The sequence below is a fragment of the Mercenaria mercenaria genome, chromosome 13 (assembly GCF_021730395.1).
Source record: "Mercenaria mercenaria strain notata chromosome 13, MADL_Memer_1, whole genome shotgun sequence".
Taxonomy (NCBI): domain Eukaryota; kingdom Metazoa; phylum Mollusca; class Bivalvia; order Venerida; family Veneridae; genus Mercenaria; species Mercenaria mercenaria.
The window spans coordinates 29,023,013-29,095,101 of NC_069373.1; the positions used below are offsets into that span (position 1 = coordinate 29,023,013).

At 35.1% G+C, this 72,089-nt stretch overlaps 1 protein-coding gene across 1 annotated transcript; it reads right to left on the reverse strand.

The window, feature by feature from the left end:
• Positions 1-18,540: 18,540 nt before the first annotated feature.
• On the reverse strand, positions 18,541-41,921 carry LOC123529109 (uncharacterized). Its single transcript, XM_045309316.2, has 6 exons — positions 41,628-41,921; positions 38,763-38,835; positions 37,863-37,964; positions 31,416-31,503; positions 28,892-29,056; positions 18,541-28,417 (listed from the first exon to the last, which is right to left on the reverse strand). Exons 1-6 carry the CDS (start codon positions 41,723-41,725, stop codon positions 27,345-27,347), a joined length of 1,599 nt encoding a protein of 532 aa, XP_045165251.1. The 5' UTR covers positions 41,726-41,921; the 3' UTR covers positions 18,541-27,344.
• Positions 41,922-72,089: the final 30,168 nt, after the last annotated feature.

A 72,089-nucleotide genomic window follows, 5' to 3' on the forward strand; every position in this document is an offset into this window, starting at 1 on the left:
TAATTAGCACATATTTCAAACTTTCTTCAGTTCGTAAGACCTCCTTATTGTTTTATAACGTCACTGCAGATTACTCGGAGTGGAATGGTCGTATAACCAACGATAATTAGCACATATTACAAGCTACAACAAACAAGTAGAAATTAATATATTTTATGCAGACATTCGCCAAAGTCAGTAAAGGTTTCCCAAATCATAATCTTTGACTTGACTCTATTTATTTATTTATTTATTATTATAGTCTCTTCACTGTACAGTACATCAATATACAATATAGGTCATAGAAATAATAATACAATGTACAATGTCATTCATGTATGAATTATAAGAGACTGAGATAAAATTGATTTCTACTATAAAAAGCCAGACATAATTTTACAACATACTCATATTTACTTTTACTGGTATTACCACTAATTAAAATTCTATATTTTTTTTATTTACTATCTAAAATCTAGGAATTAGACATTAAGTACTAAGACAGTGCCATTTAAAAGTTTAAAACAGTCTATATATAATGAAAAGAAGATAGAACAATTGTTTACAGACTGTCCTAAATATCTACATTGCTGCATATAACATCATAACAGCTATTAAAAAGCTATCTGTTTTAAAATATATGTTTTTATTAAAAATATATTTTAACAAGAACTGATCGTAAGACGGCACGCTCAACCTTTCTCAGTGAATAAGAGTTTTGTCCGCAAAAGAACTCTAGATCTAATAGGAAAACAATTATTGTATGTATGAAGTCTGATTATCAGTAAGGCGTAAAATAACTGTTTGTTTCCGGTATCCCGACCTACCCTAAATTTTTGGCCCGACCCTAAATGTTTTTATGGCCCTGAAGAATATTTTTTTTTCAACTTTTTAACAAAAAGTAGCAAAACTTCACTTTTTATGCTTTAAACATGGCCAGTGATGTTAGAAATAAACTTACTGATGCTGTAAAGGCATAACCCCCTTATTTGTATTCATTTTTTGACACAAAAATAATTTCCGAAAAACCTACCCTAATATTTTTGAGAATGTTACCGGAAACAAAGAATTTTTTAGGCCTAAAAGCAACGAAAGCTTTATATATCGTCACCAAAATCAGTAGGGGCTGTTTATGTCTTTGGCAGGTCATCCAAATCACAAAACGTAGTACAGTCATTCCAACTCAATACATACTTCACAACACCATCCTTGAATCAGTTCCATCTGCCAAATACCTTGGCGTTACAATATCAAATGACTTATCCTTTAACAACCACATTAACAGCATCACCAAAAAAAGCAAATCAGACACTTGGCTTCCTCAGACGTAACATCAAAGTCCACGGTCTACTTTATGTCAGATTAATATATCTTACATGCGTCCTATATTAGAATATGCGTCCATTGTTTGGGACGGATGTACCGCGTATGAAAAACAATCAATTGAGCAACTACAGTACGAGGCTGCCAGAATCGTCACTGGTTTAACTAGATCTGTTTCTATAGAACGTCTAATAAAGGAAATTGGTTGGGTTTCTCTTTCGGATAGACGCAAAATACAAAAGCTCGTCGTTGTTTATAAAGCTAGAAACGGCCTTTTACCTGAATACTTAGCAAATATATTTCCACCAATGATATCTGAGACAACCCATTATCCTTTGAGAAATAATACCAATTATACAACATTAGCAAGGCGTACCCAGTTGTTTAATACATCTTTTTTACCGTCTTCTACTGAATTATGGAATAATCTCGAGTCGGAAATAAGAACTTGTCCTTCTTTAAATATTTTCAAATCAAAATTAAAACAAAAATATAAAGCGACAGAGGTACCAAAACATTTTCTCTATGGTCAAAGGAACTTATCAGTATTGCATGCTCGTCTAAGAAACAAATGCAGTAATTTAAATGATGACTTGTTCAGAAATCACCTAAGAGAAGATTCTTACTGTCAGTGTGGTTCGAATATTGAAAACGCTGAACATTATTTTTTCCACTGTAAGCTTTTTAAGGAACAGAGAATTACTCTATTCCGCGAAACAAGACCATATCATCCATTGAATATTAACCTTCTACTATCTGGCCGCGAAAACCTAGGATACGAGGACAACTTAGTCATTTTTGAAGCTGTTCAAAAATTTATCAAACTGACAAAACGTTTTAATACAGAATGTTGAACTTATCTCAATACAACACAAATTAAGTTTTCAGAGTACTTAAAACAACAAACCCTGTAGCTCACTATTAATACCAGGTGGAATTCAGTAACTTGGGCACGAGGCCGTGGATAGTGACCGGTAGGGATCTCAGTACCTTTGCTTCAGTATACCAGTAATTTTACTTTATAAATTGTACATTTTTCAGTTAACATTCTCAAACATGTACCTTTTAAACTAATATTAAATGACAAATAACATTTAATTATTACTGCATATACATGTAAACAATTTCTGTGTCGCCATTCTAGTATTTTTCTGTAATTTTTCACTGCTGGGAAGGGCTTAATGTAATGTTGTTAGAACTTGTTGCCCAACCCATTTGCTTTTGTATTTTTGTAATTCTATGTATCAACTTGCATGTATGTATGAGCAATAAAATATGGTTAAATCAAATCAAAGTCCACTCGCAAGCGCTCAAATCAACGGCATACAAGACACTGGTCAGGCCCCAGCTGGAGTACAGTTCTACAGTTTGGTCCCCGTATACGGGCACTCGCGTTGATCAGCTTGAGTCGGTACAGCGCAGGGCTGTTCGATGGTCAATGCATGATTATTCTAGACTATCCAGTGTCACTGATATGTTGACCTCCCTAAACTGGAGACGTTTTGACCTTCGCCGCATAGACCAGCGCCTTGTTATGTTTCATAACATTCTCCATAACCAGGTAGCCATTTCCCTCCCAAATGATGTTAAACCACTCGCAAGACCATCTAGACACACTCACTCCCAAGCATTCCAGCCAATTCCAACCTCAACAGATTACCACAAGTACTCCTTCTATCCTCGTACCATTATACACTGGAATGCTCTTCCGTCAGATGTTGTAAACTTATCCGGTCAGCAGTTCTGTCAGGCTGTTAGCCAGATTGAACATGTCTCCCCCTAAACCACTGCTCTATTTTTTAAACCTGTTTTTAACCAACCTTATTTCTTTGTTTTTAAACCTCTTTATGTCCACATTCTTACTAACATTCTTTTGTCGGTTGACGCGTGCAAGGTCTACGTCCTCGCGAGGGGTTTGACCTAAACGGAAGATAGATAGAAAATCAAATGGACTAGACAGAAAGCAGGTTCGACAGACAATCATGGCAGGATCTTCCAAAATGAGATGTCAATGCATAAAACCAAGAGAACAAATAGAGAAAATGCTAAACTGTGTAATAACATTTTAAAAATGTTACAATCCTGCGTAACAAATTTTTACAAATCTTACAAAACAGTGTAACAAATTATTAAAAAATCTTGCAAATAAATGAAAATAATTGGGCCAGACTAGCAACATATCAACAAAATACCACAATAGGGTTGGCAAGACTAGCATCATATTAGTAATATACAAGCAAATACGATGAATTGGTATCCCCCGCCGAAAGGGTTTGTGGTGAGGAATGGCAAAAAATATATCCGGCCAAAAGTTAAGGATGTTACTAAGAAGCAAATAATTTCATCAGTCAAAATCAATTTAACAGAAAACAAATGTTTAAAGTGTACATAATAAATGTATGATACGTTGATCCTGACTAAAGAAATTATTTAAAATGGAATATGCTTACTGTAATAAGCTTAGCTTTCAAAATTAAATGGAGTTATTTGAAATGTGAGCTTGAAGTTTAACTGGAACGAAATATTGTCTTTGAGGGGTTTGACACCAGGTGTTGCTGTTTAACAAGTTAATTTGAACTTAAAAGAACAGATGTCCTTAAGAGAACACAATCAAGTAAGATATCTTGAACATGTCTGGGGGGCAAGGTTGGTGCGGTTACAACTTCACATGTTGAAGGTTTGAACATTTAAAAAAATAAGGAATGGAAATATATATATGTTTATATATATATATATATATATTGAAGGGGGCGAGTGTGTGTGGACGGGTGAGGAAACAAAACTTCGTATGTTGATTATAAATATTGATGGAAAATTAAGAAAGAAAAAAAAATGGTGGGGGGGGGGGGGGGTGAGGGATGCATGGGTGGACTGGGCAAGACTGGGTGGAGGAGCAAGGTGGGGGAATGGCACAAAGCATGTTGATAAATATTTATGGGAGGTTTGAAAAAAATCTAAAATAAGGAATTATTTTTTTGGGGTGGTGGTCGGGGGGGGGGGGTGTTGACCAAGGCAAGGGGATGACCAGGTGTGGGTAGACAACTCCACATGTTCATAATAAATGTTCATGGAAAAGAATGAAAGAAATTTCATGAAATTCTACCAAATGGTAAGTTTGTTATGTACAAATATGTGGATTTTTATACAATTAGAGGGCAATAACTCTGAAGTTACAAAAGAAATCCGAACGAAATTGTTTGTGCACAACCATATTATAGTGATCTAAATTATATTTAAGTTTCATAGTTCTAGGTCAAATATGTCAAAAATTATGATGCAGAAATTGCTATATTTATAGTACCCTATATAGTTAACACTAGAAACTTCTAAGGGCCATAACTCTGGTGTTACTTAAGCAATCTGACTGAAACTTGACGGGCCGCATAACCTCATAGTGGTGAACATGTATATGAAGTTTTTTTTTAATATTCCCGACCACTTCCTAAATATGGCTCCGGACGGACGGACGGACGTTCCTACATATGGATATTTATGTGGCTACTCTTTTGTTCTCTATTGTTCTTTTAGCCACGTAAAAGAAAAAAAGCCACATAAAAGCCTTACGGAATGAATGACATCAAAGAAAAAGTACAGTTACCTATTGTTCCTATAGCCACTTAAGTATGCAAAGTGGGCTCGGAAAGACGGACGCAAGGACGGACGGACGGACGGACGGACAACGCCAAAAGTATATCCCTCCGACTTTCGTCGGGGGATAATAAAAAAGGGCCCTAATAGCATTTTTTGATTATGAGTGACTACTATTTTTATGCAAATACTTCATAAAAAATCTACACCCGTGATTGGTGCTACTTGTATTTTTAGCAGATAATTTAGTTTCCCGTGTGTCATTCGCCTTGGTCACATCAAGGTTATAACACACTAAATAGTTATTGTTCTTTATTCTATATAAAATTGACCTATATCCAATGACCGCATGCGCAGCACACATCAGGACCCATTTTAAATGCCTGTAACCTACATTTTCTTGAAGAGTTTTGTCAGTGCTAAATAAAAATTAAAAGAAAAGTAGGGGGTCATGTTTGATGCAAGAAAAATAATTTCAGTCAAACACACAAACTGCAAAATCAGCTTAAAAATGAGACCCCAAATAACACTGGTGGTGTATGATCCAAGTTTCCATGAACATTTTTGTCATGTTGTTATTGCGTATGAAAATGCTACCGAACATGTCAAGCATAGATCTGTCATGTAATTTTAGCAAAAAAAAATGCAAAGGAAGTAAGGAAAACAGCTCTTCAGAGCAAAAAAAATTGAGAACTATTTGTATCCGCCATTATGCGATCATTTTTTTCACGCCATTTCTCTATTTAGTGTCTGTATGCCTCAAAAATAATATCGCGTAATTAAGGTAGTTCAACGCGTAGAGAAAAATCAATACATCTATAATTTTTACAAGTGTATCCGATCAAAACCATATTTTTCAGGGTTTTACAAACTTTTTCTTAGGTTCACACGGTAAAATGTTTAACAATATTGCAAGCAGAAAAGCTGTGCACGAAATGTTATATTCTCTCAGGCAAAAGTGCCTGTATTTAATGTAATTAAAGCGTCACTAGTGTGACAATATATAATGAGGTATAGCTGTATATAGACTAAAGAAATCTTATGTACTGACTGAGGAAACCTTGATATTTTTATTTTTCATAGGATTTCGCTAAATTTTTTACTGACTTCAGGGCCCCCCCCCCCCCCCCCCCCCCCAGAAATTGCATATACATTATCGCATATCTTTTCGCATGGGGTTCAATAGCCGTTAGACATGATATTTTGTAATTGAATGAATTAGCAGTGCTATAAGATGTTAAATTAGCAATGAAACAAGCTTACTGTAATCTTTATGCAATTTAGGAATTCAATACATATCGGAAAATCGAACCTTGCAGTGAACATTAATTAAGAACAAACTTCAGTGATATGATTAATGACAAAATCCTGTTTATTGGAAGAACTAAAGATGAAAATTGTAGTACTATAATGTTCCTTACTTAATGGACAATGATATAATGACCACCTAGTCTGCCGGTACAAAATCATACGTAGAAAATAATTCTTGCGGCTCCTTCTTCGGGTGTCTTAAAGCAAATTCAGGTTTAAGGAGAAGTATGTATTCTTTGGACTATTTGATTTTAATAGATTTTAGGTTTTAGCTGTAGCGGCCTCCAATAGGGGCCAAGTGCCCCTTAGTGAGGACCTTACAATGATGTTGCAGACCAGTTTTGATCAAGATTAAGCAATTCATGAGAAGTCATTTATGTTTTTTTTCTATTTCTACTCTAGTTGCCCCTACAGGTGGCCAAACGCCTCTCTTTAAACAAAATTGAAAGAAGGTCTTTAATGGTGTGACAGACTAAGTCTGATGAAGATTATCAAGTGGTCATTCTAACGGTGGCACCAAAAAGGAGACATAGCGCCCCATTTGATCAAATTTGAGAGAGGACCTTATAATGATGCTACAGGCCAAGTTTGAAGAAATCCATCAATCTAAGCAGTTCATTGGAAGAAGTGGTTTAAAAGTTTTTTCTTTCTGTAGAGGCCCCGAATAGGGGCCAAGCGCCCTTATTTCTATCAATTTTAGAGAGAACTTTACAATGATAAAACAGATCAGTTTTGATGATGATAGATTCATGATAAATAAACCAGGTAAAGGTTTTCCTAATTTTAGCTCTAGTGGACCGTGAAAGAGGTCTAGCACTTCATTTGAACAAAATTGAAAGAGGAGCTTCCAATCATGTGTAGCTAAATTTGATAAAGTTAACAAGAAGTCCTTAAAAGGCTTTACTATTTTAAACTGTATCAGCCTCTAAATGGGATAAAGTGCCCTTATTTGAACTAACTTGAGAGATGACCCTGCAAGGATTCTACAAACCGTTTGGTGTAGTTCTGACCAGCAGTTTCAGATATTTTTTAATTGTGGCGGATTGACGCTGGACCATCAACCTATACAAGTGGGCCATCCTGAACCTTTTATTCAGGGGAGCTAAAAATCATACAAATGTTCATCGTGTAATTAGAGTGCTAGGATTGTTCTCAACAAATACTTCACATAGAATATATTTTCTTCTTTTCTGACTTGACCAATTTGTCAAAAAAAAAAAAAAAAAAAAAAAAAAAAAAAGAAAAAAGAAAAAAAAGGTCTTCAAATATTCATTGAAACTGGTGTGTGGTTTTGAAATAATTTCACAGCAATGTTTCTTGAGTGACTGCCATAAAGCCTTTAAAAACAGCCAACAGAATTAAAAACTTGAAACACTTCAAATGTCATCTAGCCCACTCGCTTAGCTCAATAGAGAGAGCACAGATCTACGGATCTTGGGTTTGTGAGTTTAAGCCCCGGGCGTGAGGATTTGATAAATGACAGTGTGTCTGATATCGTTCATCCTTCACCTCCGATTCATGTAGGGAAGTTGGCAGTTACTTGCGGAGAACAGGTTCGTACTGGTACAAAATCCAGGAACACTGGTTAGATTAATTGCCTGCGGTACATAACTGAAATACTGTTGAAAAATGGCATTAAACCCAAAACAAAATCAAATGACATCTCTTAAACAAGAAGGCCATGAAGGCCCTGTATCGCTCACCTGAACTACTGACCTAAAGATCATCAAGATTAACATTCTGACCAAGTTTCATTAAGATATGGTCATAAATGTTGCCTCTAAAGTGTTAAATAGCTTTTCCTTCGATTTGACCCAGTGACCTAGTTTTTGACCAGACATGACCCAGATTCGAACTTGACCTAAAGATCACCAAGATTAACATTCTAAGTTTCGTGAGGATACAGTCATAAATGTGGCCTCTAGAGTGTTAACAAGCTTTTCCTTTGATTTGACCTAGTGACCTAGTTTTTGACCCCACCTGACCTAGATTTGAACGACTTAAAGATCATCAAGATTAACATTCTGACCAAGTTTCCTTAAGATATGGTCATAAATGTGGCCTCTACAGTGTAAACTAGCTTTTCCTTTGATTTGACCTGGTTACCTAGTTTTTGATCCTACATGACCCAGATTCAAATTGGACCTTGAGATCATCAAGATTAACATTCTGACCAAGTTTCATTTAGATATGGTCATAAATGTGGCCTCTACAGTGTTAACAAGCTTTTCCTTTGATTTGACCTGGTGACCTAGTTTTTGACCCCAGATGACCCAATAGCGAATTCATCCAAGATTTTATTGAAGATAACATTCTGACCAAGTTTCATTAAGATTGGGCCAAAAATGTGACCTCTAGAGTGTTAACAAGCTTTTCCTTTGATTTGACCTGGTGACCTAGTTTTTCAACCCAGATGACCCAATATCGAACTCGTCCAAGATTTCATTGAGGGTAACAGTCTGACCAAGTTTCATTAAATTTGGGCCAAAATTGTGACCTCTAGAGTGTTAACAGTCAAATTGTTGACGATGGACGACTGATGGGCGATCACTAAAGCTCACCTTTGAGCACTTTGTGCTCAGGTGAGCTAAAAACTGATGCAATTCTGGAGCAACTTTACAGAAATTTTCCTTAGGTCACCGCCCACTCAACTGGTTTAATCTATCTTGATTTGTAAAAGAAATACGTCTTCCGAGAACTGGGTTAATGTTTTCCTATATGGCTGTACTGAAAAATCTGTGAATCTGCAAGTAATTTGGCAGGTCAGTTTCTTTGATGAATGTACCAAAGTTGTTTACAGTTCAGGCAATTCTGATGCAAATTTGTTGATTGCATGGGTCATGGAAATATATAGTGTGTTTGAATGTGTTATTTGTGAGTTGTGATCACTAACAGACATGATGTAAACCTCCATCATGCCCAGTGACTGAGATCTTCTTGCCACCACCAGCAGATTGATATTAAACTAGAAATACATTCTGCATGCCCACGGGCAGAATGTCGAGCTCGCCAGCACCTTTGGTCTCCAAGTGTGATCTTGACCTTAGACCTAGGGACCTGGTTCTTGCGCATGACACTCATTCTCATAATGGTGAACATTCATGCCAAGTTACATCAAAATCCCACCATGCACGAGAAAGAAATGCTGCGGACCAACTTCAATTTGACCTTTGACCTCCAACTGTGACCATTACCTTTGAGATAGGAACATGGGATTTGTGCATGACACTTCTTCTCATCGAGGTAAACATTCATGCCAAATATAAACAAGATTGGTCCATGCATGTCTGTCAGAATAATTCGTAACTGCCTGTTGCAAAACGGCGTTAAACCAGAAGTTGTAAATTTATACTGTATGCTAGCTTAAACAGCAGACGCATGTTATACATATTTTTAATGTTGTTTAGAGTCAATTGGTGGCTCTATTTTTGAAGGAAAGATTTGTTTCCTGATTTATTTGTTGGAGATTGGTGGCGTACATTTTATTGTACATAATTGTTGATTTGCTCGGCGAATATTTTGGTTGTTTGGTTGTTTAATTGTGGTTTTGTTTTGAAGCTGGTACTTGGTTGTTGATGGTTGGAATTGTTGGTTCTTTTGTGAATTAGAAGTTTATGATTTGATTGTTTGTTTGAATTTGTGTGTTGATGGGTTCTTTTGAGTTTTAGAGGTGTATAAATTGATTTTCTGCAGTTTGGTGGTGTATCGTTCGAATATATATTTTGCTTTGAGTTTTGCAGATTAATTGTTTGGTTTTGAATGGTTGTTGGTGAAGCTTGTGCTGGCCGAGCATAAGCATTGAAATACTTGCGATATTTTGTATATCATATATACTTGCGTACATGTGATAAAGTTTGACGAAAAGCGGTGCAAATTTAGTTATACTTGTAGACAGAATGTTTGTGGTGTGTGTTTGATCTAAATGTAAATAGTACGTCACCATGCTTAAGTATATAATGTATATACAGTGAAAGATATACAGAAAAACTACAAAAAAATACACACACGAAAATATATAGGGAAACAATTAAGTGCTAGTTTCCAAGGTAAAGATTAGCCATAGTCAGGCGGTGCATACTACCTCCCTACCGTTGGTAACGCCTCGCACCGGCCACCCTCAAATCCTGACAAACTGGGGGCTCGTCCGGGATCTTTACCAAATTGGCAAATAACTAGCAAAATATTGTTTGAATGCATGTTAAAAGACTGTGTTATTTAACGGTGTTTTTAAGTACTGAAAAGTGTTCAAACGGCGTTCAACGTAGTGTTTTTCAACTGAACAGTATTAGTTGAATACTGAAATTTTAATGATGAATTAAGATAAATGGGTTTCGTTGGGCGAGAGACTAGGCTTAAAGGCAAATGCCTTACTAGAATACGTGCAGAAGAAAGAAGCTGAATGTCTCGAGAGGGACGAACGTATGGAACGGCGCAACTAGGAACGTCGGCGCGTAGATGCTGAAATGGAGGAAAAGAAAAGCTTATTCGAGCTTGAAAAGTGCAAGTACATGGCAGATGAGGCCGAGAAGCAGAAGCATATAGAGCTCAAACTCAGGGAGCAAGAAATTGAACTTATGCGATTGAAAATTGAAGCATGGGCGTCAGCCGATATGAAACCTTCTGTTGAGGCACCGCACAGCTGAGGTCTTAGGCCAAAGCTTCCAAAATTTGAAGAGAATAAAGACGACATTGATGCTTATCTTGAACGGTTTGAAAGATTTGCACGTAGCCAGAGTGGAAAGGGCCATAAGTTTGAGTTCTTTGTTAACCGGGAAGGGTCTTGAAGTATACACTAGTATGCCCCCGGAACAAGCTACAGATAACCAGTTATTGAAAACAGCCGTTCTTAAAAGATGCCAGCTTACGGAAGAAGGTTTTCGGGCTAAATTTAGAGAAGGTAAACCAGAGTAAGGGGAGACGGTATTTCAATTCATGGCACGTCTTGATAGATACTTCAGCAGATGGACGGAAATGGCGGAGGCCACAGATACTTACGACAAGTTAAAAGACTTAATTATTAGAGAGCAGTTTACTAGAACCTGTTCACCGGACTTAGCGCTTTTCCTTAAAGAAAGGAAACCTAATAATAAAAAGCCGCAATGACGTCATTACTCTGGCAGAGTAGTACACAGAAGCTCATGGTAGTACGATTACGTACAGTAAAAATGCCAAATCTAATAATAACCCCAATAAATTCACACCACACCCAGTTCAGTCGCCAAGCCCAAAGCCCCCGTCCTATGATAAGGCAGCGCATAAGAAAGTCACATGTTTTATTTGCAACAGAGATGGTCACATTGCGAAAGATTGCCGTGATCAAAACAGAAAACTATATGGTGCAGCTGGGATGATGTACAGAGGTCAAAATGGTGGTAGTTACCGCGATAGGCGTGATCCGTCACCAAAGAATTGGCGCATGGGGCCGACAGAAAATAAGCGTGATGGTAGACCAGGTATTGAAAAAATATCGGGCATGTGCATGTCACTTCCTTCGCAAAGCTCATACGAAGGTTGCATAGAAAAGGGGAAGCTCATGCTAGCTAATGGGAATTCAGTTCCAGTAGTTACTAGTAGTTGTACTATTGAATCACTAGAAGGTGAAAGGCAGTTAGACTTGAAGCAGGGTTATGTCGGAGACCAAGAAGTTAAAGTACTTAGAGACACAGGGTGTGAGTTAGCAGTTGTTAGAAAAAAGTTTGTTACAGAAGATCAAAGGTTGAAGAAAAACTGCGTAATGATAGCAATTGACGGACGTGCAAGATTAGTTCCTATGGCAAAAATTAACACTGACACACCATACTTCAGTGGTGAAATAGAGGGCATGGTTTTAGAAACCGTAATTTGTGATTTGGTATTAGGCAACATTAGTGGCGTGCTAGATAAACCAGATGACAAATAGGTTGGTCGTGATGCCAGTAAGATAGAAGCAACGGACACAAATGTAGCTGCTGTAGTCACAAGGGCACAAGCAGAGAAGGAGAAGAAGCCTATGAAGCCACTTAAGGTACCTATAATTAAAGAAGATGAAATAACGGTTGAGTTGCTTAAGAAAGCACAGTCAGAGGATAAGTCATTGAACAGGCTATGGAGATACGCCGAAGAGAAAAAGATAAAGTCGACAAAAGGTGGCAATAAGTACAGTTACGAGATAAGCAAAGACGTATTGTACAGGATCTTTGAGACAGTGAAGGGCGATAAGAAAGTAGAAACCAAGCAGATAGTGGTCCCGAAGATGTACCAGAAGCGTGTTATGTCTTTAGCACATGAATCTATAGTGGGTGGACATCTTTCAGTTCGCAAGACTGTGGACAGAATACAGTCAAGCTTTCATTGGCCAGAAATATCAAGCGACGTCACAAGGTTTTGTCGTTCATGCGATATTTGCCAGAAAACAGTACGGAAGGGTAAAGTTCAAAAGGTACCTCTTGGTGAGATGCCAATCATCGATGCTCCATTTCAACGGGTTGCTGTTGATTTGTTTGGGCCAATTTCGCCTGTTTCAGAAAAAGGAAACCGTTACATCTTGACAGTAGTTGATTATGCTACACGTTACCCTGAAGCAGTTGCTTTGCCAAGAATAGAGACAGAAAATGTTGCAGAAGCATTGCTAGACATATACTCTAGAGTAGGTTTTCCTTCTGAAATCTTAAGTGACAGAGGTAGCCAATTTACGTCGCAACTTATGGAAGAAGTATGCAGGCTCGTGTCCCTTAAACAGATGTTTACGACACCTTACAACCCGAAATGTAACGGCCTTTGTGAGAGAATGAATGGAATTCTCAAAAGTATGCTAAAGAAAATGTGCCAAGAGAGACCCAAAGACTAGGATCGATATATACCTGCTGTATTATTCGCATACAGGGAAGTCCCATAAGCCAGTACAGGATTTTCCCCATTTGAATTGTTATACAGTAGAACAGTGAGAGGTCCAATGCAGGCACTGAAGGAACTTTGGACAGAAAGCGAAGTTCCAGAAACCAGGAACACGTTTGAATACGTGCTAGATCTACGAAACAGACTAGAAGAAACGTGCAGAATTGCAAGGGAGAGTCTCAGCAATGCACAAGTAGAATACAAACATCATTATGATAAAAAGACAAGAGCACGAAGTCTCGAGCAAGGAGACCAAGTTTTAGTCCTCCTGCCTACATCTCACAACAAACTCATGTTGCAGTGGAAGGGTCCATTTGAAGTAGCTGAAGTTGTAAACAAATTTGGTTATAAAGTGAAGATAGGCGACAGAGTAGGTGTTTACCACATAAACCTTTTGAAGAAATATGAGGAGAGAGAAGATAAGGTCTGTGCAAGTGTAGCAGTTATAGAAGCAGAGATTGAAAGTGAGACTGGTGTAGCTGACGATGAGAGTTTACTGAACTTAGTGAACACCAGTGGTACAGAGACGTACAGAGATGTTTGTGTAAATGAGCAATTGTCTAGAGAGCAGAAAGCTGAAGCGTATGCTCTGCTTGAAGAATTTAAAGATATATTCACTGATGTACCAGGGACAACTGACCTTGAAGAACACAAGATTGATTTGACTGATGAGACACCGATACGTGTTAGGCAGTACACTATACCTTATGCAAAGAGAAAAGACGTTGGAGACGAAGTTAAGAATATGTTAGAAGTTGGAGTCATAGAACCAGCAAATTCAGATTACAACTCCACGGTTGTTCTTGTGAAGAAGAAAGATAATACAAACCGCTTTTGTATAGACTTCAGACGCATTAATTCTTTAACGAGGTTCGACAAGGAACCTATGGGTAACGTAGAGGATATTATGGCGAAGTTGAAAGAAGACAACTACTTCACAAAGATTGACCTAACCAAAGGTTATTGGCAGATACCAATAGAAGAAAAGTCGAGGCATCTGACCGCATTCTCTACTCCAGAAGGCAGTTACCAGTTCAGAAAAATGCCGTTCGGAATGGTAAATTCTGGGGCAACATTCAATCGAATGATAAAAGTTGTTGGCTGGCATCAGAGATGCAAATAATTATGTGGACGATGTCCTTTGACACACACTATAACCTGGGAGAGACACGTAATGATGTTGAGGAATGTATTAACCAGAATACGGGAAGCAAGACTGACAGTAAAGCCATCAAAATGTATGATTGGATTTGGTAGTATTTCGTTTACTGGCCACGTTGTAGGTGACGGCATGATGCAAATGGAGGACGATAAGTTGGACAAGATACGTAGTGCTGAGAAACCAGAAACTAAGAAGCAACTTAGGTCATTCCTTGGTTTGGCGGGATACTATAGGAAATTCATCGGGTCCTTCGCAGAGATCGCCGCACCTTTGACAGACCTTACGAAGAAAGGTCAACCAAACAAAATAGTCTGGAGGCCAGACCATGAAACCGCCTTCAGGACACTGAAGCAATTATTGACTCGTGCGCCGATATTACGTTTGCCAGACTTCTCCAAACCGTTTGTCTTGCAGTGTGATGCTTCGGATACTGGGGTTGGAGCAGCCCTTCTACAAAGGTTTGATGACGGATTGTTTCCTATTGCATATGCAAGCAAGAAGCTTTTGAAACGGGAGAAGAACTACTCAGTAATAGAGAGGGAATGCCTAGCTATGGTTTTTGGAATTAAGAAATTCCACAAGTACTTGTATGGACAACAGTTTGAACTGCAAACTGATCACGCACCTTTGACCTACATTCAAAAATGTAAAGTTGAAAGCGGTCGAATTATGAGATGGGCCTTGTTCTTGCAGAACTACAAGTTCCGAATCGAGGCTGTCAAAGGAACAGACAACGTCTGTGCAGATTACCTAAGTAGACTGGATACCTGGGGGGTTAGTGTCGAATTATTCTTTGTATTTGGAAAACAGTTGAGTGTTTTCTTGAGTGGGTGGGGGGGGGGGCTGTCAGAATAATTCGTAGCTGCCTGTTGCAAAACGGCGTTAAACCATAAGTTGTAAATTCATACTGTAAGCAGCTTAAAACAAGTTTATCTATACGTTATATTGTACGGCTTGTTAAACCTAGTTGATAAAATAATCACTGCAGTATAGAGAGAGAGAGTGGGCAAAATTAGGTGTTGACAGGTACATGGAATTTTACACAATTTTATGAGAGTTTATCAGTTTTGGTTGCGCTTTAGCGAGAGAAAGACGCATGTTATACATGCAGTATTTTTAATGTTGTTTAGAAGTCAATTGGTGGCTCGATTTTTGAAGGAAAGATTTGTTTCTTGATTTATTTGTTGGAGATTGGTGGCGTACATTTTATTATACATAATTGTTGATTTGCTCGGCGATTATTTGGTTGTTTAATTGTGGTTTTGTTTTGAAGTTGATACTTGGTTGTTGATGGTTGGAATTGTTGGTTCTTTTGTAAATTTGAAGTTTATGATTTGGTTGTTTGTTTGAATTTGTGTGTTGATGGGTTCTTTTGAGTTTTAGAGGTGTATAAATTGATTTTCTGCAGTTTGGTTGCGTATCGTTCGAATATATATTTTACTCTGAGTTTTGCAGATTAATTGTTTGGTTTTGAATGGTTGTTGGTTGAAGCTTGTGCTGGTCGAGCATAAGTATTGAAATACTTGCGATATTTTGTATATCATATATACTTGCGTTCATGTGATAAAGTTTGACGAAAAGCGGTGCAAATTTAGTTATACTTGTAGACAGAATGTTTGTGGTGTGTGTTTGATCTATATGTAACTAGTACGTCACCATGCTTAAGTATATAATGTATATACAGTGAAAAATATACAGAAAAACTACAAACAAGAGGACCATGATGGTCCTGAATCGCTCACCTCTTCCCACATGACCCAGTTTTGAGTATGACGTCGTTTTTTCTATTATTTGACATAGTGACCTAGTTTTTGAGCTCATGTGACCCAGTTTTGAACTTGACCTAGATATTATCAAGATAAAAATGCTGACCAATTTTCATGAAGATCCATTGAAAAATATGGTCTCTAGAGAGGTCACCAGGTTTTTCTATTATTTGACCTATTGACCTAGTTTTCAAAGGTACATGACCCTGTTTTGAACTTTATCTAGATATCATCAAGGTGAACATTCTCACTAATTTTCATGAAGATCTCATGAAAAATATGGCCTCTAGAGAGGTCACAAGGTTTTTCTATTTTTATACCTACTGGCCTAGTTTTTGACTGCACGTGACCCAGTTTCTAAATTGACCTAGATATCATCAAGGTGAACATTCAGATCAATTTTTATAAAGATCCATTGAAAAATATGGCCTCTAGAGAGGTCAAAAGTTTTTCTATTTTTAGACCTACTGACTAGTTTTTTGACCGCAGTTGACCCAATTTCAAACTTGACCTAGATATCATCAAGATGAACATTCAGACCAACTTTCATACAGATCCATGAAAAGTATGGCCTCTAGAGAGGTCACAAGGTTTTTTTTATTATCTGACCTACTGACCTAGTTTTCTAAGGCACGTGACCCATTTCAAACTTGACCTAGATATCATCAAGGTGAACATTCTGACCAATTTTCATGAAGATCCATTCAAGGGTATGGCCTCTAGAGAGGTCACAAGGTTTTTCTATTTCAAGACCTACTGACTAGTTTTTGATCGCAGTTGACCAGTTTCAAACCTGACCTATATATCATCAAGATCAACATTCAGACCGACTTTCATACAGATCCCATGAAAAATATGGCCTCTAGAGAGGTCACAAGGTTTCTTCATTATTTGACCTACTGACCTACTTTTTGTGGGCACGTAACCCACTTTCAAACTTGACCTAGATATCATCAAGATGAACATTCTGACCAATTTTTATGGAGATCCATTCACAAGTATGGCCTCTAGAGAGGTCACAAGGTTTTTCTATTTTTAGACCTACTGACCTAGTTTTTGACCGCACATGACCCTGTTTCGAACTTGACCTAGATATCATCAAGATGAACATTCAGACCAACTTTCATACAGATCCCATGAAAAATATGGCCTTTAGAGTGGTCATAAGGTTTTTCTATTATTTGACCTACTGACCTAGTTTTTGAAGGCACGTGAACCACTTTCGAACCTGACCTAGATATCATCAAGATGAACATTCAGACCAACTTTCATATAGATCCCATGAAAAATATGGCCTCTAGAGAGGTCACAAGATTTTTCTATTATTTGACCTACTGACCTAGTTTTTGAAGGCACGTGACCCACTTTCGAACCTGAACTAGATATCATCAAGGTGAACATTCTGACCAATTTTCATGAAGATCTCATGAAATATATGGCCTCTAGAGAGGTCACAAGGTTTTTCTATTTTAAGACCTACTGACCTAGTTTTTGAACGCACGTGACCCAGTTTCGAAACTGACCTAGATATCATCAAGATGAACATTCAGACCAACTTTCATACAGATCCCATAAAAAATATGGCCTTTAGAGAGGTCACAAGGTTTTTCTATTATTTGACCCACTGACCTAGTTTTTGAAGGCACGTGACCCAGTTTCGAACTTGACCTAGATATCATCAAGGTGAACGTTCTGACAAATTTTCATAAAGATCTTGTGAAATATATGGCCTCTAGAGAGGTCACAAGGTTTTTCTATTTTTAGACCTACTGACCTAGTTTTTGATGGCATGTGACCCAGTTTCGAATTTGACCTAGATATCATCAAGGTGAACATTCTGACCAATTTTCATGAAGATCTTGTGAAATATATGGCCTCTAGAGAGGTCACAATGTTTTTCTATTTTTAGACCTACTGACCTAGTTTTTGATGGCATGTGACCCAGTTTCGAATTTGACCTAGATATCATCAAGGTGAACATTCTGACCAATTTTCATGAAGATCTTGTGAAATATATGGCCTCTAGAGAGGTCACAAGGTTTTTCTATTTTTAGACCTACTGACCTAGTTTTTGAAGGGACGTGACCCAGTTTCGAACTTGACCTAGATATCATCAAGATGAACATTCTGACCAACTTTCATAAAGATCCCACAAAAAATGTGACCTCTAGAGTGGTCACAAGCAAAAGTTTACGGACGCACGGACGGACGACGGACGACGGACACCGCACGATCACAAAAGCTCACCTTGTCACTTTGTGACAGGTGAGCTAAAAAATACACGCACGAAAATATATAGGGAAACAATTAAGTGCTAGTTTCCAAGGTAAAGATTAGCCATAGTCAGGCGGTGCACACTACCTCCCTAACCGTTGGTAACGCCTCGCACCGTCCACCATCAAATCCTGACAATGTCAAAGTTATGGTCCAGACAAAGTCGGACTGACGCACACACGCACATACACCGACCCGCCAACAGTGACAACTATATCGAGCTCACTGCAAGCGGGCTCGCCAAAAATAACCAAACAAGAAATGTACACTTTGTCAACAAAATATATTTTATTCATAACAGCTATGATGTAAATTAACAATATTATTGATGCAACAATGTAAATATTCTTGTTATGGCAGAAAGTTTCTTTCTGTAAACAAACGTAACGGTCAATAAAATCCCGTTAGCTAACTTACGTACAACAAAATGAATGAAGGTTTAAAAATACTTCAAACAGAGAGCATGCCATTATACTGAAATTAATTACCATTAATCATAACTATGGAGAAGATGATAATCTTGGTGGATTTCATACTTCTATGACTTTTTTTTATAGAAATGACAAAAATCGTAAGGTGACATCTTTCTGAAATAACAGAATCAATACTAAATTTAAACTTATCACTTTATGGCACAATGATTAAAGCAAACACAGCAAATAAACAAGAGCTGTCTCCATAGGATGACACATGCACCCGATGGCACTTTGAATGAATAGTTATGGCCGATGTTAGAGTTTAGGACCTTTGACCTACGGACCTGGGTCTTGCGCGCGACATGTCGTCTTACTGTTGTACACATTCATGCCCAATAATTTTAAAATCCATGCATGAATGACAAAGATATGGACCGGACACACCCATCAATGCTCTATCATGAAATATGACCTTTAACGTCTAAGTGTGACCTTGACCTTTGAGCTACGGACCTGGGTCTTGCGCGTGACACGTCATCTTACTGTGGTACACATTCATGCAAAGTTATTTGAAAATCGATCCATGGATGACAAAGATATGGACCGGACACGAATGCACTCATACTGAAGAATTGGGCAAAAATCGATTCTATTATCTTTCCTTGTTTATTGAGATCATCGCTATACCTTGTTGTCTCCCTTCGACCGTCTAGCTAAATATCGATCACTACCAGATATTTTTTAGATCGTTATGGTTCGGCTATCTCCGCTTATCGTATCACGGGAGGTGCCGATCACAAATATACTTCTTTGAATAAACTAATAAATTAATAAACGACAATTTTTCACAATGTTGTCAAAAAACTTCTATACTATAATATTTTCACTCTTAGGCGAACATTTACCACGTGTTCTATATATCTATACTTTAATATCGAACAATTAACCTGTATTCAGGAAAAAAATACTGTTAATCAAATACAAGTAAATACTCAATCACTGTCCCATTATCTTATGTATCTAACAACATTTGTACATGAAAATGAAACAATATATTTATTGTGTATTTAAGTCTCGTTCATTAAACATGTTACAATTTTCAAAATGCTCTTACGCAGTCACCGAGAAGATTATTATCTGTGTAATAAAAAGACCTGATCGTCCCTAATCCCCTAATAAAAAGGTGTTGATAAGCAATAAACTTGCAAAAAGCTGTTAATTGGTATTAAACAACTATCGAAAAGCGCTTTAATATGGCTGTTTCAGGGGCTCCGAAAACAATTTACTCAAATGTTGCATTATATAAATTCTTTATAGCATATTTATGGTTAAAACTTAAACTAAGGGGTATATATAAGTATAATTAAACGAATCTTTAAAATACGAGACAGTGGTTTAGAAAGAAATATATATAGTTGCAACGTGCATCATGTCTTATTTTTTTTTTATTTATTAACATGATACGTCAGCATCTTTCTCTGTAACATTTATTTTGCGGTAAGCTTGTAATTCCCAAAAACTATGGTTCACCTTAATATAACTGAAATTATTCCCGCACTATTATTATCACTTAATACTATGTTGTAACAATAATATTTTCTGTATCATCGGCAGCTAAACTTCGAGCGGGTTCCTGCGTTTCCGCACGCATCCGGAAATACCACGAACACGGCAAATAAAGAAATAATACAAAAATAACCAACTTTTAAACGTCTAGGGAAGCAAAAAGACAATAAAATAATTTCAAAATAAAAAAATATATAAAAAGTTTATTGTCTGTAGAATACTTCAATAGGATAATAAATATTCTCAATATATGAATAAAGTGGCTACAGGGAAAAGAATAAGATACGTATCACGGGTTTTTGCTTATTTTATTCAGTAACTATATGCCGTAAACAGAGACTGATAGTGATGTTTTTTAATCGCCAAGGGAAGCATTAATTCTTCATTTTAGATAAATAATTTTTTATATCTTTGTAAAGAGAAAAGAATGACGAACACTTCAATAGGATAATAAATATTGTGTGTTCATTCTAATTAAAACAATATTTGTTTAAACTTTTTTTCCTTCTTTGTTTCTGTTGGAAAATATCAATCAGATAAAAATCGATATCGCACTGCCAGGTGATTTCAAGGGGGATAATTTTACCGATAAGACGGCAAATTTTACCTAATTGTTGATCATGATCATGAAAAATGACATTTAACGTCTAAGTGTGACCTTGACCTTTGAGCTACGGACCTGGGTCTTGCGCGCGACACGTCGTCTTACTGAGGTACACATTCACGCCAAGTTATTTGAAAATCCATCCATGGATGACAAAGATATGGACCGGACACGAAAATTGCGGACAGACCGACAGACTAACAGATTGTTCAAAAACTATATGCCTCCCTTCGGGGGGCAAAAAAATAGTCCCTTTTCTTGTGTTGTGGTTGATATGAAATCTAAGAGGATTTCGATAAAGATTTCTTGTTCAAAATTTCTTTCGCACTTATTTAAACAACATTTTGCTCCAAGTCATTTTGATCTATGTGTAACATTGGGAATATATCATGTTATTATGTGCAGTTAATCAAGATGACATCACAATTAATATATGCAAAAACATATTCATTTGAAATGTTGTTTTAAATTTAAGAATGCCTTAACAGATGAAATGCTTAAAGCTAAACTTTTTTTCTAGACAAAATACAGTTAAAACTTGGTATACCGAATTCAAAAGGATTAAGCGTTTTACCTTATGATAACCAAGAATGATATTTTGTGCATGATAATTTGTGCACATGTTACAGGACTGGGTTTGATAATGTCTTTAAAAAAACATAATTTTAAGATTAGCAAGTTTGAGATATAGAGTTTCCATTCTACTTCAAAAGTTGGCATTCTTTGGTAAGTGTTTGTCATTTCACAATTTTGTAAACAGGATATGTACATAAATATACTACATAACTGGAAACAGAAAGAAGTACTTAGTAAAGTATGTTCTACACTTAATAAAACAATGCATTTCCTTTTTCCATGAAATATAAAGACAGCCTTTATATAATTACTTGAGCAAATAGATCAACAGCAAAATAGCACATGCCATAAAATCTAACACATATACATACTTCAAAACCCCACCAGTCTATTTGTAGAAGATGGAAAGCAGCTGCTATTTCAATAGCTTACCAAGTTGTTTTCAGCTGCAAAGAGTAGTACTTAAAGGTCCATTACTCAGGGAAAGTGAGTTGGCAATTTTTTTCATTGCCAGTGCATAGACTTCTGCAAGACACTAAATAATGAAGAATGGCAGGTCAAAATTTACAGAAGGTCTTTGGAAGTCAAAGAAATGTATGTGTATTATGTTGAAATTTCAATGAATCGACAGAATGACCCCCCCAGGTCTTTTTAACTTTCTTCATACTTCATAGAAAAATAATTGTACATATACTGCGATTTATTTCGAATTTCTACATACCAACTTTCATTTTCCAATAAAATGAATTAGTTTCTGTGCTTTTTAAAAAGAAATAAAATGTTTACTTTCCTTAGTATTGGACCTTTAATAGCTCCCTGTCAATAACAAAACTTGTCTTAAAACTTCAAAAAAAAATCTTATCACAAATCTTTAACAGTATAAAAACTTACACCTCCTTAGTATTTTGTACATTTCTAAAACATTCAAACTACTACATCTAAAAGTTAAAAATCCTTTAAAACATTCACATTACCTAACTTAAAAACCACTAAAATTCTTTTTACTACTATTCTCTTAATCCCAGTCACTTTAGAATGACAGAAATAACAGTTAAATCTTTTTAATGATATACAGTTGAATTTCATTCACTTCAACTTGAATTTCATTCACCCCAACTTTGATAACTTGAACACTCCCTTTGTTCGAACTCGCTGTCGGGTCCTGGAAAAATCCATATAATTGAACAAATTTTACTGGCCCCGGTCTGGTCCCGTTGATTTTGAGTGAATGAAGTTCAACTGTATACCATAAAAACAACTTAAATGCGCCATGTTTATATATCCACTGTTTTGCTAATTTATCTGGCAAACAATACTTTACAACACATTAATAAATATATATACCATTATCACATTCATTTCTTTTCAATAAGGTAGATATATATTTTGTTTGAGTAATACTTTAATGAAGTCTTCAATCATTAAGTTCCAGAATAACTTCAGTCACACTATCACTCTCAATCTCAAATAAATTTACAAGTTTTTTGTTTTTTATAGTTTTTTTTATTCATTTAACAACAGCAACAATAACAACAATAATGCAAACAAACATAATAATATCACAAAACTGTATAACCTATTGGCAATAACAACTATATATAACATAACTGTAACTCAGTTTAGCTTTATCATGATTTAGAATATCCTAACCTTGGAAAAGCGGTAAATTCTCTGCTACGGGAAAAGCGGTAAATTCTCTTCTCTGGGAAAAGCGGTAAATTCTCTGCTCTGGGAAAAGCAGTCAATTCCCCGCTATGGGAAAAGCGGTAAATTCTCTGCTCTGGGAAAAGCGGTAAATTCCCCGCTATGGGAAAAACGGTAAATTCTCGGCTACGGGAAAAGCAGTAAATTCTCTGTTACAATCTAGATTTCACAATACAGTCATTCCTCAATATTTCAAAATACTGAGGTTATTAAAGTTACTGTTATAACCACAATTAAATCCTAAATGTTACAGGCAATAAATCAACCAATTACAAGTGGCCCAGATGGACCTTAGTTGCTCAACTGAAGAGGACCTTGACCATTTGAGTTTTCTTCTGATCAAGTTTGGAGAACAAACAGAAACCAGTTCATTCAAAGTTATTCAAAGTATTTTCTATGTTCTGTGACTACCCAAAAATGCATAACCAATTGATGCATAAATGCATAACCAATTGATCACACTTGATCAAGGTCCAACCAAAGGTGTTACATATCAAGTTTAGTCTCTTAATTGGTTCATAAGAAACTGCTTCAAGACTTTGAATTTCTTCATTTCTAAACTCTGGCGGTATCTTAAGAAGTATCATTTGAACAAACCTTAGAGCAATCCATGGCTGCAAACTACAGACTATGTTCTGTGTAAATCTGAATTGTACTAGTAGTTTCAGAAGAAAGGATGTTTAATTAAAAATGTTGACAAAGCGCAACTGACCATCCACCTATACCGACAGCTCACCCTGAACAAATTAAGGTTAGCTAAAAACATAATCATTACCAAATTTTCCAAAAATTACAAAACAAAAACAAATGAAAAATGATGCTATTTCTTGTGTACTATTTTGTCCTACCTTTTTGTATACTCTGCACTTAATACCACCATGATTAGGCATGACATGTTGTAAAATTGTTACAAATGATGAAACATTGGATTTTTTTAAGCATGCATCATTAAACTCATTCTACAGGAAAACTGAAACAAATGGATTTCAGAATTGAATAGTGTACCTATCTTTTAGCTTTAATAGTGTGTATACTCATTTCTAGAGTACACGATATGTGTCAAAGTCCGATTTGGCTAAGTAGTAAATATAAAATGATAAACTATAATCTCTTTCTGCGTTAGTAATGTTTTATCTAATTTAATTTCACACACTGGATATAAACACTAAATTATTCATTTCCTCTTAACACTTCAAATGCAACTGGTTTCAAATTAAAAACACCTAGTTTCCAACTATGAAGAGATACCCTTAAATAAATAATCAGGCAAACACCTCTGACTGAACAAGAGAAAATTTCATTACTATATATTACTATAATTTTCATGGAGAACTTATTTTCACGGAGGACTAATTTTCATGGAGAACTAGTTTTCACTGAGGACTAATTTTCACGGAGGACCAATTTTCATAGTTTGTGTAGAGTATGTCCTAAAAATTATGTCCCAAAGCAAGTAAAACTCCTACTCATTATATCTTCCAAAATTGAAATCCAGGTATTCATATCCCCACTAATTACCCATTTAGGTCAAACACACAAAATATCCTGCCAATGAAATAAAAAGATTTCGCAGTAAGTGCTGAAGATGGGCTAATTAAGGTAGTTTCCTTCAACAATGTAGAATTTGATTAAACACTAGAATATACTTAAAACATAGGGTCGTATGTGCTTGATTTTTTGGTAGACAGATTTGAAAAAATAGGATGTCACATAAGTTTTCATGAAAATTTATTTTTCGCAAACAGAAAATTTTCTACCATGTAGATTTTAATGAAACTTCTCAGTCGTATATAAATATATGGTCTATAATATGGTGAAATAAAATGTATAGGTCCATGTGCTTGTTTTTTTGAGATATTTTCCCACAAAGTGACTTGCGCAGTTCCTGCTTGATTTTAAGGTATTATCTGTAATAATTTAACGTGTTTAAGATTTTAATATCATATTTTGTCTTTAGAATGATAGCAAAGATTGCCATTTTCATAAATTTACTCACAGGTTGCCATTAACTCATATAATGACTTTTGTTTCCATATGCCATGTCCAGGAGGTATTCTACAATTATGGATAAATGAGGTTAAGCCATCATTTCTAATGTTTCCAACATGCAGAACTATCTTAAACAATGTAACAACTTTGTCCTTGTAAGCATTCTTTAAACTGCCATTCAGGTAATGCTAACATAATTTTAACCCCTAGTCAAATATTAAGTACAGTTAAGGGCAAAAACAATGAGGTACTAATCCTTTCAAAAATATTTTAACAACTTATACAAATTATTATTCTTCAAACACAAACAACGTAGCACAACAGAAACAGAAAATAGTTTTTCCCAGGGTTCCCACACTTTTACCTCTATGAAATTTAAGGACTTTTCCAGGACCTTGTTGCGATTTTCAAGGACGTACGACATATAGGGTTGTACGTTCCCGTCAATGTTTCTTGATTCAGTGTGAAAATATAAGAACAAGAGGGCCATGATGGCCCGATATTGCTTAAAAGTTTCTACTTAATAAATACAGGCTCTGCAAATTTTCTTTTTTTCATTTTGTTTCCTTACTGTCCTCAAGCTTTTGTTTCTCAAGGAAACTATGAATTATTTCTTGTCTAGCATGTTGTGAAGACTTAATCAACTCCTTCATAATAACTACAGCTCTGGTGCCATCTACATGATTTATATATCTTTGATACAATTCTAGCAATTAAATTATTTTCAGTCAAGTTGATGTTTGATCACTGAACTATAAATCACGATTTTCACAATTATTCTCAAAAAAAATCGGAATTTCACAGGGCTTCTTAAAAATCGACACAAAAATGACTGAATGCCTAGAATTACTGTTTAAATATTCAAGCATAGCTACCTATATAGGTTGACCAACCACAAAAACATCAGTATTTCCGAAAAAGGAAATCCATGTCCGCCATTTTGAATCATGAATTACTTCCCTTAGCGAAACTGGATAATTCCCGGCATTTTCACGTACTCTCGCCAAATTCCCAGTATTTTCACGGCCGGGAGTCAATTTTTGAAATTCATGGACTTTTCCTCTTTTCCCGGATAGCGTGGGAACCCTGTTTTCCAATAATAGTGACATTTCAAAATAAAGTCAATGTTCTATATCTGTTAATAAATTTTGCCTTTTTTTCCAGATGGGTTTTTACGACGCACTAACACAGTACAGGTTATATGGTGCCAAACAGGACAAAATATTTTGGAGTCACATCTCATTTACATCAAAATAAAAATATGAGGTATGGAATCAAAACTACCTGGTGGAATCACAGAGTTACAGCAGAACCAAGTGTTCAAACCTTATTAGTTGCGTTTTACGTTAATAAAAGTATATGACAGTGGTTCCAATTCTTTTCATACACAGAATAGCCCCAGAACCACATGGAGCACCTTTTGTTTTCAAAACAACACTATCTAATGAAATGCTATGGTGTACAAATATATATTAGCACCATATCAAGGTAAAATCACAACTACCTCCATGTGTTAAACAAATATTAGACCCAAATTAATATTTTGAAAATATGAACAATTACTTCATGGTATCTATGTAACATAAAATTAACACGTTTGTGTATTAAACAATACTGTAAGTTATATTTAAAATGGTACACACCTAGCACCTGTATAACCAAGCATAGTATAGTGTGTACATGAACAAAAAACTGGAAGTTTTTTTAACAAATGACTGTTACACATTTAACTGTGAATTTAGCTCTACAAACAGTCTATATATTTAGTAAAGTTAAATTCATTTGAAGCCGACATTGTACATTTAAACTTAGTATCTAAAAACAAAACTATTTAAATAAAAAAAATGTGCATTGGATATCTTTAAACATACAGCTAATATCTGCATGAACATGTATGTAACATGCATGATGAATATATACGTATCCATGTGATGACATACAAGAATATATGTGTAATATATTTATTATATATGATGAAAATGTATTTACAGTATGTGATGAAATAGTATGTAACATATGTGATGAAAATGTATTTATGGTATGTAATGAAATAGTATGTAACATATGTGATGAATATTAATTCATATCAAAACATCTATTAAATAGAATATATTGAGCTATTACAAATACTTTGTTCTTTGAATAACACACTATTATATACTGGTACTACACATTCTATAAAGCATTTTTAGTCTTTACATAGCTATGTTATCTTATGTACTACTTTTCACTGTTTCTGGCTCTGGGTTCGGACTGTTCTCTGACGGACAACCAGATGGACATCTACTATCGCTACCTTCTGAAGACAAACTCTGCACCCCTGATTCATTTCCCTTAATATCAGTTCCTATGCTTTTCATGTATATCAATGGTCCACTGAAGTTCACCGGAATGCTGATTGGATGAAACACCCTAGGCCCTTCTTGCGTTGCTTTTGCAAAAAAGTCATATCCAACATTTGATGGATGGATTGACAATGGTATGTAATGTGTTCCCGCCGGATGTAATACAAATCCTGGTAAGTACAAAGAGGGTTTCATCTCGTCCCCTGTACCACTTGATTCTCCATTAGAGCTGTTATTATTGGAACTGTCTGAATTTGGGTACTGAGACGAGATGCTGCTTGGACACCTTGAGCGAACATGGCGGAACTTACGCTTCATCTTCTCGCATCTCTTTTGATTTTCTCTGGAGCTTATGGATGATGAATCACTTGGACTTATTATCTTCGGAGTGGTTTCCTCAGAAAACCTCTTTGTGATATTATGCTTGAACTTATATACACTACTGTCATTTCTATCAGACCCTGTGTCCATACTTGTTTGACTAGTAGAATTATTCAGCGTAGAAACTGGCTCTAGTGGGATTTTATATAAGCCACTTCCTTGGACAGAGTATTTCATACTTGAGTCAGTCACATTTGAGACATTTGAACCTGGGCCAGTAGAAAGACCTGAATCTTCAACATTTTTGGAGTTGTATTTGCTCGCAAGTAATGTCCAGAGGTGCTTATCTCTTTTCAAATGTTCCTGTGTAATTTGTTGTGCACTGGCAAAAGATTCGAAACTCGGGAACGAGCTCTGGGAACCTGTATTTTCACTTTGAGGTGCAGGTTGTTGCAGTGTATTAATCTGGGCAGGATTTTGTGGCAGATTTGGATAATGCTGCACTGGCGGGCTTGTACCTCCAGGTTCAAGAACAATGGGTTGAGCACTGTGCACCGAGTGGATATCTTCCTCAACATGTCGATACTGCTCCTCTTTCGCTGCCTGACTCAATGACTCATCTACAATAAAAGAATTGGATAATCTATCTGTTTTGGCCTTTTAAAAAAATACAAACTTCATAAGGCTGCGTTAAGGTCGAAAATTGCAGTTTTTAATTAATTAAAGGGCAATAACTCTTGGCATACAAATCTGATTTTCAAAAGAATTGCTGGATAGCAGCCATAAGTAAATACAAACATACACACCAAATATCAACTCAAGCTGACAAATCATCACCAAGAACTCTGTCAGTAAATTAAGAATTCTGTCAGTAAATTTTCAGAGAACACCCCTTTGAATAATAAATGGTACTGCCTATATTGAATGACAGACCAGTCCATTTTAGAAATTTAGCAGGGTAAAGGTTAATAATGGAATTGCGAACAGGTTAAATGATCTTTGTTTGAAACTTTGATAATTCAGTCACACAGATTAGGTTATACAAAATATAAACTACAATGAACAAACAGTTAAAATGAATGACATTGTGTTACCATTCATTATCCGAAATTTCTCGCCCGCTTGTTCTAGGTGTGACATCATCCTGCTGCAGAGTTGATCGTGGGCGTCCCAGCCCTCCACTTCAACTAAGAACCTCATCACCTCATCCTGGCATTCTTTGAACCCCAAAAAGCGGTCAGGTAGGCTTGATTTTAACCCTTTAAAAAACAATGAGATATTTCAGATCATTTATAGTTCTTTTTTGACTATTAACAACTTAGCAATGCTCCAACTCATATTTTTGCCAAGATTACTTTCAGTTTCATTTTGTAAACATTTGCTAGTTTGAGTAACTTAAGAAAAACAGTAACAATGGTAACATAACTGGCATTTACTTATCTCCTATATACTGACAGGAAAGCATTTACTTACCTCCTATATAATGGCAAGCAAGCATTTACTTACCTTCTATATAATGGTAAGCAAGCAATTACTAACCTCCTATATAATGACAGGAAAGCATTTACTCACCTCCTATATACTGGCGTGCAAGCATTTTCTTACCTCCTCATATATTGTGAGGAAAAAAATTACTTACCGGTATTTCATTGCTTATTGGCTGGCTATCATTTACTTACTTCTTTGTTTAATGCAAGGAAACCATCTACTTACAATTACTTACATTATTGTTTATTAGTGGCAATTATTCACTTACCTCCTTGTGTATTAGCAGCAACTATTCCCTTACCTCCTTGTTTATAAGCAGCAACCATCTACTTACCTCAGTGTTAATTAAAAGTATTCTTTTACCTCCTTGTTTATTAGTGGCAACTTTTCACTTATCTTCTTGTTTAGTAGCAGCAACTTTTTACTTACTCCCTTATTGATTAGCAGCAACCATCCATCTATCTCATTGTTTATTAAAGGCAACTATTACCTCCTTGTTGATAAGCGGCAACTATCTACTTACCTCATTGATTATAAGAGGCAATTATCCTCTTACCTCCTTGTTTATTAGTGGCAACTTTTCACTTATCTTCTAGTTTATTAGCAGCAACTATCTACATACTTCCTTGTTTATTAGAAGTAACCATCTACTTACCTCACTGTTTATTAGGGATGGGAACGAATACTGAAATCAATATTCGAATATTCGGTTTGCCATATTCGAATATATTCGAATATTCGGTTTGTTTTAATGGAAGCTTTCAATTCTTATTAAGTGATTGGCATATACACAACGTATTCATTTGTTTACAGCGTGGATCATCGTACGTAATAAGGCCAAAAAATGTTTGCTTCGGGTAACCCGATCCTGATTAGCAAAACCCGCCGATCCTAGCATTTTATTTCACGATTCTGTCAGTATAATCATGAACATATTTAACTAATTTAGTGTTTTAGTTTCAAAATAATACAAAAAATCAAAACGATTATAATTTAGACCGTCGCAATTTTATCTAAAAATAGCAGGTCGCCCCATTTAAACACGTGACGCGCTGTTGTATTACCGCCGCCATCTTGAAAATTTTTAATCGTCGTGTAAAAAGCAAGTAAGGCAAACTTCAACATGAACTTATGCATCAGTCATATGTTATCTTGATTTTATTATAAAGTATTTCAAAAGTTAATTCGAATACGGCCGATTGCGGATGAAAACCGATTCTGCGGATGCTCTGAAACGTCGTACAAAATATTGCGAAAAGATCGGCAATATCTACAAGTTTGGTATTGTTTCCGAAAAAAAAAATTCTACAGCTTGTTACATAAAACAGGCGCCAATAAAAATGAACAAACGATATAAAGATATCACATTTACGCCTAATACAAACTGTTAATCCGTAGCGATGACCCCAGGTAATTATGTATTGCAATTTTCTTGTTAATTGGACATCTTTTGACATGAATCTGACACATTGACGCCTGTTGCAAACTGTTAATCCGTAACGATGGCCCCTGCCAATTATGCATTGCTATTTTCTTGTTAATTGGACATCTTTTGATACTCGTTAAACAAACATGACATGGTTTTATTCTGTAGAATTAGCATGCTCATATTGCCCAAAATCAATGATACTTATTTTGAGCAAAAATATACAATAATTTACGAATATTCGAATTTGGTTTTCATATTCGAATATTCGACCGGTTTCCGAATATTCGAATATTCGAATATTCGTTCCCATCCCTACTGTTTATTAATGGCTACTATTCACATACCTCTGGTTATTAGTGGCAACTTTTCACTTACCTCCTTGTTTATTAGCAGCAACTATCTACATACTTCCTTGTTTATTAGAAGTAACCATCTACTTACTCCACTGTTTATTAATGGCTACTATTCACATACCTCTGGTTATTAGTGGCAACTTTTCACTTATCTCCTAGTTTATTAGCAGCAACTATCTACATACTTCCTTGTTTATTAGAAGTAACCATCTACTTACCTCACTGTTTATTAATGGCTACTATTCACATACCTCTGGTTATTAGTGGCAACTTTTCACTTACCTCCTTGTTTATTACTCAACTGCAACTTTTCACTTATATACTTATTAGTTGAAAGTATTGACTTACCTCCCTGTTTATTGGCAATGTTTGTCAGATTTTTGATGTGCCTTATGGCCATCTCAATAATCTCTGTTTTCTCGATCCGACCTTGACCCTGCAAAGTAAAGGCCAAACGTAAAGATGAAGATTAAACTCTTTGTCAGCATTCTAAATTGTTATTTACAAAATGGTTACAAGCAACTTAATAATAGTTCTTTAATTAATGATAAATAAAACAGTAATCTACTTTAACTACATACCAGAACTCGAACATTTTTTAAAATTTAATATCAGCAAATTATAACGTGCTATATATTAATGTTAGTATAAGAAATAAAGAAGTGTTAAAGTGTTAGCTCAACATTGAAACAGAAGAAAAATAACACTCTATCCTGTATAAACAAAAATTAAATCCGTTGATGAGATCTGATGAAAAGAAGATTATACCAGATTATCCGATGGCAGAATATATTTTACAAACCCAAGCATATCGGTGAAGGCCCATGTGATATTTTTTGCGTATTTAAAGTACCTGCGACTATAAGCTAGCTGAAGTATATATATGATGATTAGGGGTCATGGCAGTAAAAACAAGGAACAAATTGTGAAGAAAAACAGACAAAAAATTCAGAAATCATATAGACTTTTTACCTACATCTTATCACTTTTTAAAAAAGATTGATCTATGAAACAGAAAATATTGAAATTTGAAAGTATGATTTCTAAACCTTTTGTACATAACAAAAAGTAAAAAAAAAAATCAATTTGAATTGTTCTGAATGTGAACCGAACATTTCAGGGCATCTGTGAAAAACATGAACATAACAGGTACATCTACTTTTGACATAGGGTTGATCACATCATGTGTTAACTTTGGTGTAAAATGTCAAGTTAGAACAAACTTACTATGGAGTCAACTAATCACAATGCAACAAGAATACATAAAACTAAAACAAATCTTCCAAGCTTCCAGCCAGGCTAGCTATTCAAGTCTAAACGTTAAAATGTAACATGCCTTAATATTCCTATACAACTACCAAGAACTCAAAACAATTTCTTAAGACTGACATTAGTCTGACTCTCTGATAATCAAATAAATAATCAGAATGAAAATGGACACTTTTTTCAGGATATTGGCCAATTAGAAAAATGTTTCTTTTGAGTATTTCTTTCTGACAAAATTTGTGCCAAAAATGAATGCTAAGTCATTAAAATATGGCTAATAATGTACTATTTAACCAAACTACAATTCTAATTGATGCAAAAATAAAATTGTACCCTTATATTTGGCCAGAGTTTGCCTTAATCTGATAGGGTAGGGGTTGGTAATTTCAAAGAACAGGTTTGGTCCTTATATAATTAACTTACTGATATATATAATAAAGCTGCGAGTGAAATAAAAGTTTTCATCATAGCACTTTACATCTAGGAAGTATCACTTTAGACAAAAAGAACTAAAAATATCAGAATTCACCAGTTTTACAGGTTTCTCTTTAAAGATGCACAGTGATCCCAACTTTTTTCTTTCTGTTTTGAAACATATTTATGTCATTAAAGCAGCAAAATTTTTTTAAAATCTTAACAAAAGAAAGTCTTTTGCAGATTTAAGTATGTTTCTCCATTGAAAAATAGTGGGTGGGGTAATTACTTCAACATGTAAAAATGAAACAGATTTGTTAGTGACATTTTTAGAGGTAAAGTCTGGCTTAAGGTAGTTCTGCATGTCTGATAAATCACATGTAATGGCATAAAATGATTTATCTGGATAAATGTAAAATAAAACCTGGACTTATTATACGGAAATGAAAATTGTTCTTTGAATTTAAATGGCAACCAGTGAGTAAATTTATGTGTGTCAGAGGTACAAACTAGCAAAAAATCAAACACAAAACCCTATCTTTTTTATATGCCAAATTTTCTAAGTATATTCTGAAATTTAAAAAACAACAACAGAGTTTTAAATCAAATTCTACATCGTAGAAAAAATTTTGTTCCAAACGTGCTGAACTGCCTTCATCTAAGAATTCCAATTGTTTGTCATATCTAAATTCTAAAAAAAAATTTCAGCCAGCTTGTAAGATCAGATCTGCTAGAAAATCATGTCAAAACATGTGACAAGAATTTACATCAATCCTTGTTAACCCCAGTCAACAAACACTCATTGTTTTTTTTATGAGTAATCATCAAAGAATCACCTATTCAGCGGTTCTTTAACACTAGGTAATAGTTTCATGGCAATATATGTGACAGGGATTACACCAATAAGTTTACAATTTACAAGAGAATAGGATTGCATGGCGTGCTATAGATGCAGTCACATGTCACACCATGTGTGTCACATGATCAATATATTAAGAATCACGCTTATGAACAGTCTCCTCAAGAACAAAATAAAACTCACATGGCTTGAATGCCTGAATTCGTTATTGTTTCATTCACAGACAATAATCCAATTGGTAATTCAAATCTAAAATTTCCATTGCAAAACAAATTGTAAAGCTTCATATTAGAGAGAAATAATTATTGGGAGAAAATTGACCCGAGTTATTTCCATTTGATATTCTGAATGAATTTCCACTAATTTACCTCTTTAAATTCAAGAAATAGGATACAATTTGTCTCACAGATAACAAGAGCTGTCCATAAGACAGCCAAGCTCGACTATTCGAAATATTGTCACAGAAGCAGGAAATTATTACCCAAAACGTTAAATATCAAAAGAGTTCTAAGATCGAAAGGGGACATAATTTGACCAAAATGCATATCAGAGTTATGGGACTTGATGCTATCAACTAGTTTTATAACCCCGAAGAAACATGTTAAGTTTCAATTCAATATCTGCATTAGTTTTGGAGATAGTAACTTGCATGTAAACTTTAACCAGAATTTTCTAAATCCAAAAGGGGGCATAATTTGCTCAAAATACATGTTAAGAGTTATGGAACTTGATCCAGTGAGGTTGGTAATTGACCTAGAAAAAGAATAAATAAGTTTCAAAGCTATATGCCTTTTGGTAATAGCTGTATGTACTTGCACGCAAAACTTTAACCAGAATTTTGTACCGGTAAGTCCAAAAGGGGGCATAATTTGCAATAGTAACTTGCATGTAAAACTTTAACCAGGATTTTCTAAGTCCAAAAGGGGGCATAATTTGGCCAAAATACATGTCAGAGTTATGGGACTTGACCCAGTGAGGTAGGTAATTGATCTAGAAAAAGAAAAAATAAGTTTCAAATTTATATGCCTTTTAGTAATAGCTGTATGTACTTGCACGCAAAACTTTAACCAGAATTTTTTAAGTCCAAAAGGGGACATAATTTGGCCAAAAAGATACTGACTGAATGGCGAACAGTGTAGATCTTGATCAGACTGCATGGAGGGATGGGTCCAAGCAGTGAAATTTAAATTCAAATTTAAATTTCATTTCCAATGAAACAGCAGTAACACAATATTTTCAGTGTATTGTGGAGGACTGGCCAGGAAACACGTAAATAAAAACGAATAACTACCTTCACTTAACAAACTGGCATCACAAAATGGAACCTTTAACTAGCAAAATTGAATAGAAAAAACTCAAAGTGCCATAACTTAATTGGCATACTACACCAGAAGTTTACTACAGAGAGAAAATAGTCCACTAAAGTGCAATTATAACTTTGAATATTTCCCCAGAAGTTAACTAGATAGAAAAAACACTCCATTGAAGTGCACAAATAACTTGGCATATTACACCGTGAGTTAACTACAGAGAAAAAACACTCCACTGAAGTGCACAAACACTCCACTGAAGTGCATAAATAACTTGGCATATTACACCGTGAGTTAACACCTGATGTGCTTGCTTCTATCAAAAGTAAATTAACCTGTCATAGACTATTCTTCCGAGAGGCTGACATCATGTACTTTGGCATTATCATGCTTTTTTGATACATACATAATTGTTAATTCAAAGCAATCTTATATTACATTAAATGTGTTTTACTTCAAAAGTAACTTTATCTAGAACAGAATGGTGCGTTCTAAACTGTAAAACCATTTATCCACTTAGTAGCAATCAGTTATACAAAGAAGTTTTAATGTGAAAAAATTTGCCAATTTACAAAATGTTGTCACCTCTCTCGTAGGAAGTGTGCGGCTACATTGTCATTTTGTATGATCAGAGATGCTGCTATCATGATGACCCAAATACAAAATTCTCACAGTAAAATTACTGAAAGGTTACTATATGTAACTGCTGAAGAAAAGTCACTTTTTACTGTTAACATGGGCCATTTAAAGTAGTATTTAAGATACCTTCGCATATACAGACAAATATTCTGCTAAGGAAATGAGAGCCAAATATTTATATCCAATATTTATCATTTCAGACCTTGGACAACTGTCCGATTTGTTCTACAAGAAACCAGACAAATAACAACTCATTTATATTCTTAAGAAGTGTCTAAAACAGTTTTTAATTTTTTTGTTTTGCTTGCAACCTGTTTGCAAAGACTCGCTAATTTCAAAATAAAATTGATAAAATTAATCAAAGGTATCCTACTATCTTAAATAAGCTTAATATTTCTTACATATATACACCATAATTCATGGATTTAAAACATTCTAGCAGCATCTTTAATTAGAAAAAATGCAAAACAGTCTAGTTTAAGACTTGTCATTTTGGCATTCCATTTTATTCTTGTACCTGTTATAATTCAAGTATATCTAGTTAAACATCATTAAACAATATCATATTGACCAAAATGAGAAAAAAAAAGGTTTTCAAAATTATTTTGAAAATACTTGAATTAAAGCAGATAATAACATAAAAGGGTGTAAAGGTAGACAGTTGTATTATGTACTAGGCAAAGAATAACGGATACACCTATTTTAGTTGTAAGGTAGTATCAAGAGCAAAGCGAAGAAGCACAATACAACTCTTCAACTTAACCACCCTTTCAATGTACCTGTGAACATCTTTTTTCACATGTCATAAAAATTTCTTTAAATGTTTCATTTTCTTTCTTTTTCAGTTACATGAAGCAGGTACTTTTAAAAGTTCAATTTTGCTCATAATGTGCATATAGCAAGCACTGTGGATTATATCTGCTATACATGTAAGACTGTAAAATCATTATAATTTGTGGAATACGTACACAATCCTTAAGTTAGATTAAATGTGTAAAGGCATTTCCATGCTATGGGATTTAACAATTTACCAGCAATTGTTTTTTTTATAAGTTTCTAATCAGGTCTTAAAAATCAAACTAATTTTCCTGTAAGTTTTGCTAAAAAATTCCAGCCAGAATGGGACCTGTTCTTTAATTAAATCATATGCTAGGACCAAAATTACTTTTTGAGAAGACAGTTTTCATTTGTAAGTCTCTGAAATCTTCACAATTACTAGCCTAGGTTTGTCTAAAAATGATATTGAAATAAAACTGCTTCATTACATTTAAAAGAACTGCAAAAGATAGCAGGCTTCTCTCTATTTTTCTTATTATGTCCATCAACCAAACTTTTTGAGGAGGCAGACAATAGCTAAAAATCTTAATAGGGAACAAATATAATGATTTTACAGCTAATGCGCAGTGTTACAACCAGTTTCAATTCTGCCAGTCGCGATTAGGCCATGTATGTTCAAATAATCCAACTTGACAAATAATTTTTCTCTAGTTTTGCCAGTTTTATATCCATAGTGATACTTATGAATCAAAGTCTTTAAATAAGAGTACAAACTCTACAGAAACATGAAAAAGGATAGTCTGCAAAGACAGTTCCAATAACTGGACTGTCAACAAATACCTTTTCATTTAAGCGTTTCTGTGAAATAAATTTCAGACCAATTTTATTTTTTTTTTGTGATAACTGAATTGAATTTAGCCAATAGAATAATTGTATTTACTTCCATTCATTTTTTTCTCCAATCATTAATTTAATATGGCTCTTTTTCTATATATGATGCTACAACATTTTCAAAAGCTGCAGGTGTGCCAAGAAGAACACTATCCTGCTGCATTAAATTTCAAAGATGTGGCTTCCAAGCAACTAAATTAAATTATTCATAACTGTGAAATCATATTTGTGTGGAACTTATTCTCATGGATTTCATGGTCAAGTCAATCCACAAAATTCAATCCCAATGCACATGTAAGATTCCCATTATTCCGCATCACTTTTCCATTTTTTGCCAAATCTACAAAATTTCGTGCCCAGATTTCACAGTATTTGTGATACTTTTTAAATGACAGTATTTAACTCCACTTTCTAGTATAGACATTCTGTCACTGGCTTTGACATAAATGACAGCTCAGGAATCACTGAAGCCAATCAAATAAGAAAGCCAGGTAACAAAATAAACCCATAAATGACTTTTATACATGGCCTAATTCTCAGCTGTGTATTAAAAACAACCAAATGTAAAGTTAGAATTAATGTTTCCAAATCAGTGTTAGTACTGTGATAAAAGATGTTTCAGCATGACAGAAAGAGTACCTGTTTTAAGTAGTTTGTAGGTATCAGTCTACTTAAATCTGCCAAACAGTTGTTCATCCGGTCTCTACGCCTTTTTTCTATTATTCTGTGTGACATGGGGTCCTGTAAAAAAAAAAATCATTCCAAATGTGTTTAGAAACTGAGTAAAGTGTGTGCAAAGACACATCAGATTCTGTTTGAGGATTTCTCATCAACTTAATTTCCAAAAAAGTTCAAAAGCATTTTATCATGGGGTGAAAAAAATAAAGGGGTGTGAACTTAATTGTCAAGAGCTCATACTAGTCATAGGCTGAACCCTTACTGGGCCGCATCCCAACTGACACCAAGATCAGGTTTCAAAAGTGATTCAAAATTAGATTCAAATATATATATTTCAAATCTGTACTAAAAAATCAAAATTCGGTTCAGTTTCATAATTTTCTAATTCGTAATTTGAGCAAGAGAGCCGAGATGACTCTAATTCACTGCAATGACAAAGAGGAAGATAGCATATAGCCTAAAAAAAGTCCTTCATTTTATCAAAATAATATCTAAATTACTTATATCTAAAAGCACTAAAGTAGAATAATTTTGAAAAAAGAAATTTAAAAAAATCGTTCAAAGTGCAAAGGTCAGAGTACATGACTGTATGATAAAATTTTATTGCTTTTTATAACAATGTGAGAAAAAATATGGCAGATAAAAAGCTTCTGATTTTATCTATCATGTGCACTCTGACATTTAACTACACATTAATTACCTGAATCACAGTGGACATAATAGATCAATTAAAAGACTGCACAACAAATTAAACTACAGTACTATGTTATTAAGTGCATCATAAGCTTCAGAATGATACAGGGTCTGACAAGTTAAAAACAATTATGCTACCTTCTCCCTCCAGTGAGAGTAACAACTTACCCTGATAGTTTTTGGTTTCTTCACAAATGCAAGATCAAACTCATCTCCAGGTGAAGTGGAAAAGTTGAGTGATCTGAAACAGACAAACACTTAGCAGTTAAGAAAATGACAGATCAGTGCCGGACTATTCATTTATGAAACCAAGTTTCTTAAGGTTAAGGAGAATATCATCAAATCACAGAAATATTTGGTTAACATCATTTTTTACCAATATTCTACCTGTCCAGTACACGTTTACCATAATGTCCTGCAGGACTGGATACTTAAAATATATTGCAAAAAGTTGTCCCCCTTTAATAATGCCATTTGTAAGGAAATAAAAATAAACAAATGCTGAAAAATAGATGTAAAACCTTAGGCTATGTGAAATTCCAGCACTGGGACATTATCACAAATGTATCAAAATGAGAATATCTGACTGTTCTGAAAATGGTGTTTTTAAAGGCACTGAACTGTCTGAAAGTGTTGCACCTCTAAGAATTGCTTTGCAGTGTAATTATAATACACGTTTAATAAATTATGCTGTTCAATTTTCATGTAAATCAATTTGCATCTAAACTCCAAACAATGATTTTATTCAACGACATATCAGTGTTTGGGATTATTACTATTTCTTAAACATTCTGACTGCTATGATGATAATCAGCATGATAACGATCATCAACCGCAAATAGTTCTTGAGTCTATCTATCTTCTGACTGAAGTAAAAGCCTCTTTCAAGTGTTCTAAATATGGGGTGCATGCCAACTTGTTAGTAAAGGTGAAAAAGAATTGTAAAAAGCTGATGGTCCAATATCAGCGAAAGTTTCATTGATGTTATTGTAAACTTTATGCTATTTATAACAATAAAGGAGAAGGTTTATTGTCAATACGTTAGTGAATCAATGCTTTAGGTCCTTCCAAGTTTCTCCCAGTAAAAGAAGTCAGTTTTTTAGGATAACCCACCAAACTCTCCACAGTGACATTATTTTGTTCCTCATTTTAACCCTTACCATGCTGGACACAATTGATTCTGCCATGCAGTCTGATCATGATCTGCACTGTTTGCTATTCAGTCAGTATCTTTTTGTTAAGCACCATTAATGGTACTGTCCAAACTGAAAGGTGGACAAGTTCATTATAGATATTTAGCAGGGTAAGGGTTAAATAATATGGGAGGGATAGAACGCAAGCCTATGTACAGCGTATTACTCACCTGTACCTACACAACTCCCTCAGCCTCAACTTGATTGAGCCATTGATCTGATATTTCTAACTGCAACAGTGACCTCTAAAATCCTTTTATTCATTGCAACAACTTCATGCAGGTTGTGCTCCCCTCCCCCACACCCCAACCTACCCAAGAGAAATTTTTCTTGAGCACATAATTATAAACAATCACTGCTTAAACACACCTTCTCCAACAACATCCACTCTAGCCTTACTGACATAATTTGGCTTATCAGGATGACTTATTTTATGATAGATCTGATATTTAGTTGTCATCCCTCTAAGTTTAACAGGACAGCGACAGACAAAAGTTATAACAGTAAACACTGTCACAAAACATACTATTGTCATTTACTAAACTGTAGACATTATATGTATGCCTCTTTCTCGTAATTCCGAGCCTTCTCATTGAACCGAGCCTTTGGAAAATTTGCACTTGCAGGTATTTCCTGTTTCTAAATTTTATGTATGTTGTAAAAAATCATATGACAGATAAACAAAAGTAAAAAGAAAATAGAATTACTTGCATTAAAATAGAAATATACACAACAGAAAATTTTGGCACAAAATTTGCTTATAAATCTAAAATCATTGGGGTAATATATAACCTTCTTACAGAAAACAGAAAGCACTTATTTTAAAACTTTTTTGTCCACTAACACAATAATATATCTGTTCTTAATTTTAACAAAGAACTTTTTCAAAAAAGCCTTAATGTTTCAGAGCTAGTACAAATGATTGCAAGTCTCGGTTTTAACCAGAAAGAATTTGGCTGTTTCAGAGGGTTAGGGTCATCATGTGAAAACCTAGATTATTCATTTACAAAAATCCTTAGAATTTTTCTTCATGGGGATTTTATAAGTTTAGATGTTGGAGTACCAAACTATAGCAAAAACTCTTTTGAAACTTAAATCTTCTACTGACCAGCACTGAAAAAACGGCTTAGGGGCTCGGAATAACGAGAAAAGGGCATATATCATTTTGGCTCATTGACTGGAGAGGTACATTGACTGGAGAGGGTAAATTCCCATAAAAACTGTAAATGTCAAAATAAAAACTGTTTCTGAAAAAGTTACTACCACTTCTTTATTCCTTAGGATCGTTTATTTAAGCCACGCCACAAGAAAACCAACATAGTGCATTTGCGACCAGCATGGATCTAGACCAGCCTGCGCATCCATGCAGTCTGGTAAGGATCCATGCTGTTCGCTTTCAAAGCCTATTGCAATTTGAGAAACTGTTAGCGACCAGCATGGATCCTGACCAGACTGTGCGGATGCGCAGGCTGGTCTGGATCCATGCTGGTCGCAAACGCACTATGTTGGTTTTCTCGTGGCGCGGCTCATTTATTTATTCTTTTAGATTTATGTTTTATTTTTTCAGAGCATCTATCTTTATTCTCAACTGCGCTTTCAACGATAAGGCACGACATGGCTGCAGATTTTTGACTCCACTGTTGGACCAGTTGTTCACACGATGCACGTGCACAGACGTTATAATTCACATTAATTGGCCTGTTGGCTACGACAATTTGCCATGGGCTATTTCCTGTTTGCAGTGGACTACAGTGGTCAGAGCTATACTGTACTTACTCAAAGTCATGAAGTGTTCCATGTGCAATTAAGTTTCAATAAAAGTAATATAATTTTAACGAACCGCTCGTCCGGTACCAGTATCTGGGGTGCTGTGGTCGGCCTCTCTGGCAGTTTCACTGAATTATCCTCGAATTCCATCACTGTTATTTCAGAATTCATATTGAATACAATTTCCAATTTTCACTATGTTATCATTGCAGTCCCAATATTGAAATGACAATTCTAAACAAATCAGTTCACTTCTTAAGCATTTATTACCGTACACGCTTTGGCTCACGTGCAGCTTTTTTCTAAACAACTGTCTGAACTGACATTTAATTATAGGTCTACACTAGTCACGCGTATGAAAGCATGGAGTTGTATACTCTAGTCTAAAAATAAAACTAGGGTCGATAATGAAAAAGCCTATACCATACAGCACCAGGAGCGCACGTCTGTTTATTGATTGAGCGGTCCATCTATTAACGAATCTATACATTGTATGTATACATGTATATATCAGAGATGAGTCACATTATGCACCAAGCAGCATTCAAATTCTTTCTTCTCGGGAACCATCAAAATACTGGATCGCTCTTTTCAAATATATATTCAATGTAGGTCCAGCTTAAATGTCTTCTCTTTTTGGTTTGATTTATTTGTAATATGTGATGTAAAAAGATACAAACACTGCATAGTATTTGATACCAGAATTTACATTATGGCTTCTAGAGTTATTGCCCCTTAAAGGGCCAGGCTTTCTATTGTGCGTGCGTCAACAGTTTCTTGTCTGCACGATAGTGGTTTCATTTATGATTTTATTTTAACCCAATCTGACTTAAGTACTTGATCTTTTAAACGAAGATCTGAGAACGACCCATTCACATACGTCTTCTGTATATTTTGGATTTCCAGTATTGCTATTTTTATTTTGACCAATCAGACAACGTGTTCGAATGTCAAAGATAAGAAAAATGTGCAGTGATTCCAGGGCTCGAACCCGGGACCTCTCGCGTTCAAAGCAAGTGGCCTACCGATTGATCTAACCGGCTATCTGATACATTACGATAAAAGAATTGTAAATATCAAAAGTCAAGGCTACAGGTAGATTTGCGAAGTGTTGTAAGTTAAGCTCTGATTGGCTAGCGAAAGGGTCGTCAGAACGAGGCTATGAATAGGTCGTTCTCAGATCCTATGCGTAGCGTAATAGGAGATGTACTTTAGTCAGATTGATTTTAACCAAACCTGCACACAATTTGTATCACCATAAGATCTTGGTTCCTTTCTTGAACTGGCCAGATCCCATTATGGGTTCCAGAGATATGGCCCTTGAAAGAGCCAAAATTAGCTATTTTGACCTTGTCTGCACAATGGCAGCTTCATTTATGATTTGATTTTAGCCAAACTTGCATACATCTTGTATCACCATAAGATCTCGATTCCTTTATATATGCCCGAACGGACGTATTATGTTATCGCCTCGGTGTCCGTCTGTCTGTTGGTTAGCAATTTCCCTTCCGCTCTGTAACTCTTGAACCCCTTGAAGGATTTCAAAGAAGCCTGACATAAATGTTCACCTCATCGAAACGACGTGTAGATCGCATGTTTTGGCTGGCTCTTTTCAAGGTCAAATTCAAACTTAGGTCACATAACTTTGTTTTGTGTGTATATAGCATGCTCTGCATTTGCGTTGCATTGCAGTGTTCTTGTTTTTATTGACAGATCCTTCTTTTGTTCACTTACAATATTTTTTTTAATTACTTCCCTTTTGTGTTACTATAAATAGCTTATTTAGTAACTTTTTTATTATTGGTCGTAGGGAAAAAACCGAGACCACTTTTCTGTGGTACAACATGGATGATACCTCCATTTTATTTGCTGTATTTTGACATATCTGTACCTTGTAAGATTTTTTTCTTTTTGGTTAAATTTCTTCTCTTTGTTGTTCCTGTCTTTTGGACTTATAGCTATACAGAAAACTGATTTCAAAACAGTTTTACACAAGACTAGTGTTCCTTGGATGACCCTCTACTATATTGCTTCAAATAATTTTGATTCAGCGAAAAACATGGCCCCAAGGGGTTTTGCTTATTTTCCCTATATGCCTATATAGAAATTTGATAATCTTTTTGTCAGAAACTGCTGGTCCGTTTTCAAAACAAGTTTAAACAAACGTTTCTTGGGTGACCCTCTACCAAATTCCTTCAAATAATTTTGATTAATTGAAAAAGTGGCCGCCTGGGGGAGGAGCTCATTTTCCCATATGGCTATACAGAAAACTTCTGGTATGAAACTACTGGCCTGATTTGAAAATAATTTTATATGAAGTACTTTAAGAAAATTCCAGCTATATTTTCACATAGTTCTTTTGATTGATCTTGATTATGATTTTTTGACCTTCTTGTCCTTAAGTGCAATGATAACAAGTGAGCGATATAGGGCCCTCTTGTTTTTAATGATATTCAATTATAAATTAATGGCAATCCGTGAGTAAATTTATAACAATGACACCGGTACTATTTTTCTAAAATTAAGATATGATATCAAAACATATGACACATTAAATAAATCAAAATAATGTCTTAAAATTAGCTTGAACTATGCAGTTGACTTTAATCATGGTCAAATATCTCTGAAATAAGCACACGGGCCTTCACATTTTATTTCACCATGTTATAGACCATATGCTTATTTACGACTGTGAGAAGTTTCATTGAAATCTAGAATGTAGAAAAAAATTCTGTTCGAGAAAATGTTATGAAAGTTATGATTTCCCATTGACTCCCATTATGAAAAATTGCGTGAGGTCGAACTTTTTCAAATAAGTCTAGCAAAAAACCAAGCACACAACCCTATCTTTTTTATTTGTTGTATTTTCTAGGTTGAAAAATCAGTGTTTTATCAAATTCTACATCATAGGAACAATTTCCTTTCGAACGTGCATAACTACCTTAAATTTAAATGTATCACAGAACTATGATCAATGAGTACAACAGATCTACAATTAATATTACATAATTATTATGTAGTGTTTAAAAGTTTGATAGTCTTTCAAATGTGATGTTTCTTTCGGTTTAAAAGAATTTATCAGATAAGATTTCGTTTCCGTTTTAAAATATACATTTTTTCATTATTCCCATATGTTTAAAATTGCATTATAAAACGGTTGACGAACTGAGGTGCATAACGATTACTAGCACCACTCCCAGTTACGTTACATAACATGCTGTCTTAATTAGGATGAGCCTTTATTGTTGATATAGTGTATACATGACTAAAGGCACCGACCCCCAGATCGCGTGTGCGACAACAAAAACACAGAAAATCTTTAGATTTCAGAAAATTACTGGTTACATAATATGCTGTCTTAATTAGGATGAGCCTTTATTGTTGATATAGTGTATACATGACTAAAGGCACCGACCCCCAGATCGCGTGCGACAACAAAAACACAGAAAATCTTTAGATTTCAGAAAATTACTGGTTACATAACATGCTGTCTTAATTAGGATGAGCCTTTATTGTTGATATAGTGTATACATGACTAAAGGCAACGACCCCCAGATCGCGTGTGCGACAACAAAAACACAGAAAATCTTTAGATTTCAGAAAATTACTGTTACATAACTGCTGTCTTAATTAGGATGAGCCTTTAATTGTTGATATATGTATACATGATAAAGCAACGACCCCAGATCGCGTGTGCGACAAACAAAACACAGAAAATCTTTAGATTCAGAAAATTACTGTTACATAATATGCTGTCTTAATTAGGATGAGCCTTTATTGTTGATATAGTGTATACATGACTAAAGGCACCGACCCCCAGATCGCGTGTGCGATAACAAAAACACAGAAAATCTTTAGATTTCAGAAAATTACTGCTTTTCTATGGAAAACATAAGAATTAATTGTCATTTCTAACGGGTACAGGAGGTAAACTACCTTAATTATGAATCTTATATTTAACGATCGTCAAGTTCATATTCCTCAGTATGTATTGGTAAGACCGCTGGCGACCCGCGTTCGATTCTCGACTCGGACATTGTTTTTTCTTTTTCTTGATTTGGCATATCAAAGATAGTTCAGAAAAAAAAACCAAAAAGAAAAAAAAAAAACGTACTAATGTTCGTGATATGACCAAACGTCAATTTTAAAGGAAGGTCATTTTTAGCACAAATCTGGAGGTCAATGTCTTTTTGCTATATATCTGACATTCTTAAACAACCTTTTTTCTCTGACAAGCTGGCAGCGGTCTCTTCCTAGAGTCTAACATGTTTTATATGTCAGTTTTGCTGTTAGGCCGATATCACATTTATCCGCAATCCGCCTTCGCGTACGTATCTGCTCGCGATTGCCAATGTCCGTGTATTGCTATTCCACGTGAACAGCATCATAGTCGTTCAATCAATTACTGAACATGTATAACTAACACATATGTAGGTATAATATGGGTGTAGGCTTAGTAGCGTTTTCAAAGTTGGGGATGGGGGACCATGGCGGAGGAGGGAGTGTGAGGGGAAACATATCACACATATTCGGGTACGGGTTCCTTCCCTGAACTTTTTATTATTTCAGACGCTAAATCCTGCATTTTGGTGAAATTTGAATGAAAGAAACCTCTGTCATAAACTAAAAGTGTCTTTTTTTTGTATTGCGTTTACGTAAACAAAATGTTATATTTTCAGGAAATACTTAAAACTGTCTGTTCTTTTTTTTTAGAATCTAAAGTTTTAAGTTATGAAGACCGTTATTTAAATTTTATTTACCTAAAATATAGAGTTTTAAGTTATAAAAACCATTATTTACATTTTGCTCCGAAAAATGTCATGTTATTAATAGGATTTGAGTGTAATAGCCTCGTTGACGATTTTGTATATTTCAAATTCCTGGCGAGATTTAAGGATGGTCTTATTAATACGAAACAGATATATACATAAACAAGATGGTGGACCATTTCTCCTATTCATACCCCTATTTATTTTATGCTAACTAATGAAATACTGTATTCTGTCAGTTAAATATTTTTATATCTCATCACGCACACTGTGAAAATATGAAATCTATCTTTTCAAAGTTTCAAAGTTTTATTTGATCTCATGGCCCTAAAGGGCATAAGAGAATACAAACATAAAACAAATGATATGACAAAACATGTCAAGAACAAAACTACATAAAGATTTTGCAAATAATTATATTCCATGCTACACTGGATCATTTATGTTTACTGAATTCACTACCTACAGTAAATTTGCATGTGACAGTAATAATACAGGATAACCATGAATACAACATATTAACTACATATTAACTACAGTGTCAAAGATTTTAGTTACAGCTAACTGACATATATAAGGGAGATGGTTCATTAAAATTTCAGCATTATTAATTTAACAAATTGGGCGAACTTAATCAAGTTGTTTTTATCAGTGCTACATATTAGATTTTGAAAATTCGCCAAATTAGGGTTCTGAAAAATATTATGAGGGATACAAGTTTGTCTGTCATTATCAAAATAATCACACTTAAAAAGATAATGTGATTCGTCCCCTACTTCATGTCTATTGCAATACCAGTGTCTATCTTTTTCTATCGGCAGGTTAAAATTGAGACACCTAAACTTACAAAGAGATATACTTAAATTACTTAGTAAACAAAGTAAATATTTCTCAAGCTTAAATTCAGTTTTATACTTTCTATGATTTAAACATTTGGGAGAATTATCTACAAAACTGTACCAATTTTGAAGGTATTGATCAAATAACAGTGTTTTTACTCTTTGTTTAAAATGATTAAGATTTGGAACAGTTTGAGACTGCTAAAATTCTGAGCAACATATACTATTTAATACAGATTTCACTTTATCGATCCAATGGCAATGTAATATTCCTTTTTCATGGTTCGATATAACACATTACAAATTTTATCCTGTTTACCTGTAACTATTATGGCCCAAAAATTTATCATTCTAGATAAAATGTCATTTTCACTATGATTGGAGAGATCGTGTTTGTATACAAATCCGTTGTATTTTCTATTCTTAGCACTGATAAGACAGAGATCGGGTGGGCAGACGCCGAGCATCCATGTTTTTTTGTAAATAGTGATGTTTTTCTAACGGCTTAAACTTCCTTAAAACTCAAATTATATCAATAATTATTTGATCAATATAAAGGTTATAAAACAAGCTATTTATTAATAACGTTTAATTATTATTTCGAAGTAAAATGGATTAATTATGAACGCTTAACTTACAGTGTTTTTCTTAAAGTTTTGAACATCGCTACGCCGCTATTAAAATCATATGTCATTTAAAATGGTAATTCATTTTATAAAGATAATTGCATAAGAAAATATGAAAATCGTAAGCATTTCAAAACATTTTGAATTTTCAAAATCCTTAAATAAACGAAAAAGTTATTAAAAATTAAAAATTCCGATCCCATACACAAACAATGTAAAAACAATTGTTTTGCCAACCACCAGATAAACAGGTGATAATGCGTGACGCCACGGCGATCTCTCCTATAGGTTGGGCACCTAATTCCCCCAATACCATAGCAGTTGGTGCTGAGAGATTTAACTTGAGTATATACCTGTAAAATTTAAGTTGAAACTGGGAGATAATAGCATTATTCTCAAATCCCCATACCTCCGAACCATACAAGAGTACTGGTTTCAACATACAATCAAATAGTTGCAATTGTATATCAATAGGCAGAGAGAGAGAGAGTCTCTTAATTTTAGTCAAAGCATTAAACATTGCTTTGCGAGCTTGGTTTGTAAGATGCTTTTTGGTTTTGCTAAAATTGCTATTGTAATTAAATTTCACTCCAAACTAACTGAAATAATCAACAGCCTCTAGTGGAGAGTTGTTAAAATAGAATACAGGTTTGTTTCTTATCTTTCCACGAGAGAACATTACTAGTTTTGTTTTATCAGTGTTAATGTGGAATGCGCCTAATTTGAAGTTACTGGGTTTCGTTTCAAAGTTTAAATTAATATATAATTCAGCATATTCCTCATAGACTGCTTATTTTACTTTTTTTATATTTGTAACTTTTTTTCTCTGCAAACCTTCAAAAACGACAACTGACATCAATTTTTGATGAACCGCGATTTCACGTCCATCAGACGATTTTTGTAAATCGTTTTGTTCATTCTAAAGAAATCGATTTGCTTGCTACTCTCGTAAAAATACATTATGCTACCCCTACCCCCAAATCACAACATAGCTTAGTTTACGTGTTTTTCTGATATATCTTTTTACAAATCCTAGTATTTTACACTCTCATTCATCAGAGGCTCACAACAGACGTGAAACGAATCTTGGTACGTGAGAAAGAGAGTTATCTTTTCAAAAGAGGTCTTTATAACTGGAAAACTGGCGACCGGTGCGAAATTGTTACAATGTAGAAGTTTTAGCTCCAAATTAGGCGCATTCCACCTTAACAGACAAATTCCACAGTTTACAATAGTCATACATACAATTAAGTGCCTGTTGAAGTCCCATATGACTTTCAGAAAATACAACAGTATCGTCTGCATATAATAACAAGTACAACTTAAAGTAGACTTCAACATCAATATCAGTTAGTTGTTCATTAATATGATTTGAAAGAAAAGACAATCCTTCACAAGATTTGGACATATAGCTGAGTAAGTCATTCAAGAAAAATAAAAACAGTATAGGGGAAAGGTTTTCACCCTGACGTATACCTAAACAGCTGATAAAAGTGGTGTCTGACATAACATTGTTAACCTTAACACAAAACTTAGCTTTATCATACATATTGTAAATAACATTGAGTATATTACCATCAATATTGTGAGCTAGCAACTTAGTCCAAAGTGCAGTTCTATTGACACTGTCGAACACCTTTTTATGGTCAATAAACGAACAGTAAAGTCTTTTACGTTTAGACAGATAAATATCAACTAACATTTTCAACGAAAAAATATGTTCAACCGTACTATATTTTTCTCTGAAACCTGCTTGTCTCACGGTGTGAGAGGTACAGCCACCCCCATACATTGTGTATGAATTTTAAATTATTTGCTTGAAACAGGATGAAAATTGTAGTCGCACTTTGTTCTTTATAGTATATTTCTCGATTCAAATTATTTTACTTAATGAGAAAAACGTTATGCAGCAAAAAATAAAATAAAATGGAACTTTATGTTGTGTGCGTCTTTCTAACGTCACAACACGTCTGACGTCATGTCTATTTACGCGCGTCTGTTTCCCGCGCTGAGATTAAAAATTGTTGCAAAATGTAGGGATAACGCATGTTTTTTCGTGTTATAACATCTGCAGAATCCCGAGGGACTGGTTGGTACCAGAGCCCGTTAGGGCGAGGGTACAAACGATTCCCGAGGGATTCTGAAGATGTTATAACACGAAAAAAACATGCGCTGACGCTATTCTAGCATAAAACGCGTGAAAACAAGGTAAATGAATATTTTGTCCGTCAGCGTCATTGAATTTCCATGAAATGCGCGGTAAAGTCTACGTTGTTTATTCACGTTGACGTCATTTCCTTTTGAATTATCCGTTTTGGGGCCGTAATACGTTAACGCTTTGCCACGGAACGCGCATATATAAAAAGGTGTTATAACAGCATGTGAGCGCGAGAATCTCTCTGTTAACACACATTCTAGCATAAAACTGCTGTTATTGCCACTTTTCGGGGGTGTTTTAACAGGAGCATTCTAGCATAAAACTGCTGTTATTGCCACTTTTCGGGGGTGTTTTAACAGGAGAGAAAACGTGTGTTAACAGAGAGATTCTCGCGCTCACGTCCTGTTATAACACCTTTTTATATATACTAGTTCCGTGGCAAAGCGTAAACGTCATTCGGTCCCAAAACGGATAATTCAAAACGAAATGACGTCAACGTAAAATACAGCTCAAACATTCCCGCGCATTTCATGGAAATTTAATGACGTTGAGGTAGGATGTATTCATTTATTAGTATTTTTTCCGCGTTTTGTGCTAGAATAGCGTTAGCGCATGTTCATTTCGTGTTATAACATCTGCAGAATCCCTTAGGATACGTTGGTACCCTTGCCCTACGGGCTCGGGCTTTAATCCAGTCAGATTTTTTTATTTTAGGTTAAGTCCCGTTAATTTGCCGTTCGTTTGCAATTGACGACCACGTATATTGCATGACCGAGACATCTCTGTTTGTGGCAGCCTTGCATCGTACATAAAAGGGTTGTCTCTGACTAGATCAACTGCTTTATCAAATATTTCTTTCCAGCAGCAACTTCTTTGGAGGTAGGAGTCCTGTTCGTAATAAGTCCATGTCCGTGAAAATGTGAAAACTGTTTGATTCGTCAAGCGCATGGAGACGGACTCGGACACTTACTGGAGACTTGGACTCGGCAAAATGATTTTTGCATGCAGGTAGGGATGCGGGTACAGAAAATGATTACGGATCGCGGATGCCTGGAATTATGGCCTTATTTGATGGAGCGTGCGTCTGTTCGTCCGTCCGTCTCTCCGTGTATACTGATTTATTTTTCTCATAAACGTGCCTGTTTTTAACATTACACCTAACCATTGTAAACGAACGGTTTCCCATATAAGCGTCTCCGAATCATGATTGGAAGTAACATGTAAATGTAGATGAACATGTTATATAAAAATGAATTATATCATTACATAATAGTATGTAATCATTTTTATCACTTTATAACCCTTTAATATTATGCTGTACACGACTGATTCTATCTTTGCGACCATTTGCAGATCCATGCAGTCTTAAAATTAATAGTTAATGGTACTTTTCCTAATCGAACGATGGACAACAGTTCATTATAGAAATTTAGCAGGGTAAAGTTTACTTAATTGAAATAAACAGATTTATAAATGCGAATAAGTTCAAATGATATTAACAGACTATAGGACTAAGTAACTGTTTATTTTGTGTAAGTTACTGAAATAGTTTCATTTTATAATGTCGACCTATATGGTCTTTACAGTGTCAAATATATCAAAAAACTATAAAATATATTTTTATAGCTCTTTGAATATATCTTATGTTTTAAGTTTTAGTTGAATCTGATGCTCATTTCACGAAGGAACATTTAATGTAAAAGTAATCTAATCAAATTATGGGTGCTCTCTACCTTCGCTGACACTGTGTATTGACTTATCCGAATTTGTTTAGTCCGAAATACCCTGCAGTTTCTGGTACGAATTTTCCAGATTTTCACCAATAGCAGTTGCAATTTTGCAAGTATTTTTTATTGAAATAACCTAGCTACTACTTGCTGAATATGGAAAATATAATATTAATCGTTTGACATGTTCTACCAGCGTCCGTTTTATTTGATTGCTACCAAAGAGTATTCTATATTTTTTGGTTGCAACCATTTTAATAAAACGGAAATTGACGAATCTGTTAAATTGCAACTGAACAGATTCGTCAATTTCTGCCGACAGGTTTCGTTTTAAATTATGCCAAAATTGATTACATGCAATATCAAAATTTATCAGGTTTTTTTTTTCGTAATTGATGGCGATTCAAGTGGTCAGAGAAAATAATAATTACAGTGTGAAATTAAAACATTGTAAATACTAGAGGACGGATTGTATTCTGTCCGGTCCGAGATCAGCAAATTGCCAATGTCCCTTTTCTGTTGGGACTGTTAAACTAGTAAATGTCTTTTTCGGTTGTTTTTTTTACAACAGTGTAACCATTTCCTTGCCAAATTTCTATGTTCATTGTGAATTTAATGACTAAATATGAACAATGCAGATTATCATTATCAGACTGCACAGATGTGCATGTAGACATATACATACAATTACAAAACAATAATACATTTTGTAATAACTGTTGGGCAAATATACATCAAACTATAAGAACAAAAAGGGAATAGAACTGAAATACATTTTTTAAGGTCATTTATTATAGCAGGGACGATCAGGCTTTTAAGGAATATACATATAACTGATTACCGTGTTGCAATTTAAAATAGACTGTAATAGCCAAATCATTTGCGCATGAAATATTTTGATTTTACTCTAGAATAGTAATAACTTTTACAGATTTACCGAGAGCTAAGTACTATTGTATTCGGCCTTTGTCAATAAATTTCCAATTATCATAAATCATTGTTTGTTTTGGATTTAACGTCGCACCGACACATGATAGGTCATATGGCGACTTCATAAATCATTGGAAAACGTCTTTTACTTCTTTTGATTATCAAAAACATCTATCAAAGTTCTATTATTCTATTTCATGTCTTTGTGGTGATTGAAAATAGCAAACATCCGAGCTTTTACTTCCCCTAAATTTTGATTTTTTTAGTACAGCTAATTTATTTGTGAATTCCATTGATGTAAAATATTCAGTGAAAAATCCGTCATCCAGCGATAAGAACTCTGTCTCGTATTTAAAGCGTGCTTAGTTTACTGGTCAGTGGGCACATCGTCTGCTCGAGTTTATACTACACTAATTCACTGCATTCAATTAAAAAGCGCGCAGTGAGGTGTGGTAATTTCAGTTGTTCTGAGTGCTGCCATTTGAGAACTATTTTCTTTTGGCGGAGTGTGAATATCAAAAAATCGATTAAGCCGAAATTCGTATATGTATTATTGTGGTTCCACTGGACGGAATTGTCTTCGACAAGCCGTCCAAAAATATTGCTCCAGGTTGGAAACCTGATAGAACTGATTATCGATCAATAGCGATGACACGTGCAGTCGTTTAGCAATCGGCTCGGGTGTAAATACATTTTGACACTCACTGCCATGTGATTTTTATAAAGTTCTGTGCTACTATGTTCCATTGATAGTAATTAACGTAATTAACACCGTTTCGTTGTGGTATATCAACCAGCCTTACATAATCGTTTAGAGCCATGCGCCTCGCACGTCTTTGTCGGTAAACAAGTGTTTTACACTAGCATGACTGGGTAAAGCAATAGATAAGATGTCGTGCGCACGAGATAAGATGTTGATCACTCAAAAATAAATGCATGTCCTAAACATACCACCAACACTGATGGAAAACATTCTTTTAATATGATTGGTTGCTCTGGGATAATTCATGCACCCCATGACGTCATTTGCTTTGTTTGTAGGTTAGAATGTTGGGAAATCTCAAGACGGGTAAACCCATCTTGTAGGCAAATACGCTAACATAGAAGTGGGACGGGTATACCCGTCTTGTAGGCAGCGAAAGGGTTAACCTTCAATTTTCCTTTTTAAATGGTAACTTTTTCTTCTTCAAATTTTGTACTTGAACATGCAGTTTGACCCTTTAGTTTGCTGCTGACATAACACAGATTCAGAACTAATGTCAAGGTAAAAGGACTTATTTGTCAAAGTAAACCTTTTACAAATAATGTTCACCTCTTGTTTGCATTTTATTTAAAAACGACAAAGTTCTATTTGACAAATACGCCTTTATACCATATATTATTTTTGGAGATAGCGGAAGTCAATTCACGGCATAAAGACCTATTTGTCAGATTCTATAGTTCACAGCAAAATTCAAAGACCTATTTGCCAGGTTCTATAGTTTACAACATAAAGGCCTATTTGCCAGGATCTATGGTTCACAGCATAAGGACCTATTTGCCCGAGGTTCTATAGTTCACAGCATAAAGACCTATTTACCAGAGGTTCTATAGTTCACAGCATAAAGACCTATTTGCCAGGTTCTATAGTTTACAGCATAAAGACCTATTTGCCAGAGGTTCTATTCTTCACAGTATAAAGACCTATTCGCCGTAGGTTCTATAGTTCATAGCATAAAGACCTATTTGCCAGGTTCTATAGTTTACAGCATAAAGACCTAGTTGCCAGAGGTTCTATTCTTCACATTATAAAGTGGGGGTAGGGGTCATTACATAAGATTCTATGCAAAACATGATTGCGATTTTCTACTGCTGTTACCATGGGAGCGCCAGTCTTAACTTTAGAGGCAATGGTATTGGACAATTCTTGGCGTTTTGGGTTTTGAACTACTGGTGTCCAACCTCCATATAAAATTTTAAGACTCTAGCCCTAAGCGTTCTAGTTACTGGGCGGAAACCAATTTCGTTAACTAGGCCCCTGTACGGTGGTATTGTGAAAAAATGGGTTTCATATACCTTGTAGAGCTACTTCCTTAACTTCTTTTAATAACACCCCTACAACAAAAATCGAACCAGCCAAAATAGTCTGTCAAAAATTGGCGGCAAAATGTCTTTTGAGACACCTTTTGGCAGGTTACATCCTTTTAGGGTGGGGAGGGGGGGGGGGGGGTAGTGGGTGGGGAGTCTCTAACAAATTTCACAACTGCCCGTTAAATCTTTTTAACAATTACTACAATGGATAAATGTAAACTCAATCATGAATAATGTAAACGTCAAAATTGAGAAGTTGTCAGTTTATCGTACAGACTTACGTTTTATAGTTATATTCATATTGCTGTTCACCCCCATTTTTATAACAGACAAACAAAAGAGCAACTGCAATCGGAAAAACTTCCAATATTTCCGCATTGCGCAGCTTACGTCACAGGTCACTTGTTTCTGCAAACAATCACTGAATTCGTAACATATTGATCTCGGTTTGCGGCAGCTTCCCGGCTTTTCGTATCATACTAACACACACTTGGGTACCAAAAAAAACCCAAAAACAATACATAACCTCTCGTGAACAGACTCAATCAAACCGAGTCTGCTCTTATTCTTCTTGGTTGCATGTTTTACTTCCAAAGGATCTTTTTACAGATTTTATTCTACATTGTCCAAGACTATGATGTCAACGTTAACTTTCCATTCCTGATATCATATTGACTGGTTACATGTTTATTATTGAGCGTTTTAAACAAACTCTCTATATCATATTGCATAAGAGCAACTAAAGAAGATATAACAATAATAGCTAAGTAACAAATATTCTTTATTTAGAATCTAATATGAATCAAGGCACTGCCTAGTATGGGGATTTATCTGTTATATATCTACTTACGAAGAAATATTCAACACTCAAAAACTTCGCTCTAAACAGTTTACATTTAGTGTCATCGTACCTCTTACAGCGAATATAATACTTTGCAAAATTTACGAGAAGCCGCGACAGTGACGTCATGCACCGCGTTCTCGCACTGGCTTTAGGATTTTATTGTTTGTTTGCACTCCACGCAGAAACTTGACAGCCTTTACACTTCCTTACTGTTTTAAAAGTGTTTTTCAATTGCATGTACAGTTTTCATTACGAAAAAGAAGTAAAAAGAATCATGTTGGCGCGGTTTACGAATTTCTGTGACTGATTCGGGGTGCTCGGATGTTCTTGCAGACAACCAGTCTGCGTTGTGTACATAAACCGGAACCGGAATACATCGAAAAAATTGCCTCAGTATATGCAGACAACAAAGACGAATAACTATATACGGACGTTACCGTCTCGGGGATTTTCATCCCCTATAAACAAAATGGCGCTATTTCAAATACACAATAGATATAAACATCATTTACACTTATCCTTTCTTTACACTTTCACTTACTTTCTTTATATTGTAAATCATCTAATCCCTTTTCTTTATTTGAGTTAATCATCCGGCCTGTATATATACGTTAGATTTAAAAATCAGGCTTGTAGTGATTAAGCAATAGAATCTTAATACTTTTTTTTCAGTTGTATCTTGGCAGTTCCATTTTTAATCAGAAATGTATGGTTCTGTGGATTTATTTTCGGTTAAACATCGAGGACAGCAGGCCCGGATCCAGGGCCCAGCCGAGGGGGCCCGTACCCCTCCCCCCACCACCCCCACACCCCCCTGTTGGCCGAGAAGTGACCTATACTCATCAAAGATGAACCTTACGTTTTTGGCAAAGGAATAATTTTTTCTCATAATTTAGACCCAGAAATGCACCAGAGGCCACCATTTCATACCTGTATATTCGAAATTTTCCAGGGGGAGACCCCCCTGACCTCCAATTCAAGATGGGAGTATCTTACCCCTCCAATACCTCAAAAGTTAGACCTAAAACGCACCAGAGGCCACCATTTTATGCCTGTATTTCAAAAATTTCCAGGAGGAGAGCCCCCTGATCCCCTTAACCCGTAGCTAACGTGGGCAGCGGCACCTCCTACCTTGCTATGTGCCTTGGCAGTGATGCCTTCGTTCAAGACTGGTGCCCTCCCCCCCCCGCCCCCCCCCCCCCCCCCCAGTCAAAAATTTCTAGATCCGGCCCTGGACAGTAAATTATTATCAGAAAAAAAAGACATTTTGGATTATTGAAATACTGAAGCGTTTGCAGACCTTATTTTACACTAATTATGACATTGTTTAATGTCACCAAGATATTGTTTAAAGCCAGAACAAGTCTTGACGGTGAGTCTCCAGACAGGACACACATATGTTCAGGTGCCATCACCAACCTGTCCATGTGGTAAAGAGGAACTAATAGCAGAGCATGTCCCCCAGAAGTGTAAAAAAACACAGCTAGGAGAGGAACACTCTATGGCCAACAGATACCACACTAAAAAAAAACAAAAACAAATAACTATATATAGTAACGTCATATGCAGTTACATTTTATAAAAAAAAAGAAACGAGCATTATTTGTCTTTCACATCACACTTTCTTGTTTTTTTACCTTCGTTGGCTCAATATTTTCTGCCGATGGCTGATGCTTGAAGAGTAAGCTCATTGAATATGTTATAAGCTTCCAACACATTGATACAATGGATCCGTTAACATAGAGCTACATGTAATTAGTAAAAACTGCACAAATAACGTCTTTATATAATTGGTTATAGGTTACATTCTACCAGTTCAATTCCTTATTTATTTTATATTAATAACAAAACATTCAGACCTCATTTTCAGCACTTTACAGCATTTCAATGATATGATAACCATATATGGGCATTTAGTATAACATGTCTTCTTATCAAAAATAGAAAAATATTGACATGTTATGTTGTATATAAGAAAAATAATCTGTTCTGACAAACATCACCCTCTAAAAATGCCCCCATGAAAACAGCCGTTTAGCAATTACGCGTAGGTAGACATTTTTCGCAAAGAATAAAACTTATTCCAAGAAATTTACAATGAAAATGGTCTAGATCTAATCTCAATACTATAAGCAATAAACATAAGCCAAAAATTTAACTGCCACCTCCTCATGTTACTCATTATACCAGATTTCATCCATAGCATGGAACTACATTTTGGACTATTTCACATGTAACACTGAGTAGTCACTTCCGGTTTGGTGTAATCCGTCCTTAAATGAAAATTTTTCATACTCAAAATTTGTTATTTTCATTTAAATTGTACCAGTAACCTAAATGCATGAAAAAATACCAGTTTCAGTTTGATACAATCAATTTTCAAGGTTTTATGGCTTTTTCTGTAACATATGCTAGCGCGCCAAATTTCCTGGAAAAAGCTGTCGCGACATCATTTTTGACCACTTTTCCTTGCTTGAGCTTATTTTTGCCATATTTTATCAAGTTTTACCATAAACTGCACTCAAATCACACACTGTTACTGTAAAATATATCCAAACTCACCCGTGACACCTAAAACTTATCAATATTTAGTCAATAAATATGCATTTTTTGAAAAAAAATACACCCAAAACAGTGATTTTGAAATATTTTTAGTTTTTCTTCTTTTTCTCTGCTAAATTGCACTGAAATTGTCATTTTCTATCATAATCCGGCCAAACTATTCTATTTACAGCCACATCTAAACAAGTTTCAATTTTTACCCCTGCACAACTTATAGGTTACATTCTACCAATTCAATTCCTTATTTATTTCATATTAATAACAAAACATTCAGACCTCATTTTCAGCACTTTACAGCATTTCAATGATATGAAAACCATATATGGGCATTTAGTATAACATGTCTTCTTATCAAAATAGAAAAATATTGACATGTTATGTTGTATATAAGAAAAATAATCTGTTCTGACAAACATCACCCTCTAAAAATGCCCCCTTGAAAACAGCCGTTTAGCAATTACGCGTAGGTAGACATTTTTCGCAAAGAATAAAACTTTTTCCAAGAAATTTACAATGAAAATAGTCTAGATCTATTCTCAATACTATAAGCAATAAACATAAGCCAAAAATTTAACTGTCACCTCCTCACGTTACTCATTATACCAGATTTCATCCATAGCATGGAACTACATTTTGGACTATTTCACATGTAACACTGAGTAGTCACTTCCGGTTTGGTGTAATCCGTCCTTAAATGAAAATTTTTCATACTCAAAATTTGTTATTTTCACTTAAATTGTACCAGTAACCTAAATGCATGAAAAAATACCAGTTTCAGTTTGATACAATCAATTTTCAAGGTTTTATGGCTTTTTCTGTAACATATGCTAGCGCGCCAAATTTCCTGGAAAAAAGCTGTCGCGACATCATTTTTTACCACTTTTCCTTGCTTGAGCTTATTTTTGCCATATTTTATCAAGTTTTACCATAAACTGCACTCAAGTCACACACTGTTACTGTAAAATATATCCAAACTCACCCGTGACACCTAAAACTTATCAATATTTAGTCAATAAATATGCATTTTTTGAAAAAAAATACACCCAAAACAGTGATTTTGAAATATTTTTAGTTTTTCTTCTTTTTCTCTGCTAAATTGCACTGAAATTGTCATTTTCTATCATAATCCGGCCAAACTAGCCTATTTACAGCCACATCTAAACAAGTTTCAATTTTTACCCCTGCACAACTTATAGGTTACATTCTACCAATTCAATTCCTTATTTATTTCATATTAATAACAAAACATTCAGACCTCATTTTCAGCACTTTACAGCATTTCAATGATATGAAAACCATATATGGGCATTTAGTATAACATGTCTTCTTATCAAAAATAGAAAAATATTGACATGTTATGTTGTATATAAGAAAAATAATCTGTTCTGACAAACATCACCCTCTAAAAATGCCCCCTTGAAAACAGCCGTTTAGCAATTACGCGTAGGTAGACATTTTTCGCAAAGAATAAAACTTATTCCAAGAAATTTACAATGAAAATAGTCTAGATCTATTCTCAATACTATAAGCAATAAACATAAGCCAAAAATTTAACTGTCACCTCCTCACGTTACTCATTATACCAGATTTCATCCATAGCATGGAACTACATTTTGGACTATTTCACATGTAACACTGAGTAGTCACTTCCGGTTTGGTGTAATCCGTCCTTAAATGAAAATTTTTCATACTCAAAATTTTTATTTTCACTTAAATTGTACCAGTAACCTAAATGCATGAAAAAATACCAGTTTCAGTTTGATACAATCAATTTTCAAGGTTTTATGCTTTTTTCTGTAACATATGCTAGCGCGCCAAATTTCCTGGAAAAAAGCTGTCGCGACATCATTTTTACCACTTTTCCTTGCTTGAGCTTATTTTTGCCATATTTTATCAAGTTTTACCATAAACTGCACTCAAGTCACACACTGTTACTGTAAAATATATCCAAACTCACCCGTGACACCTAAAACTTATCAATATTTAGTCAATAAATATGCATTTTTTAAAAAAAAATACACCCAAAACAGTGATTTTGAAATATTTTTAGTTTTTCTTCTTTTTCTCTGCTAAATTGCACTGAAATTGTCATTTTCTATCATAATCTGGCCAAACTAGCCTATTTACAGCCACATCTAAACAAGTTTCAATTTTTACCCCTGCACAACTTATAGGTTACATTCTACTAATTCAATTCCTTATTTATTTCATATTAATAACAAAACATTCAGACCTCATTTTCAGCACTTTACAGCATTTCAATGATATGAAAACCATATATGGGCATTTAGTATAACATGTCTTCTTATCAAAAATAGAAAAATATTGACATGTTATGTTGTATATAAGAAAAATAATCTGTTCTGACAAACATCACCCTCTAAAAATGCCCCCATGAAAACAGCCGTTTAGCAATTACGCGTAGGTAGATATTTTTCGCAAAGAATAAAACTTATTCCAAGAAATTTACAATGAAAATAGTCTAGATCTATTCTCAATACTATAAGCAATAAACATAAGCCAAAAATTTAACTGTCACCTCCTCACGTTACTCATTATACCAGATTTCATCCATAGCATGGAACTACATTTTGGACTACTCCACATGTAACACTGAGTAGTCACTTCCGGTTTGGTGTAATCCGTCCTATATGGTATCTAAATGTCATTTATGGTACAATTTGCAATTTTCCCCTATAACCTGGGAGGGCACACCCCTCAAGTACCTACCCCGTCACTGTCTCACGCCACCCCAATGCTAGATGCCTCGCGACGCGCCTGAGACTTAAGTAAAATGTTATCTCCCAATATTAAATCATATATATTATCAACTATATACATGTATCATGTTTTTATTATCTACTATTATATATGTTTCTATGCCTTTTTTTGTTGCCAATATTATGTTATACCTCATGTTGTCAATGTTGTCATGTATTGTGACCTGAGAGAAATAAATAAATTGAAAATAAATTGAAACTGAATATTGTGCAAACTTTGATCTTACAATACGTATAGGTTATAGATCATTTATTGAACTTCTAATGCAATTAAGTTTGCCGAAACGGGGCGTAGCGTAGTGAAGGCAAACTTAATGCATTAGAAGTTCAATAAGTGTATCTATTACCAACTTATAGTTAAAACGCCCCATTTCATTTTACTGACACGTTAAGGAAACAAAAAGCTCTCTCTGAAGTAAACTAAACCAAGTCCTCTTCAGTCTCTTGGAATTCATTGGCTAGTCTTATCTTCACTCATTTCACTCACGATGGAGAAGTACATGTTTACTACAACTTGATACAAGGTCTTTTAGTGCTGACCTTTAGCAAAACAGCGGTTGATCCAGTGCTGGAAGATTTTTATTTAGTTATTTTAAATACATAGTAGACGGCTCACTTATCGAGTAGTTTGTAGAGCACAAGATTATATTCTTATTCAATGAAAATATAATATGCAGGTTTAACTCGTAATGATCTAACAGTACAATTTAAGCAATCACATGTATAAATAAAACAACACAAAGTGCACCCTGGTTTATTTTTAGACCCGTAGAGGTAATTGATTTAGAGTGAAAGGTGCAGAAAGGTCAAACTTGAACTATGAAAGTCAGCTTGCATTAAAATGAAGCTGAAAAACACAATTTGATATTTAGATATTTGGTTCGTTTATTACATAGACACATTATTTCTTGTATGCAGTCCTTGTTTTTGTAATTGCTCCGCCTCCTTGAATGTGGGAAATCTATAATAGGCGAAACAATGAATACTCTTTAATTTTGAACTACTTCATGATTAAGTGGATCAAATTCTTCAGTTATGAAATAATATGGAAAGAAGTTGGTTACTTTTTTTGAAAATCCCTCGCTTGTCATTGGATAAAAACAATGTTTGAACTATAAAACATGATATGAATACTTGTCGATATTATATTATATAGTGTAACTGTTCCATTTGAAGTTACGACTTTTTTGACGGATAGACTCACGAACGGACAGAAGGGCAGACAGACTGACAACTGGACCAAGAACATGCTTTACATGAGACATAATAAATCCTTTTGTAGCAACAAGTACAGCAGTCACTATTTCAATAACGTGTTCAACTAAACAGAATGGTATGGTAGAGATTTTATTGCATAGGACTCTATTGATTTGTTGACTATATTTGTCTTGATTCAGCTTAAACACCGTGCTTTTAATCCTTCACTTATTATTTAATAAACTTGCTTAGAAGTTTGCAACGTACCGTAATACGTTTGAAAAATGAAATTAACTGACATAAGCTTTATTACTGTACATAATGATACGGCGTTTGAACCAGCTATTATTAACGTTAGATATTTTAGGCTAAAACAAGAAAGATGTAGTCAACAAATATGTATATAGGTCATGTTTATATTTATTCACGCGACGCACGTTTATTATACAGTGCGACACGAGCCGTTTTAATTAAACAGACATCGTAGATTTCTCAACAATAATCATTCCTTCGAAGGCACATCTATAAAATAAATAATAATCATCTTGTAAAATTTCGGCTACAATGTCTGTTTTAAATATTGGTCATCGGTGTGCGGAAACCCCAGGATGATAGTGAAACCTACGGAACACCGTAGTAACCCCAGCTCAGTCGACCTTATATTTAGCGACATGTATGTATCGAGAAATTTGATCAAATATTTTATTTAAAAAATATGTTTAGAACGAAATGTGCACACACACTGAGTTGGTTAGGCGTAAAAAAATGTTTGTTTCCGTTAACATGCTAAAGAAAATCGGTATTTTTTTAATTTTTTTTTATTTTGTTTTTATAAGATCTAAGTAGGATCTTTTCGGAAATTATTTTTGTGTCAAAAAATGAATACAAATAAAGGGGTTATACCTTTAGAGCATCAGTAAGTTGATTTCTATCATCACCGATCATGTTTAAAGCATAAAAAGTGCAGTTTTGCATCTTTTTGTTAAAAAGTTGAATAAAATAATCTCCAAGGCCATAAAAACATTTAGGATCGGGCCAAAAATATAGGGCAGGTCGGGATAATGGAAATAAACATTTTTTTACGCCTTATTAGTGGCAGAATAATTCGCCATCATTAGCGCCCTAAAGGACGTAATCAAAGGAACGTGTGGAACGTGTATGTTTACACCTGGTTCTGCTATATTTTATTCAAGAAATAATATATCTCAGTCAAATGCTATTTAAAGAAATAAAATATCTCATTCAATGATTTGTCCCTGAATAACATAATTATTTGAAGTTCAGATGCGAAAGAATTATAATCATTTATTCAAGAGCAAATCACTAAATGTAGAGATGGTACTATCTACCCAAGAAGATCTAAGGGAAACAACTCTGAATTGAAGCCAACCAAAAGTGAAAGAAAAACTAAATTACGGAATCCTGTTTCCGCCATCGACTTTTCGACTAGACAGATACGCGAAAAATTGAAATTAAGCATCTAATTTCAACTTTTCGTGCTATAAATTTACCGCGAAAAGTCGAAATCTTGAAGTTTTTGACCCGACAATTGTCGTGCAAAACTTTTCGACCTAGAATCAAGCGCGAAAAGTAGAAATTAAGAGAGCTAATTTCAACTTCTCGTGCTAAGATATTTCCTCGAAAAATTGAAGTTTGTAACGCGACAATTGTCGTGCAAATGTCAATTTATCAACTGTATAAATTTAAGTCTTAACTTCTACTTTTCGTGCCAGTTCTTTGGTCGATAATTTCGCGATATTATCGTTTAAATTTCGACTTTTCGTACTAGGGTTACTTAGTTTAGTTTAGTTAGGGTTAGGGTTACGGTTAGGGATAGGGTTAGTTATTTAGTCCTAGAACGAAAAGTCGAAATTTAAGCGATAATATCGCGAAATTATTGACCAAAGAACTGGCACGAAAAGTAGAAGATAGGCCACTTAATTTCAACATTTCGCGCTAGATTATGGGCCGACAAGTTGATGTTTGCACGACAATTCTCGGGTCAAAAACTTCAAGATTTCTACTTTTCGCGGGACATCTTTGCGCGAGAAGTTGAAGTTAACGCTTTTAAATTTCTACTTTTCGCGCTTGATTCTAGATCGAGGAATTGACGTTTGCACGACAATTGTCTTGTTAAAAACTTACTAAATAGGTCCTTTTCCCAACAACTGATAAGACCGTAACATTTGTTTTAAACTCTTTGTCCTCGATTTACAACATGCACACTTAATCTTCTCATGGCTTACACTGACAGTTATTATCCCCCGACGAAAGTCGGAGGGATATAGTTTTGGCGTTGTCCGTCCGTCCTTCCGTCCGTCCGTCCGTCCTTCCGTCTTTCCGTCCGTCCGTCCGTCCGTCCGGAGCCATATCTAGGAAATGGTTGGGAATATTTATTTAGAACTTCATATACATGTTCACCACTATGAGTTCTTGCGGCCCGTCAAGTTTCAGTCAGATTGCCTAAGTAACACCAGAGTTATGGCCCTTAGAACTTTCTAGTGTTAACTATATAGGGTACTATAAATATGGCAATTTCTGCATCATAACTTTTGATATATTTGACCTAGAACTATGAAACTTAAACAGAATTTAGATCACCATAATGTGGTTGTGTACACACAATTTCATTCGGATTTATATGTAAATTAAGAGTTATTGCCCTTTAATTGTATAAAAATCCACATATTTGTACATAACAAACTTACCATTTGGTAGAATTTCATTAAATTTCTTTTATTCTTTTCCATGAACACTTATTGTAAACATGTGAAGTTGTGTACCCACACCTGGTCACCCGCTTACCTTGATCACACACCTCCCCCCCCCCCCCCCCCCCCCCCCCAAAAAAAAAATCATTCCTTATTTTAGATTTTTTTCAAACAAACTTTATATACATGTTCAACACTGTGGGGTTATGGGGCCCATCAAGTTTCAGACAGATTGCCCAAGTAACACCAGAGTTATGGCCCTTAGAAGTTTCTAGTGTTAACTATATAGGGTACTATAGATCTATAGATGTGGCAATTTCTGCATCATAACTTTTGATATATTTGACCTAGAACTATGAAACTTTAACAGAATTTAGAGCACTATAATGTGGTTGTGCACAGACAATTTTGTACGGATTTCTTTTGTAACTTCAGAGTTATTGCCCTTTAATTAATTGTCTAAAAAATCCACATATTTGTACATAACAAACTTACCATTTGGCAGAATTTCTTTAAATTTCTTTCATTCTTTTCTGTGAACATTTATTATAAACGTGTGAAGTTGCGAACCCACACCTGGTCGCCCACTTGCCTTGGTCACACCCTCACCCCCTCCCAACCCCCCTTCCCCCCCCCCCCCCAAAAAAAATTTTTTTTTTTTATTTCTTATTTTAGATTTTTTTCAAACCTTTCAAGTTGAACCATTCCCCCACCTCACTTCTTCACCCAGTCATGCCCACCACTGATCATGCATCCTCTGCCGCCCCCCACCCCCCGCCCCCACAACTTCACCTTTTTTTTTTTATTTTTCATTTTCAATCAATATTTATAATCAACATGTGAAATTTTGTTTCCTCTTCCGTTCCTTTGCAACCACACCCCCTAAAATAATAAATATATACATTTTTTTTTTAAATGTTCAAACCTTCAGCATTACATGTTATGTTATGACCGCACAAACCTTCCCCTCAGCCATGTTCAAGATATCTTACCTGTGTTCTCTCAAGGACATCTGCTCTTTTAAGTTCAAATGTACATGTTAAACAGCAACACCTGGTGCCAAACCACTCAAAGACAACATTTCGTTCCAGTTAAACTTCAAGCTCACATTTCAATTAACTGCATTTGATTTTAAAAGCTAAGCTTATTACAGTAAGCATATCCCATTCAAAATAAATTCTTTAGTCAGGATCAAAGTATCATACATTTATTATGTACTCTTTAATTAAACATTTGTTTTCTGTTAAATTGATTTTGACTAATGAAATTATTTGCTTCTTATTAACATCCTTAACTTTTTGCTGGATATATCTTTTTGCCATTCCTCACCACAAACCCTTTCGGCGGGGGACACCAATTCATCGAATTTGCTTGTTTTATAAGTTGTGCTGATGTCCTACTAGAAAGTTTAATAGTGAATCAAAGTAAAAAATGCATAAACTCCATTTAAGAAATTATACGACGCTAAGAAACGTTACCTAAGATCTTTAGGTTTTATTGTTACTTCTTCTACTACATGGTGATAACTTGGTTTACCCAAAAGTTAATATAAATTACCCCCCTCCCCCCACCCCCTCCCATTAAATAAATTAATTAATTAAATATAAAAATGGTTTTACATATGTGTAACAACATAAGTAGACTGTTGTTATATTCATCATGACAATCTAGCTGTTTCTTATGCTTTACTCATCTTGAATCGTTTCACTCTCTGTTCAGAATTACTTTGCTGCAGATAGAATAACACAAAAAGTCACTGCCAACAAATGTACATACAGCATTTTAAGGAAGTGCATCTGCAATGACGGCCTGTAATTTCCGTGTGATAATGCATTTGTAAAATGGAAAATGTGGAAACTCCACAGGTCGCTCAACACAACAAAAACGAAAATGTTGCAGGCTCGGTTTGATTGAGTCTGTTCGTGGACGGTATTGGAAATTGATGTTACCGTCTACGCCATCTAGCCCCGGGTTGAGCAGAACTCAAAATTTACACATGCTACAAGTATAAAAATGTTTTAGAGACATCCGCAGGTGTGTTCATACGGCGGTTCACATGGAACTCTAGTTAGTTAGCGTGTAGTTCCAAGTAATGCAACGGACGTAACTTTAGCCTAGCGCGATCATTGCCTTTTCGGTAAATACCAAAAAATGCCGAAAAAAGTATATGGAGAATACGTACTCTGACGATTTGGGTTACAGGTCCACTACAGGTCCACTACATTAAACAAACTATAAGAAGTTTTATTTATTGTTGTAAGCAATGTAAGCGGGCAACTTAAGATAATCACATCAATTTACAACTTTTTTCATTAACTAAGACTCTAAGCTAGTCTTGGATTTTGAATTTACTAAAAGACAAAAGAAAGTTCCATGTAGGCTCTTTCAAAGTGTTGAAAGTAGACTAAACTTACACTCTATTGAATTTATTTAGCTGTTGAGACTTTTGTTATAGACTATTGTTGGGTAAATCCCAAAATCAATGAAAAACTGTCAATACAAGAGTTGTCCATTTTGCTTCAGCTATTTATTTTCAAAGGCCATTGTTTAGTTATCAGATATTTCTATTTTTGAATGTAGAGGAGGAAAAACATAAATATATTTAGTAAATTGGTGCACTTAGCTATCATTTGACACTGAAAAAAATCTGTAAAGACGCATTTGAATTTTTAGGTACCATCTCTACTAAATGAGATATATTATTTCGATTCTAACACGTTATCAAGGATTATCATCTATACATGTTTAGTTTATACAGTATTTATCAAGTAAACATAACATAAGCAGAATTGTAACACATACAGTTAGGATGAGGAAAAAAGTCACAAAGTAACTTACAACATTTTGTGTACATATATATTTCGACTATTATTGTTATGACAGGTTGCAAAAAAATATACACTACGGAATGATAAAAAAGTTATAGAAGAAAATATAAATTGAGAGAACTGAGTATTACTTCTACAGAAAACCAAATTAGAGCTGTTGCGCATGTGATATCAAATTACGGATAATATCACATGTGCAGGAAAACAAACAAACAAAAAACAAACAAAAAACAAACAATAACAACAACAACAAACAAACAAAAACAACAACAAAAAAAAAACAAACAAACGATTTTGTGCATGAGGGGAATTTGATATATTATTCCAGCAAAACTAATGGAAAATCTGCTTTGGGCATTTTTATGGTATAATAGAATTAATTATCATATCTGGTAATTTAAAAACCATGTCTTTTAAAATTATTTTTTCAACGTTTTATAAATAAAGATCTGTATGCACTGTATAGAATATTAATCACATTTCCATCGTTTAGTAACCCTTGCGAATTTGTATTCTTCTCTTTATGCGCTCCTGTATGGAATATTTGACCGATTTTGCTTCTTATTTTCACGATATTTTCGTGTTTTTTTCTGTTTATAACTTAAATTGACAGTGATACATAGGCCAAGACAATGTGTTTAATGTCTAAATATTTCATCGAATGAATGTAGCAGTATGCTACGTGTTTAATGTATAAGTTGAATTTAGACCACACTTTCAACAGGGTAATATGTTTTTAAGATTTACTTGATAAGTTTGCAGATGAAGTTGTGAAAAACACATTAATTCAGGGAGGGCCTAAATTGCCCAGTGTCATCTTGTAATATAGCTGCATTACAACAGTATTATCAGAATGATTTTCACGAAGTTCATGTGGGAAGAAAAAGTAGGTCACTAGGTTATTGTGGGTCTTTTAGCGTTTGATTTGTGCAGGTTCAGTATTTGACGGTAATTAACTTTGAATATATAGTTAAGTTATGTCAAATCAACTCCTCCGCCTCATTTTCAAGTACGTCTTTAACCATCTTCTTGATTCTCGGTTCCTTACTCCTGTACAATCAGGTTTCATTCCTGGCGGCTCCACAGTTAATCAACTTGTCTTCATATACGATACTCTCTGCAAAACGCTCGATTATAGTCTAGAAGTACGAGTGGTCTTTTTCGATATCAGCAAGGCCTTTGACAAAGTATGGCACAAAGGTTTACTTTGTAAACTAAAACATGCAGGAATTACAGGATCTATTTATAACTGGTTTCAAGATTATCTCTCACATAGTTGTACTTCCTGGAGTCAAATCTATCTGGACTTTGTAAAAGCTGGAGTTCCTCAGGGTTTGATTCTAGGGCCTCTTCTTTTCCTTATTTTTATCAATGACATCGTAGAAGAAATCAGATCATGCATTAACCTGTTTGCTGATGACACAAGCCTCTATACAATAGTTGAGCAGTCGGATACTGTGGCAGATCTTCTCCAGTCCGATATTCAAACTATTTCATCTTGGGCAGAAAAATGGCTAGTTACATTTAACCCGTCCAAATCAGAAGTTCTCTTAATTTCAAGAAAAATGAATTTTCAACTACACCCCCCCCCCCCCCCCCACTTCGAATGTTTAACCAGAATATTCCTGAGGTACTCGAACATAAACATCTTGGTGTATTCCTGTCAAGCGATTGTTGCTGGCATTCTAATATCAACTACATTGTAGAAAAGGCATGGAAGAGGGTAAATATAATGCGTAAATTGAAATTCTCACTTGACCGTCGCTCCCTTGAAACTATACAGTCCAACTTGTACTAACGGTCACCTCCGATCAGCGGTCACCTCCGTTTAGCGGTCATTTTATGACGCCCCCGACGGATTTTCCTCTATTTCATCACTTTATTCAGCGGTCACCTCCCGTCCGCGGCCAGCGGCCACCAAAATTGCCTCCCGACCGCCATATTTGACCCCTTTCAGCGGCCATGTTTCTTCCAAAACAAATTATTTTTAGGCGATGATCGCCGACGATACCCGATTTTTGAGAAACACGTGATTGCTTAGTCTCGCGTGACTTTACCACACAGACGCCAAAATGACATGAGCTTATCAATTAAAACTGATAATCAAAGGTGTGAACCCCTTTTTGTTCCGATCAAATGGCCAGTAATTATCGGCAATTAGCGTGTCACCTCGTGTCAATTTTGTTGTTCACAGTTTGATCTCGGTTAAAGATAATACTCGATATCTAATTAGTAGCATACTATTTGTGATTCTTTATATTGCTTTCATCAAAACGCTATTAAATTTATTCGAAATTTATTGTGTTTGAAAGAAAATAAACCACTCGATCTTTTACGGAACATAACGGCGATCTTAGATTTAAGCGTAGACAGTAAGCGCGGAGAGTAGCTTCCCTTACCAAAATGGCGAAAATTGTAAACAAACTTGTTTTGAAGTTGGAAAATTGTCTGTAACAGTTTTTGTTGTTAAAAATGACGCTGGAGTTTTAGATTGCATAGAAGACAATTCGTATTGCGAAGGCAAATGCTTGTCAAGTTATCTTGGTAAAATAATAATAGAAACTAAACAAGAAATGGGCCTAAAGGCTAAACTGGTCGGAAGTCTGAAAAATACATATACTGGCTGCAACTCCGATCAGCGGTCACCTGTCTTCAGCGGCCAAATTGGCTGCTTCCCCTTGCTGGCTGCTTAAGACAGGTTGGACTGTATATATTTCTTTCATAAGACCGATACTCGAATATGCTGACGTAGTGTGGAGCAACTGTACCAAATACGAATTGGAACAACTCGACAAAATTCAAAATGAATGCGCTCGCATCGTCTCTGGAGCTACGAAGCTTGTTTCTTTAGATAACCTGAAGACAGAAATTCCCTTGGAAACACTCTCAGACAGACGTTATAAACACCGGTTTATCATGTTCTTCAAAATGAAATCTAATTTGACTCCAACTTACTAGTATCTCTCCTCTCTTGTTCCTGATTCAGGTGAGACTCGCTACAACTCGGAAAATGTTGCAAGAACAACCTTATATTTCAACTGGTTTCTTCCCTCTGTTGTACGTGACTGGAATTTATTGAGACCAAACATCCGTTACTCTGAAACACTATCATCATTATATATAAACAAAAACAAGCGACGCACTCCAGAGTACTATTACATCGGAAAAAAGAAATTCCAGGTGTTCCATACGCGTACTAAATGCAGTGCACTGAATCATCATCTGTTCTTAGAAAATGTCTCTCCTACACCATTGTGCCAATGCGGAAGGACAGATTGAAACAAACTTCCACTTCTTCTTTGAATGCAGATTTTTTACCGACTGTCGAAACTCTTTAAATAATATGCGGAATTTCGATGTTAACTTAGACACTGTTCTGTTTGGTAACCCAGACCTTTCTTAACAGGATAACATGACTTTATTTACTCATGTACAGACATACATATCCGAAAGTAAGAAATTCTTTTAGCTACCCCGAGACTGTCTCATTATTTCCTTTTCTCATTCTTCATTTCTATTCCCGACTTATCTTTCTGCAATATCTACTCACATATCTATTTAACAAATCATACTTTCTCTTCCGCCCTATATTGTCCCTTTTCTACTGTTTACATTAATAACGATTATTATTTTCATGTTTTAAGACTATGTTCCTAGTCACATAAAATATTAAGCTCGATATGTCAGTATAGGTTTATTTTGTCCGCGGAGAAGAATTCTTTAAGACTTGTCGTCCATTCTTATCCTTTCCTGTGTTGCTTTGATCAAAGTATGGCATATGTATTAATGTTTGTACTTTATTTTCTGGGAATAAGTATGTTTAAACTAACTCCCCCCTGGTAGGTATACGGCCTGAAGTCAAGCATACAAAATGATAATTGTTCTTTCTCCTTTCAGCAGCTGGTTTTATTTTAGTATCAGAATTAATACTACAAACCGTTTGCGGTATATTTTAGGGACAGCATTTAACTCGTATCGTCCTGTCTGGTACGAAATTCCGTTAGGGCCATCGCCCTTGAATGTGTTGATCTGAAACGCGATACTCGATAGTACGATGATGAAAACGCGATATCACGAAACTACGATAACGAAAACGCGATACTACGATGATGCTAACGCGATGCTACAATAACGAAAACGCGATAATACGATAGTACGATGATGATAATGCGATATCCTATCGTGTTTTCACCATCGTACTGTCGCGTTATAACCATCGTACTGTCGCGTTTTCAGCACCGTATTGTCGCATTATCACCATCGTGCTGTCGCGTTTTCACCACCATACTGTCGCATTAATTTCGTCATACTGTCGCGTTATCACCATCGTACTGTCGATTTAATTTCGTCATACTGTCGCGTTATCACCATCGTACTGTCGCGTTATCATCATCGTGCTGTCGCGTTATCACCATCGTGCTGTCGCGTTATCATCGTCGTACAGTCGCGTCATCACCATCGTACTGTCGTGTTATCATCATCGTACTGCTGCGT

Excerpts from the sequence above, each read along its gene's own strand:
- LOC123529109 (XM_045309316.2), bottom strand. The coding sequence starts at position 41,725 with ATGAATTCTGAAATAACAGTGATGGAATTCGAGGATAATTCAGTGAAA. Across the intron at positions 29,057-31,415 it reads CATTGCCAATAAACAGGGAG|GGTTAAAATCAAGCCTACCT; the intron begins GTAAGTCAATAC and ends TGTTTTTTAAAG. Across the intron at positions 28,418-28,891 it reads GAAATTTCGGATAATGAATG|ATGAGTCATTGAGTCAGGCA; the intron begins GTAACACAATGT and ends CTTTTATTGTAG.